Source organism: Physeter macrocephalus, chromosome 1 (assembly GCF_002837175.3).
Source record: "Physeter macrocephalus isolate SW-GA chromosome 1, ASM283717v5, whole genome shotgun sequence".
Taxonomy (NCBI): domain Eukaryota; kingdom Metazoa; phylum Chordata; class Mammalia; order Artiodactyla; family Physeteridae; genus Physeter; species Physeter macrocephalus.
The window spans coordinates 51,775,019-51,838,151 of NC_041214.2; the positions used below are offsets into that span (position 1 = coordinate 51,775,019).

Below are 63,133 nucleotides of genomic sequence, written 5' to 3' on the forward strand. Positions count from 1 at the left end.
GGATTACTGAGATGTTCTCCTTTATACAATCCAGAAGACTCTGGGAATAACAGGAAAGAGCAAATAAGAGATGTCAAGGAGAGAGGTTACAAGCAAGGGCTGCTCTTCAAAGATGCTCTCTAAGCAAGGAGAGGTCAAAGAATGTTTTAACGGACGCTGATAAAGCAAGGGCTTGGGAAGCTGGGTACCGGGCGCCAGTTTCCTAGGCAAGCAGAGGGGTTAGCTTACATCCTCCATTAAGGGTCAAGCTTTAAGCCCAAGAGCTCTGGGTGAGTCAGGGCCAGAGCCCGGTGAAGAAAGGAGACACCTTATCTCTAATCAGCCCGGCCTCAAAATAGCTCTCTCTTCCCTAGGGCAGAGACCCGTCATCCCTGCGCAGCACAGCACAGCACAGCGGTGTGGAGGTGCCCCAGCCCACTGAGTCAGAAAGTCAATGAGTGTGCTTTATTCATCTCTTGCACAAGTTAGAGCTCTCTGGGTGAAGCATTGCAAAATTTAGCAACCTTCAAAATGGCTTGACTAGAATCAGGATGTTCCAGTCAGGAAGGACCTTACAATTTACTTGGATCAACTGGTCATTTTACAGATGGATAAACTGAGACCCAGGGAGATGAAATGATTTGCACAAGAAAACACAGGGAGTCCATGGCTGAGCCAAAGGCGAAAACCTGGAACTAGAGCAGTCATTCTCTTTCCCTGGCAATGCTGCTGTACTCGTCTGAAAAATGAATGAAACACTCATGTCCCCCGCTCAGTTTTCCTTCCGTTGTTAAGGAAATCATTTCCAGTGCTCCGAGAGCTTCCAAGTCAACACTCTCACAGGCAGCTGTTGTTAAACTCTTCCATCGTGAGTTTCTCAAACTTCATCTTCTATCTTCATTATTCAGGCAGCTTTACTTTTGAGGTTCCATATATGGGATGCCATGGTTGTTTTTCCCCCACGCAGGCTGCTGGAAGAGAATGTTACAAATGCGTAATTGAAGGACTCGCGGAGTTGCTTAGAATGGGGTCAGACGAAAATGCCCACCAGCCTCATCTGCGGCTCACCCCTGCCGAGGGTTATGACTCACAGCTCGGAACGTGCCCTCCCAGGGGCCATCTGTGAGATGGCACAGCTGAAACATTCCTGCTGCCACACTTCCTACACGGCCATTTGCATACTGTGCCCTTTTGTGCAGCCACTACACAGTATGGGCTCTGTCGAGAGCTGTAGGAGGCACACAAGTTCTAAGCAGGAAAGGGGCCAAGGCTGGGGCTTGCAGAGGCTGCTGGAAGCTGCGCAAAGTAATGGGGTGTAGAATGTGGACGAAGGGCTGGAGTGTGCAGTTAGGAAATGCCTGGCTCCATCGAGCTTTACGCAGTTTTGTTTCAGGTTATCACCATCTAGGACTTTGTGTCTGAGACCAAAGAGAAATAAAGCGCTAAGAGGCAGAAATTGAATTTCAGCTCCCTTCCATTTCTCCGTGGTTGTAATCTCTTACATGTTCCCAGTTATTTCTTGCATGAGTTGCTTGGCTGGACTTATCACAGCTCTTAGGTGGAAAGTGGCCCCTAGTTGTTCCTCATTTGTGGGATTTATTTTCTTCTAGATAGCCTCTAAGCTACTCCCCATAAGGCCCAAGGCTTTGTTATTCCCCTAGGGCCTCCCACTATAGTGCTGGGCACACAGCAGGTGCTTAATAAATATTTAATAACTATGTCCTACTGGGTCAGCATCACAGTTCTACACTCACTTTGTCCTAAAGCCAGATCATGCCAGGAAGGCCTTCATTTTACTCATGAGAAGGCAAAGGGCAAAGAAAAATGATCATCCAAGGTTTACACACAGTCAATGGCAGAGCCAGGCCTCAATCCCAGGTCTTTTGAAACTAAATCCTGTCCTATCTATCTGTCTATCATTTATCAGAGAATGGAGACAAAAAATATTATGCTAAAGACCTTTAGGCTAAAGTTAGTGAGAAGGGAAATAGTATTAGCTCATTGCTTGAGGGGTCTTAAAATTGTCCTGTCAATTTTTTAAAAAGGATATTTTAACTAATATATCCTTAGCTTATTACATGAGTTACATAAACATTCTCAAACATTCATGTAATTATAAAAGTATTTCTTTCCTAGCAGGAGATCAATCATAATCAATTGTTTTATCAGAATAAAAATGTTTCCTTTTTAGCTAAAGATCTAAAAATTGGATGCAAATTAATGCCTAGTAAGTGAGATTAATCTCTCTCTATGAGGTAAGGTCTTATTGTTCTAATATCAACCCAACGTGGATTTTGAACTTCTCAGTAACATGCATATTCATGTTCAAAGACTATCCTATCAAAGGAATGTCAACAAGTATTCAGTGGGTGCCTACTGGTTGCACTGCATGGTTCTGACGGGCCTTTAAATTTGGCCATTAACTAACTAGCTTTGAGACCTTAGGTATATTCTAAAGGACCCAACATTTTTGAATGTCAACTGTGTGCCAGGAACCTTGAAACACACTTTATATATGTTATTTCATTTAATCTTCATGACAATCTTATGATTTACAAATGAGGAGTCTGAGGAGGAGAAAGGTCATTAACCTAATGAAAATCACACAGCTAATAAATGGCAAAGCTGTGTGATTTGACCCAGATTTGAGTGACTGGGATTTGACCCAGATATGAGTGACTCTAAAGCCCATATTTTTCCTGCTATACCAGAGCTTCTCAATCCTAGGTCATATTAGTATCACCTAAGGAACTGTTAAATAATACAGATGGCTTGGGTCCCACCACAGACCAACGGCATCAGAATATCTGGGGGTAGAACCTGGATTTCTAAAAATCCCTAGATGATTATAATATGCAGCTAGGGTTAAGAACCACTGTGTGAGGTATACTGAGCTTCGGTTTCTTCAAGAAGGAGTTTAGATGGACAGCTCTAAGCTCATATCTACTTCTGTAGTCTACTTCTGTAGTCACCACGTCTACTTCTGTAGTCACCAAAACTGTGGTGACAGTTGTGGGGGACGCATTGCTCCTTGAGAAGTCCCAATGTACCAGGAGTAAGCAGCTGTTACCCACTCTGCCAGGTACTCCCCCAACTTTATACTTCAGTGTAAGCTATGAGTAAAGCTAAACATCCAGGGATAAGACTTTAAAGCATACAATTATTTCATGTATTTTTGAAATTTCATCTATTTATTTATATTATTCAGAACAAGGCCCCAACTCTAAATAGATTCCCCATGCCATCTTTCCCTTTCTGTCTTCTTTTCAGGTATTTTCATAGTTATTCGTTGAAATCCCTATTGCTCCAAACTATCTTAGTGCTACTTCTGTACATCATTATATCAAAAAGTCTTTTGAAACTGTTCATAAACTTTGACCCAGAGTTCCTCTTCTGGAAATCTATTCTAAGGAGGTAAGCAGCAGAAAAAGCTTTATGAAGACGTTCATTTCAGTATTATTTATCATAGTAGAACTTTGGAAACCACTCATACGTCTAATAGCAGGGGAATGAGTTAGTAAAATATGGTATAGCCTACTGAATGGTGGAATAGCCATCACAAATGATCTTTACATATAGACTTTTAAATGATGTGGAAAAACACTAACACTTATGATACTGAATAAAAAATGTAGGGTGTACCAAATTATACAGAGTTAATCTATGAGTTAAATTACATGGAGTTGAGTAATCTCAACTATGTATGTTATTGAACCAAACTTGGGGCTGCTTGCCCACGTGCAGTAAAGCCAATTTACTGACACCAGGTTGTGGTGAAGGAAAGTGCAGCATTTATTGCAGGGGGCTGTACAGAGTCAAGGACAGCTAGTGCTCAAAAAGCCCAAACTCCCTGATGGGTTTCAGCAAAGCATTTTTAAAGGCAAGGTGAGGGAGGGGAGTCCCAGGGTACTTGATCAGCTGGTGCACAATCCTCTGATTGGTTGATGGTGAGGTAACAGGGCTGAGTCACAAGGGTGAATACAATCAACCCTTAGAGGCCAGTAGGTCTGGGGGCTATGTGCTCATGATCATCAACTAGTTAATTTCTTCCATTTGGTGGTGGTTTTAGCATCTGTGGAACAACTTAGGAAACATGCATCAGATAATATTATCTAGGTACTTTAGAGAGGAGCTACAGCAGAGGATATGGGGGAGGGGTCTGTCCTGGGAAGGCCCCATAGGGTCCTGCTCTATTACATGTACTTTTTTTTTTTTTTATTTTTTATTTTTTGCCGTACGCGGGCCTCTCACTGTTGTGGCCTCTCCCGTTGCAGAGCACAGGCTCCGGACGCGCAGGCTCAGTGGCCGTGGGTCACGGGCCCAGCCGCTCCGCGGCATGTGGGATCTTCCCGGACCGGGGCACGAACCCGTGTCCCCTGCATCGGCAGGTGGATTCTCAACCACTGCGCCACCAGGGAAGCCCTACATGTACTTATTTTTATACATAGAAAAATGAAGAAAAATACTCAGGCAAAGGTTAAAATACCTGAAATTGTTTTCACCATCAACCCAATTCTAAATGTTTGGAGAAGAGAATATAAGTGGTTCTGGGGACTTCCCTGGGGGTCCAGTGGTTAAGACTCCGTGCTCCCAATGCAGGGGGCATGGGTTCCATCCCTGGTGGGGGAACTAACATCCTGCAGCCCTGTGGTGCAGCAAAAAAAAAAAAAAAAAAAAAAAAAGAAATTTAAAAAGTAGTTCTAAAACAGGCCCTGTCCAGAAAATCTTACATCTGGCCCTTGGCCTATAGGCTTATGTAGACATAGGACTTAAAACATCAGAGTAGAAACATGAAACCACAGGTCAAATAATTCTTTTAGGTGTGGGAAGCAAAGATCCATTTAAAATTAGAATCAGTATAAGGGAAGAGAAACTGAGAAAACCCATTGGCCAAAATCAACTCTAATCTAGGAAGGCTGTCAAGAAGGAAATGGGATTCACAGGTGAGTTAACTTAGGACAACCAAGGCTCCCATTTTCTAAGTATTTTCACATCCCTCTAATGCGGGTAGGACGCTTAGTGTTGGGCTTGGCCCCATGTCACTGAGGAGGAAGCCAGAGCCTCGGGAAGATTCAGGGTCTCGCTGGGTGTCACGGCGGCGGCGGCAGCGGCGGCAGCGCGCGGTCCAGACCCAAAGCTCCGTCCTCGGCCGCCACCGCGGGCCCAGACGGGCGTCGGGAAGAAGGCAGAGGCCCCGCCAACCGCGGCTTTGTACCGGGGGTCCCCCTGCCGTCTGGGACTTTGGACGTTATCACCCCGTCAGAAGCAAGGTAGGCCCCGCGGGCAGAAATCCGAAACCGGCTGGGGCGTGTGGTTGACGGGCTGGGGCCCGAGGGTCACCCACCGCGGGAGGGAGGAGCGAGCGTTCAGGCCTCCCGTCCCGTCTCCGCCCTGACGGCCGCAGGCGGGCCTTGACCTTGCCTGGGCTCGTCGTGGGCCCCGCGTGCCTGTGTTCCTGTGCTTCGGTGTCTGTTTTTCCCTCTCTGACAAATTGAACCTTGTACTTTTTGCAAACGACCTGTGTTTGTTCAGCAGTCGACCAGCAGCGGGAAAATGGCAGGCGGCGGCCGGGTTTGTGGAGGGCTTTCCAGATGCCAGGGGGTCCTGGGGGCCCTCCAGGCCTTCAAGTCAGCTGGTGACTTGAGCTGAACCCCAGGTCCCTGCCCTAAACTGAGGTAGTCCTAAAGCTTCCTTAGGCCAAGATTTGTAATGAAGGATGTCCTAGGCCACAATTCAGTGACCATCTAGTATATTTTGACCATCTGAAAGCCCTCTTTAGCCTTAAGAAGCAAATATATTTAATGATGATAATGATAGTAATACATTTAGGGAGACTATGGTGATTCTTTTGTCCTGAACTTCTGTCTCCCCCTGCTTCTTTTAAATGCAAAACAGGTCCCCTTTTTGCTGTTGTTAGCTTCAGAAACCAAAGCAAGCTATTCCAGCTTTTGTTCAAAATAGGACTTAATCCACAATGGAGGTTTTGTTTTTCTAGATTTGAAAATCTGTTTGGAATTTACACAAATGGCTTTCACCTCGACACCTTTTGTCCAAATAGAAACACAAAACTGTACTTCTCTTTCCTTCCACACACTGCATTTCCGATATCTTGCGTACACATCAAACTGTTCGTCGTTAAACACTCTTATTAAAGAGCTATTAAATGCTGCTCTCAAATAATGTTTATCTTTGCATTTAAAAAGGGAGTTAGATGTTGCTGAGACAATCAGCAATGGTAATATGTAAGGTACTTGGCAATTCTCTAAACTTTTCCTTCTCTGGAATCACAAAGTTCTCTTCCTGGATTAGATTACTCTGGTACTCAATAGAGATGTGTTCTCAGATCCTTTAACATCATGCCCCTAAGCTTTTATCCAATGTCATTTTAAGAAATGGTCAGGTGAAGAACAACTTTAAATTCTCTGTAAAACTGCCATAGACATTCATTATGTTGCTGAATATAAAAAACCCTTGCAAATAGTTTCCACTTGGACTTTAGTACTAAGATAAAGTTTGGCTGTGCTTTCTTTTATCAATTAATGAAAGCCACGGAAGGCATCATACAGTTCTTTTTGCCTTCAGTGCCAGGAATCTCAGAGCTTCATTATCTGCTCCATCTCAAGAATCCCTCCTAACCTAGCTTTTCTGGATTAATTCCCATTCTATGACCCCTTTTCCCCAACCACCACCAGATTTTTCTTTTTCTGACTTATTTATACAGTCTTTGTTCGTATCTTTTTTTTATGATCCCCTCGAAACTTCCCAGAATTGAGAGGATATAAAAATTAGTTATTCTAGATTGCCTCAAAATGTTCTTTCAATCTGCCTCCAACACTATCTGCTATCTTTTTTAGTTTTGTTGTCTGTTCAGGTGACATTCACTTTCAAGGCTACCAAAGGCCTACCCAGAGCTGTGTACAGTCCCAGCGGTCCTTGGCTCTGCTCCTCTCTCTCCCACCCTCTCTTCACTCAACAAAGATAGCTAGTCGAATGTATTACTGTTTCGAGTGAGTCACTCACAAGCTTCAGTACTTTTTTTTTTTATTAGTAACAACTGACACGCAGCACACCTTGCAGCTCTGGGGGCCTCACCCAGCGCCCGGACCCTGGGTGCAGTGCAGCTGACCTGGGATGTGCGGGGACACCGCGGCTCATGAGTCATTCCTTATTTTCCCTCAAGTGGTAGCACAGATTTCCTTAATTCAAGTGTGCTCAACTCATTGTTCAAGAAAGCCTGACATCTGTGCTTCCTTCCATACCGCAGGAAAACTTTCTCATTTCCCTAGAATTTATTTGTACAAAGGTATCTGCCAGCTGTGAGGAAAGGAGTATTAGCAAAGTTACTCAGGAAGCAACTGGGAAAAACTCTTGGGGTTCTGAGGACGTTTAGAGGAATGGCTGATGGAGAAGGGAAAGAGAATAAACATTTCTTGAGCCTCAGCTGTGTGCCAGACACCATATATGTCGAGTACTAGGCAAATTTTTTTAACCTTCCCTGCAGGACTCTGAGGGAGGCACTTTATACTCATCTTCCAGTTGAGAAAAAAAGCTCAGAAGGGCTAAAGGACTTGCTCAAGTTACATCACTATTAAGTGCTGAGTCCCAGATTCTAACCCAGTTTGATAGATGATGGGGCTCATTCCATGTTCACTGTAAATTCTGCTCTCAGAGAGCAAGACTGTTAATAAACTACCACGAACTGAGGACACAGGGTCCTATAGTGCAGGCCTCAGGCAGGGGCTCTGAGACCAGGGTGCCTGGGTTCAAAGCCCAGCCCTGTCACCAGGTGCATGACCTTGGACAGATTACTTAACCTCATGGGCCACCTGTTTCATACATCTACAAAATGGGTAGAGTTGTTGTGAGAAGCAAAGTAGTTAATCCTGGCACAGTGTCAGCCTTCAATAGGTGTTATTTGTCATTCCCCAGTTATACCCCCAGTGTTATTTTATTGCTGCTTTCTTGCCCAAATGATGGTGTTTTTACGTCTGCCTATGTTAAGAAATCATTTACTTGGAATGGTTCATCTTGATAGTGGGGTCATCTTTGGAACTGCCTAAGTAGGTTTTAAAATATTGATGCCTGTCTCCCACCCCTATAAATCCGGATTCAGTTGATCTGGGGAGTAGCCTAGGCAGAGGGAAGAAGGTTCTTAGTGGTTCTTAAAGTGTGATCCCTGGACCCGCGGCTCAGTATAACTTCGGAGCTTGCTTGTTGAAAACATAAATTCCCAGGCTCCACCCTGGACCTATTGAATCAGATTCTTGGGGAGTAGAACTCAGCAAAACAGGTCCTCTGGGTGATCTGGCATCCATGAAAGTCTGAGAGCCATTGCTCTAAGGGGAGGCAGAGCCCTGAGATAACCTCATCCTAAGTACAAGGCCTGGAGACTGAGGCTGACCTAGAGGACCTATGTATTCGTTTACACTGAACAGTGAACCACTAGTACACTAGTCTCCCTAGAACCCTAATATGCTGTGACTGTATCAGCCCATCCTCTCCCAGCCCCAAGGAAAGCCAGGCCCCCACCAGAAGTCTCTTTATTAAATGTCGAAGGACATCAAGCTAAAATAGCCCAATTTGCACATTTCATGATGGGGATCATGAAACCATGAACCAAAAAATGTGGAATTCCTCTGAATCCACATTACCCAGAGTCCTTTGGCTACAGCCCCTCCCCTCATATCAGAGTAGCCCTGCCATAGGCCTGTGGCCCCTAAAACTCCCTCCCCTCTTCTGGGCACTGAGGGATGGGTACTGCTATCCTTTGCCTTGGTTACTGTCCTTTTCCTTTGCTCCCGCCACCCTGCTCCCTCTCCCGTAATCGGTGCAGTCTGTCTTGTATTAATACACTTCAGAAGGTTTTAGTTGGATATTGCAGTCCATAGAACTACTCTGTCCCTTCTAGTGACTCTGTATAACTCTGTTTTGACACCTGACACGATGCTCTGACACTCTCAGAGGCATGGATGTCTATTTCCCTCTTTTTCTTATAGAGCAACTCCCAGAGCCCTCAGAATTCTTCGGCACCTGTGTCTTGTTTCCTGCTCCTTTAGCCATCATTAGTCTCTTCTGAAAATAAGAAATGTTTACATTAAACTTTTGCCTTCAGTGTTTGTCCAGATTCTGTGGAACTTGTGATCAGAAGATGTCTCTCCAATGTCACACAGTGTAGCTTTCATCATCTGATTCAAAGAGAAAAGCCATTGTAACTTGTAGTGAAACAAATGCCATCTGTGCATCTTTGGTGGTGTAACTTCTCACAGGAAAAACACTCGTGTTTTTCTCATGCCTCATGGAACCATCCACGGAGAAACTTGTAGTAAAACTTTATACTTTTTTTAAAATGATTCATTTACTTCTAGATGACTTGGCCTCAGCTTCGCAAGTGAATGAGCAACAAAATCATCAGAGCAAGGGCAAAAGAACAGCAGCAGAGTGGGGGGGGGGGGCGCAGAAGAGAGAAGGTGTGAATAGGGCAAAAGAACAGGAGGAGGGGGGGGGGGGGGGGGCGCAGAAGAGAGAAGGTGTGAATGAATTAGCCGGGAGGCGGGGGAAGGAGGCAGAGGGGGAGGCGGATCCACGAGTATCCAAACTCTAGGCCAAGGAGAAGTTACTGCAGACGGGTGTTAAACTTAGTCTTAGCAATAGAGGCAAAAAGGAAAACAAGACAAATTCTGTTGCTCTGTAGCAGGATGTTAAGGGGGGCTTTTCCTCCTGCTGCAGAATCTCAGCCGATCCCTTAAAGCTAAGAACAAGGGGTATTATGCGGCCGTTCCACATTCTATGGAGGGCAGAAAACCATCCACACAGAACTTGCTAAGCAGCGGCCCATAAAATGGAGCTCAGTGACCCCGAGCCCAGCACCTCGGCATGTGGGGAGGAGGGGAGGGGTTTGATGCGGAAGACAAGAGTGGTGAGTTGTCAGTACGTTGAGAACGTGACTCTTGACCTCGAGCCAAGTGGAGGGAGTTCCCAGAGAACCACTGGGAGAAAAGGTGGGGTGCCCCCCAGGAGGGGAGATGAACATCTTGTCTCCTGGCTGGTCCAAGCAGAGCAGTGGAAATGGTTGTGCCCCATGCTGTCACAGGACTGGGACAGAATGTGGGAGAGGCTTCTCAGGAGAGCCTGACCTGTGTCCCCAGGTGTTTAGGAGGACCGGATCCTGACTGTCATAATGTCTGTAATATACACTGAAACGCTTCTGACTAGGCAGGGTGACACTGTGTGTGTTAAACTGTGCCCTTCCGCACACTCCAGAGGCAGCTACCACAGGAGGATATACAGTTATCTCTACCTTTGAATGATATCAGAGGCTTTGCTAATTAGCATAATGAGCATAATAAAATGGATTTTATTTTATGAAACTAACAGGACTGGAGTTATGTGGATTGGCCAAGTGTTTGCGACTCTCCTCACACTTGTGTGAACTGAGTGTGGATCTAGGGGCCTGTAGCCTGTACCCTAAAAGGCACCAGAGGTTTGATCCCTAAAGGGTCCTGTGGCTAGCAGTTGGATCAAAGGAATCTGGTTGTCTGATGCTAAACCTGTAGTTTATTTGAATCTTACCTCTACAACACTGTGACGTTTCCCTTGAGTGAGTCTCTTGTGCAAAGACAAAGAGCTTTCATGATGAGCTAATAGCAGAGTTGTGAAGAAACAATCAACCTCACCTACTTCTATGGATCGGCAGCTGCTATTACCTCCCACAAATAACCCAGTGGTTGTGCCAGGCCAGATTGGCCTAGGATGGTTCATAACACTGAAACTGACCTGGAAAATCTAAAGGTGAGACCCTGGCTAGAGCTGCCTGGGACAGGAGAGTGGAGAGGAAGGGCTGAGTGAGGGTGGCCTGCAGGTGCAGTGCTGGGTGAAGGCAAAGAAGTATGTTCACTGTGGTCAAGTGGAGACTTGGCAGGCGTCCCCACCCAAGAAGATGGAGTGCAACACTTCTGATAGAAAGTCGGGTTCTTTCCGGGCACACGGTAGGTGGAGGGACTGAGGGAAGTGTTTGGTAGGAGGGAGCCAAGGGTTGGGACACTTTGCTGGAGACCCATGTGGTTGGAGATCTCCAAAATGCTCCTTGAGCAAGGAGCAGTCATTTGGACGTCAGCCACTTCCGAGTCTGTGAAATGGACCTGCATCTTGCCTCCCCACCTTCTGGGAGCAGCAGCCGGCAAAGTGAGTGGCAGACAGTAGGAAAGTCAGGTGGGGGCTTCCCTGGTGGCGCAGTGGTTGGTAGTCTGCCTGCCGATGCAGGGGACACGGGTTCGTGCCCCGGTCCGGGAAGATCCCACACGCCGCGGAGCGGCTGGGCCCGTGAGCCATGGCCGCTGAGCCTGCGCGTCCGGAGCCTGTGCTCCGCAACGGGAGAGGCCACAACAGTGAGAGGTCTGCGTACCGCAACAAAAAAAAAAAGGAAAGTCAGGGGGGAGACCAGTCAGGAAGCCAACCACCTTTGTGCCCAGTGCCCGGCTCCACACGTCTGCAGGCTTCAGATGGGGGAAAGCTTCCAATTAGATGAGAGATTAAAGCTCTGATGGGAGACTGGACTGGACTTCCATACCTAAAAATGAGATGTTTCTTAATACCGGAAAGTGACCGAAAAAGCTTTAGGATACACCCCACATTTCACCTCCGAAAGTTGAAGAAATAATTCAACAGAGGGGGCTTAAAAGGGTGATGATGAGAGGAAAACTTTATTTTTTATATCCAACTGAGTCCAACTTGATCAAGTATGTACAACTCTCATTATTGAAGAAAAGGGACTTCATATTTTTACTGTAACCTTCTAAATTATGTTTATATCACATTAAGTAGAAATCAAGGGGTGGCAAATTAGTTTTCAAACATAATCTTTAAAACCACCGACTGAATAGCAGTGTGGGAAGGAGGGGCAAGGAGACAAGTGTCAGTTACCCACTGCTGCTATAACAAATTACCGCAAACTTAGTGGCGTATAGCGACACAAATTTATTATTTTACAGTTCTGGAGGTCAGAAGTCCGAAATGGGTTTCTCTGTGCTAAAATCAAGGTGCAGGCAGGGCTGATTCCTTCTGGAGGTGTCAGGGAGGAATCTCCTTACTTTTCCAGCTTCTAGAGCCTGCACGCCTTGGATCGGAGCCCCTTCCCCCATCTTCAAAGCCAGCAGCAGAGCATCTTCCAATCTCTCTGACTCTGCCTCTCCTGCTTCCTTTCACTTATAAGGATCCTTGTGTCTGTGGGATTATCACCCAGATAATCCAGAATGATCTTTCACCTCAAGATCCTTAACTTAATCATACCTGCAGAGTCCTTTTTGCCATGTAAGGTGATATATTCACAGGTTCCCGGGACTAGAGGGTGGACGTCTGTGGAGCGAGGGCAGGTGGCATTATTCCGCCTGCCACCGCACAGGCCCAGGCACAGGAGCTGGCCTGTGGTTCATCTCTCAGAGGACCCCTCACCCTGGCCTACTGGTTAGCCAGGCAAAACGGTGGCCTCGAGGAAATAACCTCTGTGTAATCTTGGGGAAAGCACATAATCAGTCCATACTTCAGTTTCTTCATTGGTGAAATAATACAATGGGCTCTAAAGCGTCTTCCAAATCTAAACCCTGTGCTCCTCTTTTCTTTGGCAAAATAAGCATTGGAAGAAATCTGGTTGCTTAACTCAAGAAGCCAAACTGATGTTGTTCCAGTGCACGCTGTCCAGCCCACAGCCCCGCCCTGGGCCGGGGAGGCTCCGACAGCCCGCTGGACGGGAGACTGGGAGAAAGCAGGCAGCCCTTTGCTCTCCCAAAGGCAGAGGAGGGGCCTGGAAGGCACAGGTGGGAGTTTCCGGCTGAGAGACCTCTCCAGGGGAAGGCAATGCGTTGACTCACCATCAAAGGCCTTGGGTGACGGTGCCAATCTCAGAGATGGCTGCTGACTCAGAGCTGCTCCGGTGGTCCAGGGAAGCCCAGCAGGATGAGTCACGGCCCTCTTAGGCCTGCTCCTCTCAAGTCGGCACACAGGCTCCCTCTGATCTCCCTGGAGCCTCAGGATCCTAGAACAGCAGGTCTCTGAACACTGGAGATGGATGGAACCTCAGACACCATGCCACAGATGTCCTTCCCTGTCACGTGATCTCGAGCTGGTTGTGTTTTGGCTCTCCAGCTACTCGGATAAATTGTACTGTTTTGGTGGCCCACCTCCCTCCCTGGTTTGGCCTTAAAATTAAGGTTCACTTTGCACCCTCAGCCCTACAGGCCTCAGAGAGGCACCCCAGGTCCTCAGGACTCCTGTAGGCCACCTACACCTTCCATTTTCGAGGTCGTGTCATCTATCAGCAAGAGCTCTGGGCCATAGATCAGGGAACCAGGGCTTCCCGTTCCTGTCCTCTGAGCAGCTCTGGGGCCTTCAGCAAGTCACACCATCCCTTTGGGCCACGTAGGGGTTTGATGATATTTCTTCCAAAGCCCCTTCCAGCAGCCATCTGAGGAGATCAGAATAGATCATCCTGAAAGTCCTCTTTGGTTCTGGAAGTCAGTCATCCTCTGTCATAGAATTCCTGAATATGGTGAGTCTGGCTTGGCTTGGGGTAAGCCACAGCTACCCCCAAATGCAAGCCTTCCTTGGATTAGCTTTTCCTGTGACTCTTGACAGCCACATCTGTCCCCCTGCCACGAAGCTCCTAAGCCACAGCCTCTGCACCCAGGCATTCTGCCGAGGGCCCCTTTCCTTTCCTGAGTAGGTTTCTCAGTCCTGCTCCTGCCAGCCTATCTAGGTGATAGGCTAGACTGTCACCTCTACATGCCAGTCCCCTGGGGGAGGCGGTCAGAGGTGCAACTGTGGAGGCCAGAAACTGGACCGGGACTTATTATTCATCCATGTGACAAGCCTATCATTCCTCCTTCATCTTCGGGCCTGCCTAACCAGACCAGCACTGGGGTCACCGTGTGTGAGAGATGGGAGAGACTCCTGCCTGTGTGGTAACCCCGAGGGCAGGCACTGCTCAGTGGGTGGATGTCACCTCTGTCCCTGGAGCCTCTGGAGCACCTAGGGCCCCCATCCACCCACTCCACCCTTCCAGGGCCTCTGTGTAAGGCCTCGTCCCCCTGCCTCAGGCCCTGCCACACTTTGCCAAGGTTCCAGAACCTTCTTGGCCCCTTTGAACCAAACAGGTGCTCTCTGAAAGAGAGCAGGGTTGCCTTTTGCCACATCCATTTCAGAGTCAGCGGGCATCTCATGTTTCCCCTTAAAAGAAAAAAAAAGCGGGCTTCCCTGCTGGCGCAGTGGTTGAGAATCCGCCTGTCGATGCAGGGGACACGGGTTCGTGCCTCGGTCCGGGAAGATCCCACATGCCGCGGAGCGGCTAGGCCCGTGAGCCATGGCCGCTGAGCCTGCGCTCTGCAGCGGGAGAGGCCACAACAGTGAGAGGCCCGCGTACCGCAAAAAACAAACAAACAAAAAAAACAACCTTTTTCTGCTCATCCAGCAAGGAGAAGCATGTATTTATGTCATGGGTTTAGGCACCACCCTCACCTCTGCAGAAGGACACAACGCAAATTATGTGTGTAAACTAGCCTCCCCTGGGGTCCAGGCTCCGTGCAGACGGGGCCTCCAGGAGAGGGTCTGCCCTCCTCCTGGACGTGTGCTCAGCTGCGGGAAGGGAGAAAGGCCTATTGTTCCCGCCGGCCACGTGCTGGGTGTTCCCCGAGAGGCAGAAAAGCCTCCGGGAGATCAGATCATCTCCTGCCTGGTGTTCTGTTTGGTTTTGTTTCTGGTCTTTCCTTTTTTGCTGTACCTCCTGGCCCAGGCCACCCAGTCCCCCGGCCCCGCGCTGAGTCCGTCCTGTACCCTGTGCACAGCGAACGCCTTGTGTGCGCCTTTGATGTCCGCACTCAGTTCTGGGGGGAGCGGACGGAACATCTCCCACCTGCGAGGCTCCCCTGGGGGCCGGGCAGAGCGAGTGAACAAAGGCACGCGGGGTGGGGCTGGGGTGGGAGGCAGGGCCTGGGTCGCAATGCAGGGTCCCCCCCCACCCCCGCCACGCCGGGATGGGAACGGGGGCTGCTGCTCCCCGGCGAGTGTTGGGATGTGGGACGTGGCAGGGCTGGGCCGCCGGCATCACCAAAGTCTCAGGTCTTCGGAGCACCCAGCCCGCCGAGGCTCCGAGGGAGAGTCTCGCAGGAGGAGCCAGGAAATTCTGGTCGCCCGTCTCTGTCACCGTGTGACCTCGCGCGACCCCGCGCCTCCCAGGGTGAGCCTCTCTGCCCGGAGGGGGGCAGTAAGTCCCGCCCCGTCCGCCTGCTTCCTGGGGCTGAGAGGCGCTAACACAGCCCTCTCCGAGGAAGCGCTGGGAGAAGCAAAAGGCCTTTGTGAGTCAGCCGTGGGAGTCCAGTTGCTGGGTCCTCACCCACGATTCACCCGCCACCCCGGGTCCCATAAGCATCTGGTGAGCTCGTGCTGCCCCCTAGTGGCTAAACCGCTCCTCATAATTCGTTTCTTTTTTTTTATTTTTTAATATATTTATTTATTTATTTATTTATTTATTTTTGGCTGCTTTTGGGTCTTCGTTGCTGTGCGCGGCTTTCTCTAGTTGCGGCGAGTGGGGGGCTTCTCATCATGGTGGCTCCTCCTGTTGCGGAGCACGGGCTGTAGGCGCGCGGGCTTCAGTAGTTGTGGCACACGGGCTCCGTAGTTGTGGCGCACGGGCTTAGTTGCTCCTTGGCAGGTGGGATCTTCCCGGACCCGTGTCCTCTGCATTGGCAGGCGGATTCTTAACCACTGCGCCACCAGGGAAGCCCATAATAAGTTTCTTTCCAATTAAATTTCAATCCTCTCAAATTCATTGGAAAAATTAAGGATGAATATGTAATAATGAACCCAGCGTGGATTCAATCTATTTTTATACCAGTGCAGTCATAAAAATATATGTTAAAATATTTTTTAATGGAGGAAGTGCCCCATGAGGGCAAAAGTGCATAACGCAGCCCTGGTCCCAAGGTGGGAAGCATGTTGGAGCTCGCCCTTCCCCAGGCTGCTACCCGGCTGCTGCCTGCTCCTCCAGGCCCGTGGGGAGGCCTGCCCTGGGGACTGATGGTGGCCACTTGCCAAGGCCATCCCCAAAAGGGCCTGTGTTTCCCCCAAGATGATGGAGATAAGATGGAGGAACAGATGGAGAAACCAAAGCAACTTGGCTGCTTTTCTTCAGCCTTTAAAAAGCCTTTTAAAACCCCCAAAGATTGCAAAATGCCTTGATAAATAGCGACCTTTCTCTTTGCTGATATTGAGACAGCACTAGTTGGCCTGGAGAGAAATTAGGGCTCTTGCATATTAACAATAACAAGTGACCAATAACAGTTGGGTTCCCTCTTTATGAGAAGTGTTCTCACAGACTGCTCACAGCAGCCCCAGGTAGCAACTGCCCCTGTTTTCAGATGAGGAATTTGGGGTCTGAAAGGTCACATGCTGGTGAGAGTGGAACCATAGCTTGAACCCAGGGATTCTGGCTTCACACCCCTCGCCCTCGAGTGCTGGGAGTTGAATCACCCCCACTATGCATGGTAGAGAGGAGAACGCTGCACAAAAATCAACAAGGCTTTTTCCTCCATGCCTGTGGAATTAGTAATCTAGTCAACAGTCACCCTTTAGTCATGATGAATTATCAGCTGAAATCTCGTGCCCTTTCACCTGGTTAAGCACTTTCCTTTTCCCTTCTCATCTGACAGAGATTCCTTGAGAGCCTTGGACATTCCAGACAGCTCTTCACACCCCTCCCAGGCCTCTTCCCAGGCTTCAGAGGAGCTTCCTTTTAGACTTAGCCTCCTGGCATTGGGACAGGGATGAAAGGTTGCCGGACTTCTGGAGGCTTCCCTCCATGGCTCCCTCCAGCCCCTCCTCCTAAACAGGCAGGATGATGGGCAGAACTGAAAAGAATGTTGTCAGTTTGGTGCCAAATATCTTCTTGCTTTGAGGAAGCTAAGTACAACACTGAAAAACATGGACTGACAGTGGAGCGGCAGGTGGGCAGCCATGTCACAGAGGACTCGGGGACCCAGGAAGGCAGTTGACAACCCATCATAGGTGCTGGGTTTGCTGAGAAGGGCTTCTGACACCCACAGTGCAGTGAAGTGACACAAAGACTTTCTTCTTTACCCATATGAGGCGTGAAAATTCGAGCAAGTGTGCAGAAAAGCCTTCTTCCAGATCTTTCATCTCTGGTGGAACTAAGTGAGATTATATGTGGGTTCTTACACAGGCTAGGAATACTCATATTTCATAAACCTCTCTTGCATGCCAGCCCCTGGCCTTTTTGCATAGGTCAAATCATTTAACCATTGGAAACCCCTGTGAGGTAGGGATTATCTGCCTGGCTTTACGTATTAGTAAATTGAGGTTCAGAGAGGCTGAGAGATTTGGCCAGGATCACAAAGCTAATTAGGAGAGTATCAATTCAGGGCATGAGATAAGCTCCAGAAAATGTTTTGTTTTGGTTTTTTTAAATAAATTTATTTTATATATTTATTTTTGGCTGCTTTGGGTCTTCGTTGCTGCACACGGGCTTTCTCTAGTTGCAACAAATGGGGGCTACTCTTCGTTGTGGTGCACGGGCTTCTCATTGTGGTGGCTTCTCTTGTTGCAGAGCACGGGCTCTAGGCCCCCGGGCTTCAGTAGTTGTGGCACGTGGGCTCAGTAGTTGTGACTCGCGGGCTCTAGAGCGCCGGCTCAGTAGTTGTGGCACACGGGCTTAGTTGCTCCGTGGCATGTGGGATCTTCCCGGACCAGGGCTCGAACCTGTGCATTGGCAGGCGGATTCCTTAACCACTGTGCCACCAGGGAAGCCCTAGCTCCAGAAAATGTTGCACCCTTGAGACCATAGTTTGACTGACCCAAGACACCTCTGGATACTTTTCTGCTTTGGGGCCGAAGTGAGCCCCTCGTAGCATGTTAAGCATGTTAGGTTAGTGTGTACGGTCTCCCCACTGATTGGATTTATAAGTTGAGTGACTGGATAACTTACGTGTTTGTGCCCGTCCCGCTCCACTCCCTGCAGTCTCGGCCTTTGGCCCAGTTTCCTGTTCCCTGCCTCCACTACACATGAAGGCCGAGTCCTGACTGTGTCAATCCCAGTGGCCTCATTTGTCTGTCTGCCACAGATGTCTGGGCAGCTATGGGCAGCTGACCAAGATAAGAATGGAGAGTCCATGGGCTTTGGAGCCAGGAGGGCTTGAGTTTAAATTCCACCTCTGCCATATTTTCAGGAAAAACAACTCAGATTTTAGGAAAGGGATGGAGACGATGATGTTAGAGTCAGAATCCTGTGGTCTCAGCTGGCTGCCAAGTAGAGGAGGGGAGGAACCAGGGCCAGCCCTCTCCAGAGCAGCCTGGACCTTTCTGCCCGGAGATGGGGAATGAGCCCACTGCTGGCAGCTGGCAGCCTTCAGCTCAAGGGATACAATTTCAGGGCCCAAATAAGACTCCGGCGCCTCTGGTTCTCCAAATTCTCTCCCACACAGTGGTCTAAAACTCACTTTGAAGGCTCAGTGTAACCATCCCTGGGATGGGACCACACTTTACAATGTTAAAGAGAAACAGCATGGGATTGGGGGGAGCATTTGCGTGGAGCCCACCAGAATCTGTGCTTTACACCTGATCCGTGGCCTCTGTTTTCTCATCTTTAACGTATAAAGCTAATACTGTATGATGATAAAACTAATACTATATGATGATAACTAACACGGCTGCTCTCGACGCTTTTTTTTTTTTTTTTTTTAATTTTAATTTTTGGCTGTGTTGGGTCTTCGTTGCTACACGCGGGCTTTCTCTAATTGCGGCGAGCGGGGGTTACTCTTCGTTGCAGTGCACGGGCTTCTCATTGCAGGGGCTTCTCTTGTTGCGGAGCACAGGTTCTAGGTGCGCAGGCTTCAGTAGTTGTGGCTCTCGGGCTCTAGAGCGCAGGCTCAGTAGTCACAGCACACGGGCTTAGCTGCTCCGCGGCATGTGGGATCTTCCCGGACCAGGGCTCAAACCCGTGGTCCCCTGCATTGGCAGGCGGATTCTTAACCACTGCGCCACCAGGGCAGCCCCCGGCACTTTTTACATAAGTTAACTCCTTCTGTGCTTTCAACAGCCTGATTCCCATTTTCCTGGCCAGGTGGGCATGTAGGTCAGATCAGCCGCCCAGGCTCACACAGGGTGAGGAGCGAAGCTGAGCTGTGAGCTCAGGCGGCAGCGGCCCTGCTCTTGGCCTCAGGTTCTCATGGGAATAATGAGACCTTCTGCTCAGGTGAGAGGGCAGGATTAAGAGAGACCCTGCATCTGACGCTTTTGGCACAAAGCACGGCCTCAGTTAATGCTCTTTTCCTTCCTGGCCTTTTGGATTTGTGAGGAGGGAGCCATAGCCTACCTCTCTCAGCAAAGGTCTGCCTTGCACATGTAGGTCCTGGATCAGTCTCTGAAGGATGAATGAAAGGGCAAGTTTTGACAAGGTGGGTGGCAGGAGGGAGGGGAGGGGGCACTAGAGGTAGAGGTGCACATGCGAGGCTGCGGTCAGAGGGCTGAAGCTGTGGCCGGTGCCATGGTGCTCCCAGGGCCTGGCCTGCACACCCACATGCCACCATGCTGGCTGCGGGTTCGAGTCCATGAGAGGGGCTTCAGCTCCTAATGGCATTAGCCTCAGAGAACCCCCCCACCCCCAGCGCCTGGGAGCCCCAAACAGCTGGGAAGCCACTTGTCCCCTTCTAGTGCCGAGAGAGGACAGAGCTACTCCTTGGGCTGGCGGTGTGGGTGGAGCCTGGGGGGCTGGTGTGAGGAAATAGGGCTGTTCTGTTCCAGGCCTAAGATAGCCCAGGCCCACACCCAAGCAGTGGCTGCCCTACCCCTGTTCTGGCCTGAGTCAGCGACTGGCAAACAGAGAACCAGAAAGGGGTCTCTGTAGGGGCCAATGGAGCCCAGCTCTCTGATGGAAGGACTCCAAGGCCTGCTGGCACAACTCCGCCAGAACCCGGCTTCACCAACCGAGGCAGTCTGGGCAATGGTTACTGAGGTACATTCATCTCTGTTTATCGAGATCACGCGGGCCAAGGCCGGGTGTTCCCCGGGCCAAAACAAGCAGACCTTGACCCGACAACATACCAATGTATTGGTTTCACCATGTTCTCTCTGAATGTCCCTCAGCTCAATGGATACAGCGTGATCAGGATGGTTTGAGATGACAGATGCACTGCCACACCCTGCTCTGACATTAGCTGTGTGCTCACAGGCACAGCCTGCTTCTCCGACGCACAGGGAAGTGGGGAAGGTTTTTTCCACAAAGTGGACTCACTGAATCCCAATGGCTTGGATGTTTTGGGAGTGGTTGTTTAAAAAATCCTACGCATGGCTTCAGTTTGCTCTGCTCTTTGTAAGGACAGTCACAACCCCAGACTCTGGGAGGGATTAATCCACTGTCCTTGTTTGGTTTCTTCCCACATAACCAGCTGAATTGAACTGGGCTTTTCTTGTTCAAGATTTGCCAAGGATAGTGGAGATCCTGCTTCAGTTGCTGGCATTTCAGAAGGGTTCTTGAGATGACAGAAACTTTGCACTCTCGACGTTTTCATCATCGATGAATATTTATGAAGTGCCCACACCGAGGTTGCTGGCCCATTCTGAACCTAGATAAGAGGGAAGGTTCTTTATTCAATTGCAAAGGGTGGGGAGGGGTTTACTCAGTCAACTGTGTTTCTTTTAACTTCTGAAAGCCTTCCTTTTCCTGGAAAAAAAAAAAAAAGTCATTTTGTTTTTGCAAAGGAAAGAGTAAAGCTTTTGCTAATGCATAGTATTTCTTCAATTATCATTTGGGTTTCTGGACAGGGCTTGTTTTCTGAAACCCTCAAATTACCTTATTCCTTTGCACTAAAAATACTTAGAGTCACTTGAACATTGGTTGAACTCATGACTGTGGCAGCTTGCGAATTCAACAGATGGTTTCATTTTTTCCGACCCATTCTCTCTCCTTTTTCCACTCCACCCAAGAACAAATCATGCAGACACCACATTGCTGGAGTGAGTCACCAGGGAACCCATCACTGACTGAGTTCTCCGCCGCCTGCGGTCTAACACTGCCCCCTCGTGGTGAGGAGGGCGTGGCCATCTCCTCTCTCACCATCTCTTACCCCCGTGAGAGCAGGGGCTGCTGGCGGGTCTTAAGGAGCAGGTGGTTGGAGCAGCTTGTGAGGTCCAGAGTGGCCCCCCGGGTCCTCGGGCACTAAAGGCCATGTTATGTGCTCTCCAGGGTGAAAGGCTCTGGGCTGTGGACTTCGCTTTTGCCTCCTGTTTGAAACACAGTGAACTAGACTGCCTCGACCAAGAAAGCCCTCCCCTGGGAATTGGATACTTGGAAAAGTGCACGAACTATTCCAGGCCTTTGCAGAAAAAGTTAGCCTTAGCAGGAGCTCCTTCAGTGGGGGGGCTTGGTTTTAATCTCCTCCCTGTTCCCAGAGGCTCACCCATGGCCTGACACTTGGTAAATACTCCATAAATACTTGTGAACTGACTTCAGTTAGTTTCTGTCATCAACAGTCATGTGCTGGGCACTGTTTTGGGTCCCTGGTTAAGACGAGGTGTCTAGAGTTTGTATAAAGGACCGTCCCAGCTCTGACTGGAGTCGAGTTGGAGAATTAGTCCAGGCACAAGAGATGACACTTGCCAGTGTTTTCATTGCTCAAGAAATAACACAGGCAGTAGGAAGCACCCGTGTTTGGTAAAAAGGAGAGCTCCACCGAGGCTGTGACATCAGGTTCAGCTTTTCTGATTGGTGGGGATTGGGCTGTGCCTTTAAGGAAGTGATAACAGTCAAATCTATCAAGTACCTCCTACCCTGTACCGGTGTCCTTTATGTATATCATTAATTCTCACAGCAATCAGGGAAATGTTATCACTGTCTACGCAAAGATGAGGAAACTCAGGCTCAGAGGAGTTAAGCCATTCTATCCAAGGCCACACAGCACTGATCAGGACCAACGGGTTTCTAATGCAGGCTGGTCTAACTCCAGAACCCATGACCCTTCCACCACCCACTGCCAAGGAGGAAAGACCTCAAACCTTATCAGGTATCTCTCTTTGGGCTTAATTTGAAGCAGCTTCCAAAGCAGGCTGCTACTGCTTCTAGGAAGAAAGGGCCAAGTGGGGAAAAGCTGGTGGCCTCGGATACTCTGGGCATGACACTGAACAGGGCCACAGGGTTACTGGGAGCAACCCCAAGACTGGTCAGCTTGCCGCCACGAAGGCAGGCTGGGCTGAGGTGTGGGCCAGGGCACGACTGCTGGACGAGCTCCCAGGGCACAGCAGGTGAGCGGCATCCACTGCCAAGCTATGAAAGACTCGACAATTTCAAATCTCATTATGTGAGCGGTTTATAAAGAGGCCAGTGATTCCAGGCTTGATATGGAAAGATGAGATCAGAATGGGACTCTAGCAAAGCCGTGCAGGTGGATACACAGTACAGTGGGTAAGTATATGAACAAACCATTTCGGGTTGAATCCTGGCTCAACCACTTACTAGCTGGGTGAAGTCACCTCCTCATGGGTTCCCCACCACCACAGGGTTTTTGAAAGATGCTTAATGAGTTACTATATGTGAAATAGAACGGCACCTGGAAGTCGGTGCACATATATATTGAGGTTGCTGTCTATTCTTCTGCCAGCAGAACTTAGCAAAGTCATATACTCTTAGAGTTGTTATCAAGGGTTCAAGTCTGATTAAGGGGCCAAATGAGGCTTAAGTGGACATGTCTAAAGATACTGTTGCTCCTTTGAAAACAGACAAGTCCTTATTGTGTTCAGAATAAGGCTTACGAGTCAGCTGATGAGAGATCTTCCGGCGCCTCCAGCCAAACAGTGACCTCTAGTGGCGGTAGTGCTTATTACTACCTCGTACTGCAAACTAAAAGGCTCCTGTCGGGAAAGAACAGATTGTCAGAGTATGGAAACTATTATAATCCGTGAGGGAGGGAGGTTGTCCTGGACTGAAGGACAGTTGTTCCGGAAATTTCAGCCATGAGAAGCTCTAAGAACTGGCAGTGTAGGCATCTTGACCTTCAAAAGTCACTTCATCCCCTCTAAAGCCAGTGCTGATGAGAAAGCCCGAGAACTTCTTGTTTTACACTTCCAGAGAACGTACAAATGGTGGAATCTTTCGGTAAATCACACATATGAAGAAAAGTTTTTAAAATGTTCATCTCAAAGCTTAAAGGGGTTCCCATTGGCCACATTTGGGATAATTTGAACAACAAAATACATAATGATAGTAATGAATTACAACCCACAAAATTAGTCCATTTACAAATGAAGAAATGCTCTTCCTTCCAGTGAGACTCTAACTAATACATGTAGAAGGGATGATATTATAGAATTAGAAAATTATTTTATTTTATTTATTTTGGCTGCGCCTGGTCTTAGTTGCGGCATGCAGGATCTTTTAGTTGCGGCAGGCGGGCTCCTTAGTTGTGGCATGCAAACTCTTAGTTGCGGTATCCATGTGGGATCTAACTCCATGACCAGGGATCGAACCCCGGCCCCCTGCATTGGGAGCGCGGAGTCTTACCCACTGGACCACCAGGGAAGTCCCAGAAAATTATTTTCAGTAAATGTTTCTGGCAAAAATCATCAATGGATGCTAAAGTTAGCAGGCAGAATTATGATGAAAATATATGATCTTAAAGTATCTGATTGATTACAAAGGTAAAAATAGTAACATTTAAGTAGAGAACACTGGCAGACACTACCTTAACACAATGATCAAAGCTGACACCATCAGTAATGGGACAAATCGACATGATATGCCTCCTAAGAGGGTGCACTGAGAGGACACTCACTTCTGTTGTATCAAAACCCAGATCTAACCACAAGGAAATACTGGAAAATCCCCAATTAAGGGACAGTCTACAAAACCACTGTTTTACACCGGGTGGGGGGGCGGAGAGGGACAGAATCTTATAGTGATGGATTGGAATCAGAAGTTTCATACAAAAAGGTGTAGAAACGATGACACCCTAATAGCCAGAATTTGGTCCCTCACTTAAAGGAACCTATACTTCTTAGAGGAGTGGCTCATTCCCAGGTTGAAAGCAGAGAAAGTACCAGGTGAGCCTGGATAATCTTGTTGTACAAGAAAGTAATGTAACGCCCCAAAACAAATGGGGGCATATCGAAAGGTCAAAGGAGCTTCCACTGGCCTAATTTGGCATGATTTCAACATCATAATGAATAATGATAGGAAAGAATTATAACACATTGAATTTTAAAAATCTATGAATCCATAGATACTTTAAAAAATTAAGGAGGTGGAGGGACTTCCCTGGTGGCACAGTGGTTAAGAATCTGCCTGCCAGTGCAGGGTTACACAGGATCGAGCCCTGGCCTGGGAAGATCCCACATGCCGCAGAGCAACTAAGCCCGTGCACCACAACTACTGAGCCTGCACGCCTAGAGCCCGTGCTCCGCAACAAGAGAAGCCACCGCAATGAGAAGCCCGCGCAGCAACCACAACAAAGAGTAGCCCCCGCTCGCCGCAACTAGAGAAAGTCCATGTATAGCAGCAAAGACCCAACACAGAGGAGAAAAAAAAAAATCGAAGAGGTGAAGGGAAAGCTCTTCTTTTCAGAAGAATAAATGTTTAAACAAGCTAGAATTGGAAAAATCATTTTCCAGCCAAGGCCATGAATGGATGGTAAAGCCACTGGTAAAAACTTCCAAGGAACAGGAAATTCACTCAGTCTTCATGTATAACCCCACAGAGTACAGATTAAAGATACCTTTACAGTGAAGAAATCTGGTAGACACCACCTCGGTCAAGTGATCAAATTTAACATCACTGATAGTGGGACGAATTGACATGTGCCCTCTTAGTGATACACTGAGAATATGCAATCATCTATGTAGTATGTATGCTTCCCAAAACTGTTTAACATGAATCTAATCACGGGGAATTTTCTAGATTAATGTGGCCCAAGAGATACTCAACTAAATACAATACATAATCTTTTGATTGGATCCTGGATCAAACAACCAACCCACAGTTATACAGGACATTACTACAACTGTCTGAAGAATTCAAACATAAACTGTGTATTACATAACTATATCAGTGTTTAAATTTCCTGACCATGAGCACAGTTGTATTGTGGCTATGTAGGCAAATGTCCTTGATCTTGGGTGTTACATGCGAAGGTATTTAGGGGTGAAGTAACTCAAATCGTTCAGAAAAGAAAAAGAAAAATATGTGTCTACACATAGATACGTAGAGATACAAAGCAAGTGTAGCAAAACATCAACTATTAATGAATCTTAGGTAATGAATATAAGGGTAGTGCTTGTACTACTCTTACAATTTTCCTTAAAGATTTGAAATTTATCAAACTATCATATTGGGGAAAATAAAACAAATCTCCCCCAAATAAAAATGTCAAAGTGATGAAAGACAGACTGAGGAACTGTTGCAGATGAAAGGACTAAAGGCATCGTGTGATTCTACATTGGATCCTGGACCAGGAAAAGGACATTGGTAGGAAAATTGGCAATATTTGAAAAATGTCAGTGATTATAGTTTGGGATCAATTAAGTTAATTTCCTGACTTTGATAATTATATTTTGACTATGTAAGAGAAATGTCCTTGTTTTTAAGGGAGTATGCACTGAGATACTTACAGGTAAAGGGACATCGTGACTGTAACAACTTCCTCTCAAAAATATCAGATCCATTACATACACATACACATGTGTGTATGAGGGAGAGAGTGATAAAGCAAGTGTGGTAACGTTAATATTTGGGAAACCTGGGTGAAGGATATACAGGAATTCTTTGTAGTATTTTTGCCAACTTTATGTCTAAAATTATTTCAAAATGAAAATGTTTTTTAAAGTGTTTCCAATTTCTTTCAACATTTTTTTTATGTCCCTGTAGTGAGTTGAATAGTGTCCCCCCAAAATTCACATCCACGCAGAACCTTAGAATGTGACCTTATTTGGACATAGTGTCTTGGCAGATGTAATTAGTTACAATGAGGTCATGCTAGATTAGGGTGGGCCCGAAATCTAATGACTGGTGTCCTTATGAGAAGAGGACACATACAGAGAAAAAAGCCATGTGAAGACGGAGGCAGAGAATGCAGTGACACAGCTACAAGCCAAGGATTGCCAGAAGAATCTAGGAAGGATTCTTCCCTAGAATCTTCAGAGGGAGCATGGTCCTGCCGATATCTTGATTCCAGTCTTCTAGCCTCCAGAACTGTGAGGGGGAAGACATTTGTTTTAAGTCATCAAGTTTGTAGTAATTTGTTGGGGCAATCTTAGGAAAATAATAGCCACCCATCTGCTTAAAACGGCTCTCCGGTCTATAAGGCACCTTATTCTGGCATCCCCAAGCCTCCGATGATGTTAATAATGATAATACCATTATTTATTTAACACTTACTACAAGCCTAACACTGCACTAAGTGTATTATATGCACAGTTCCTTTAATGCTTATCTGAATACAGCCGGTTCAACGACTAATTCACGGCTGGGAAATGGAAGCTTAGAGGGGTTAAGTAGTATGTGCAAAATTAGACAGCAGACCCCGGGCAGTGTGACTCCATAAGCCTCACCATTTCTGCTCCAATATTAGTTCATTATGCCCCGAATGAGCCCCTCGTGTCAGAGAAAAGAAGCCTAGTGTGCCCTCTTGGGGGACACGCCAAGCTGCCCTGAGTCTATAACCCGAATCTTGCCTCAAGGTTGCACAGCCTCTTCCTTCTTATCCTTTTAAATCCTTCCCATCCTAGGCCCAGCCCATGCTCCCTTATCCTCTATGAACTTTCCAAGGCGCCTAGGCCACAGCGGTTCCTCTTCCTTCTTGAACTCAGCCCTCAGTGTACTGCTTGCTTGGACCTAAAATATACTCAGCATTACTTTGGATGTTACTTGGCTTTTAAAAAAAACTGTCTCCACCCAGATAGCAAGGATCCTGCAAGCAGGTATTAATTATATGCAGGTTATCTGCCACATACCTGAACATCAAGACTTTCGCTACCCTTATTTCTCTAGGTAGAAACCTATCATGAAAGCTATCATCAGGTGTATATGCAATTACAGTAGAAACTTGACATTTGCAATTTGACTGAAGTTTGCTGACTCTTTCAATCGTGTACAAAATGTAGTCTGAAGGGCTTCCCTGGTGGTGCGGTGGTTGAGAGTCCGCCTGCCGATGCAGGGGACACGGGTTCGTGCCCCGGTCCGGGAAGATCCCACGTGCCGCGGAGCGGCCGGGCCCGTGAGCCATGGCCGCTGAGCCTGCGTGTCCGGAGCCTGTGCTCCACAACGGGAGAGGCCACAACGGTGAGAGGCCCACGTACCACAAAAAAAAAAAAAAAAAAAAAAAAAGTAGTCTGCTACAACAAAAAGACCGCAAATAAATGCTGAGGAGGATGTGGAGAAAAGGGAACCCTTGTACAGTATTGGTAGGAATGTAAATTAGTGCAGCCACTGTAGAAAAGATTATAGAGGTTCCTCAAAACCTCAAAATAGAACTACCACATGATCCAGCAATTCCACTCCTGGGCATGTATCTGAAGAAAATGAAAACATTAATTTGAAAAGATATATGCACCCCAGTGTTCACAGCAGCATTATTTACAATAGCCAAGACACGGAAGCAACATGTGTCCATCAACAGATGAATGGATAAAGAAGATGTGACATATATATATATATATATACACACACACACACACACACATAATGGAATACTACTCAGCCATAAAAGGAATGAAATCTTGCCATTTACAACAACATGGATGGACTTGGAGGGTATTATGCTAAGTGAAATAAGTCAGAGGAAGACAAATACTGTATATCACTTACATGTGGAATATAAAAAAAACTAGTGAGTATAACAAAAAAGCTTCACAGATGTAGAGAATGAACTAGTGGTTACCAGTGGGGAGAGGGAAGGGGGAAGAGGCAAGACGGGTAGCAGATTAAGAAGTACCAACTATTATGTATAAAATAAGTAAGCTACAAGGATATATTGTACAACACACAGGGAATATAGCCAATATTTTATAATAACTACAAATGGAAGGTAACCTTTAAAAATTGTGAATCACTATGTTGTACACCTGAAACTACATCAACTATACCACCCCCATATATATGTGTATATACATACGTGTGTGTGATATTGTCCAATGAATGAAACTTGGTTTATTTGAAAAAGCCCAAAAAAAGAATATACTTTGAGCAGAAAATTTTTGTAATTTAGGGTGGAATACTGAGCCTCAGGGCGGCTTAGCGTGATGATGTGCCTCGTGCTCTGTTCAAAGATCCGATGTGTCATATGCTCTATGTAAAACCAGGAAGAATCCACTTGTGGAATTTTTCTATAAGTGCTCCAGCAATGAAACAGCCGCTCGAGTGAGGAATTCCAGTTTGAAAAGGTAAACCACATTATACTGCGGGTAACTAGTGGAGAAATGTTGGGCACAGTAAACAATCTGATTTCCAACTGACCCAGGAGCCTATACAAACAATGCCACATTCACAGATGTGGGGATTCATATAGGTCTTGGATATCTTTCGAGATGTCAGGGGTCTACTGCAAGGTTCAGGCAGATAACATCAGTGAGCAAAAGGCGTAGGATCCAGGAAAGATACCACCGTCCACACAGTGATAAAATGCAAACTGACACCTGCTTCGCTGTTGCAATTGAGAGGGAGTAGACAGAACTATAACACACTGTAGTGTGCACACCCCAACCAGAGGGCTGCTTGGTGCTTAGTCAATTGTTGCCTTGAGGGATTGTAGATCTCATGTATTCTAATTTTTATAAACAAGTTGGAGGTCTAGGTTTTTATGTATTTCCAATTAAAAAATGTTAGCAGCTAGTTCACTAAAACAAACATTGCACAAACCAAATACCCGTAGCAAGCTGAGATTCGGCCCATGGCCCACCAATTGGCTACCCCTGGGCTGTAGTTTATCTATCTGCCCCCTTTTGTCTGTGAGCTCCAGGACCCTAGAACCTGGTAAAAGGAATATACACATTCACTGAAAGGAAGTTGGAATAAGAACATGCACTCAAACTTGAAAGATGAGGGCTTAAAAGTCCCATTCAGCAAATCAGTGTATGTGAAATTCATTCATTTCTCATTATTTATTGCATATCCTAGTACAGGCCAAGCACTGTTGTAGGATTAGGTAAGGGCCATACAGTAATGAATAAATCACATTTCTGCTACTCTCTTGAAGCTTATATTCTAATAAGAGAGTCAATGATAAAATAAGGTAATTTCAGATAGTGGCAAGCATTATGAAAAAGTTAATGTTAGCAAGGAAAAGAATGTTGATGGGGGTTGTCAAGAGGGGTTTATTTCTGGAGAGATGACTCTGGAGAGGGGACCTGAATGAAGCCTATTACACAAGATATGGAAGAAAAGCATCCCAAGCACGGAGGACAGCAAGTGGGAAGGACCAGGAATAGATGTGCACATTTGAGGAAGAGGAGAGGTTGGTTGATGGAAGAGGCTGGCAGGGGTCAGATCACATACAGCTGGAGTCAGGGGTTTGTAGAGTGAAATGAGAAACCACTGCAAGTTTTATGTATTAGAACAACATGGGATTGTTTCCAATACATCATTAGCTACTGTTTGAAGGACCGTGGCAAAGACGTACAGATAGAAATGCTACTACACCTACTATTGAGATGATAGTTGATAGAGGAAAGGAATTTGATGACAGAGAACCAGGCAGGGTAGGAATTTCCTGTCCTTAGAACTGGGTTAGAATTATCCTGAGCAGAGGTGGCAAAAGCAGAAGGGTCAAGAGGACAGCTGGAATCAAGGAGGCTGGTGTTAATTTCACACTTTAATTATTAGAATCTTGTACTGTTCAGATTCAGAGCTAATCTCAGTAAGGCAGCATTCTGAAACAGCTGTATTTTGAACTGTGTTCATAGGAAACATAGAATTCAAACTTCTCTAAGTAGTTAGGTGCTTTCTAACATGAATTGTTTGGGTTGCAGGGGTAAAAATAGAACCCCCTTATGTCTTAACACACATACTGTGCACAATGCTGGGAGTTAAGGGCCAGTTTGCAGACAAGAGGTTAAATAACTTGCCACATCATCTTAGAAGAGGAATAACTTGAATGCAGAGTTGACATGGAAGCCCATGTTCCTTTTATTCCAGAAATGGACAAAGTTCAAATGGTTACAAAGTCAAACTGTGTCTTCCAGCCACAGGAGTGGACACTCTAAGGGACACGAGGGGATCAAGGCTGGACCTAGAATTGATTACTTTTGGAGCCAAGAGGTGGGTACTCGACTTTCCCCATGAAAGGGCTTGTATTAAGAATCATTAGCACGAATGCCAAACATCTTATTTGTAGATTTACAGCTGCAGCAGAAAACAAAGGGGAGCAGACAGACACAAATGGGGCGCACACATACAAGGCTGTTGAGGTACAAGCAGTAATGTATTAACATCAGGAACTTGGTGCGATACCTGGTGAATGAGGCTGCGATTTAGTACGTTTCAGAATAACACATAGCCTGGGTTCCCAGACTTCTGAACTTCAGTAAAAAAATTAAAGTTACCAAACCTTGAGATCTACAAGGAACAGAAAAATGTGTTCAGGGACACCATAGGGTTACAATCAGCCAACCCAGAATATGGAAAATTCCAAGACAAATGACCCAATTTCTTTAAATTTCAAGGAAAAAAAAGATGGACAATCTGTGATTTAAACCAAATATAGACCTTGTTTGAACAAACCAATTATAAAAACAAATGAGAGATAGTAAGGGAAATCTGAATACTAAGACATTACTGTTACTCTAAGTATAATAAAAATATTATGGACGTTTAAAAAGCCCTTACCTTTTGGACTGAAATAACGTGATGAAATCATTTGTCTGGGATTTTCTTCCAAGTAAGGGTGGGAGGTGGAATGGTGAGTTGGTGAGGTATAAACAACGTTGCCTGACCTAGAATTGATCATTACTTTCGGAGCCAAGAGGTGGGTACCCGACTTTCCCGTAAGTCTGAAAATTAAGTTTTTCAATTTGGGTACAGCAGCATAAGGTTGTCAAGCTCTTGACAACCTAGAAAACTGATTCAGTAAAGCACAAGACAAAAATTAGGACACAAGGAAAAGTTATCATCCCAAAGCAACGTCTGACATGCAACCCTCACCTCACACGCAGATGTATCCTCCATACCTTCCATCTTCACAAAACCCCTTCACCTGTGTACTATTTCCAAACAAGGATAGGCTAGGTAAAAATTTCTACACTATTAAGAATTCAGGATTAATTTGTTCAACAGGGCCTTGACATTTGCCTGTGCCTTTCTTCATGCCAGTCTTGTAAAGGAAAGAAACTGCTATTTAGAGGCAGTTTAAGCTCTGCACAAATACCAGCAACTGTATCATAAAAGCACATGTAGAAAGAACACTCTAAATGAACTGTTTATCCTTCCAGAAGTTGCTCATTCATACTAGGCCATGTTAGTTTTTAGTCAGAAATGTAACTGATTAAGTATCATACCCGACATTTTTATATCCAAGTGAATCTTGTCTCCCTGTGAGGCTTTCTACCTTTTCCAGCCCCACTGCCCGCCACTGCTGAAATGTGTTCGGAAATCTTTGGAATCCTCTTCAGAAGCTGTAACTATTCTTTTTAAACATCCTTAGTGGCAGTAAATCTTCATCTCTTTGTGGGTGTATTTGATTTTTTGAAACAGCAACAAGTCATTTGGAGCCAAGTCTAGTGGACAAGGTAAGTAATGAAGATGGGTGAAAATTTTAATGGAAAATTTTAACTATAAAGCAATATTTTATTTATTATGGCCTTTACAATCTCTAAATTGACTTCTAAAATATTGGGGAAATAACTCCATGTGAATAATTCTAAAAATATTATTTTGGCTATGACTTCTGGTTTTTCTTTGTGGTCAGACTTGACTTTAACAGCCAGCCCGGCGGGGTGGGCAGCTCACCTTATTACTTAGTTCTCCTAGCTTAGATAAAAAGCGTCATTAAATACCTCAAGAAAAATGTTAACGCTCAGTAGTTGTCTCTAATTTGCTGTCATGTTGCAAGTTTTGGTTTGCTCACCTTTGCAACAGTACTTAAAACCGACTTAAAATAACCTTATGGTGCCATTTATGTGCAAATCAAGTTTTGACTTAGTTTCATGCTACAATAAAACATTTACTGTTACACTGTTGGGCCACACCCATTTGCTTTTTCCATATACACAGAGAAGATTTCTAAGATAGCTCCCAATGCAAGTAAGAATTACATTTTAATAATCTCCAACTTTATGTAACGGAGGAAAGAACAGGTCTGTCAGAAAATCAGTACAGCCATTTTACTATTAAAATTTTTCTCAATAATTTATTTAAATAAGATGTATGAAGCAGTTTAGAAAAACAAGATTTGTGTTTTATTTCCTTGTAAAAATCTTTACACATGCAGACGAACCAGTGTTAAGAAAGTATTCACCATCATTTAAACAAATAACCACTTAAATAGAACAGTGTCTGCAGTTTCATCTGTATAAAAATAAGATACATTTTTACAGAATTCACGCTCCAGTTCTTATAGCAATAAACAATACACAACTATAATAATTACAATTGAACCTGACAATGGTTTTCAATTAGATACTGCTAGGGCATTTTATGTGCAAAAAAAAAAACCAAAAAAAAAAAAAAAAAAAAAAAAAACCATAGTTCTTTTCAAAAGAAAATGTCCTCAGTGTTTCTAGAGACCTAGAGAATTTTAAGAAATCAAATCCTAATCAGTTTGCTTTTAATGTTTGTTTCAATTATGAGTCCATACATCACACTGTAAATAGCCAAAATCAGAAGTTGATGCAGGCTCAAAGGAAGAAAGTCAGCGCCTGTGCCTGCCATGTCCTGAGCGACTGCCACCATGGTGCTTGCCTTTATGAGACCTCTCAAAGGAGCGAGATCTCTCACGCCTGTCCCTATGGTGTCCCCTTTCATGCCTGTGTTTCTTGACAGCGTCTGAGTGATCCCGAGACTTGCTCTGAGATCGAGAACGAGACTTTTTCCTTTTATGGCCATGTCTATTTGAACTTTTTAAATCATCTCTGGTATGCTTGGCTTTAAGGTGAGGAGAACCATGATTATGATGTCTTCTTGGGCTTTCACTGTGACTGCGGGACCTGCTTCTTGATCTCGAGCTGTATGTTCCAGATCGACTCCGCCTATTATTATAACTTAGGATGATAAAAATTTGAGGTTTAGATTCAGCTTCTACTGGGGACAGATTAGTTTTGATGGTGCTCATCATAGCAGGTTCAAAACAAAACTATCAAATGGTGTAACAGGCCAGACTGAAGACTTTTATTGTACTTCCCCACCCCTTGCTACCTCTCCTCCAGCCTGTTCACATATTAGACAAATCTTGAACAAATTTACTATATGTCTATATTCCAAGGAGGGGAGTAATTAATTTTTAGTGCCCTAGATATTTATTGAATTATCTCCCACATGCTCAAAAGAACCACTGAAGAGCCACAAGTAGCTAGCCATCTAATTATAAAGCTAATTAGCGAAGCTTCTTTGGCTATGGCTGTCCTGATTATTGGTTATTAATTATTAAGTGGTCAGCCAGGCCCTACACTTCACAAAACGTGGACAAAAACAGAATAGAATGCCCTACATACACCACCACAACACAAAAAAGCCACATGCCTACAGAGCGTTATTTCCAAACTCATTTCTCACAATTTACCTCATATTAAAAGACTAAATCTAGCCTAACTTTGAAAACAGTCTATGTGCAATTTTTTTAAAAAGCCAGAACCTTTACTCCAAATAAGACGGCTTTCCCTAAGAGAGTATTTACTTACTGTCTTCTTGGAGTATGTGATCTAGAATGTGATCGTGTTCTTGACCTCGATCGACTTGCACTTCTGCTATTTCTACTTCTCTTGCTGTCTTTTCTTACACTTAAAAAAAAAAAAAAAAAACCCACACAATATTTTAGTTGCATACTAAGTATGTTAGAAATTAAACACATAAAAAGATTCCTCAGGCCATTTTTCTAACTCAAGTATACTCACCCATTATAAGGGCTTTTGGAAGCCTGTTGTCTATCCTCAGGTTCTTTTTTGACTGTCTTCACATTAATGGAGATCGGCGACTTCTCTTCAGCTTTTACTTCTCTTGGTGATGCTGTTAAAAAAAAAAAAACATAGTAAGGCATGTTAACTATTAGATTTTACAGAGCGCCAATTTTGTTTCTAAATGTGACTCCAAATACCATCCAAGTGTCAGTCCTCAGTTGGCTGTCATGAGAGAAAACAGTAATAGTTTCTTAACATCTTTGTTTCTATGCAACTGTTAAGTGCTAAAGCGTTCTAATAACCATACATCTTCAGTACTCATTTCAATCCTGAATTAATCTTACATGGTTTAGAGGCTGGAGAAAATCCACCAAGGGTTGAAAGGGCTGGAGTTCCATCGGGATTCAATCCCTTTGCTTTTAATTTGGCTTCCTGTAAGGCCACTTTTCTTTTCTCTACTTCTTTTTCCAGCAATTCATAGTTTGGCTGTTGAAGGAAGTGGAGTTAGTATTTCTCAGAAGTTTAGATTCTTAGCAATGACAAAATATTAACACAAACACTAGTAAACAGAATTACCTTTTTTCTGGTATAAAGCCTGAGAGTTTCTATGCAGATTTCCTGGATCTCCTCTTCGGTAGAACCAAAAAGAAGAAACCAATGGGGACGAGTTGGCAATGGAATCTAAACCATAAAAACAAAATAGTTTAGATGAAATTTTCAGTTTTTATTAGGAGAACTGATACTTCTTGTGATTTATCCTACAGGACTATAGAATATATATTATCAGGCTATATATATAACCTACCTGAAGAGCTCTAGCTGCAAGGTAGATGCAAGCACATGCTATAGTCTCTGGTTGAAATCGAACAAATACATTGGTTCGAAGACTGTCATTCATATAATTCCTGAAAAATATTTCAACCATAAGCTTTGTATGTAAACCAGTTCTTCTGAAGCTTACATAAAATTGGAGACTCAATCTACTTTATTCTTTTTTCTTCTCATATTTTCATCTTCAATATTCTAGCATATGACAATTCTTAACTCAAAAATCCGTAAGAGATAAGAATTTAACACTAGAATCATTCTTCATGTCTCCTATATATAAGCAAAGTCCTTTAAAATAATTCATTATTCCAAATAGAATGTAAAGTTTTTTAAAAACATTTCTATGAAAAGCAATGAAAGTCAGTTCTGACATGACTAGTTTCAGAAATAAACCACTCCAACAATACTTCAAGCCATTAATTACTGACCATCTCTCTCCTTTATCCACAATGAAAAGCAGTGTCAAGTTCTTTCAAAAACTCAATACTGTGAGAGGGGTAAAAAAGGCATTTTCAGTAAGCACTCACCAAATTATATTAAGAAAGCTAAGTAAGCTACTTCAGAAAACCTAGGTTGGGAAGTGAAGAGCAAAAAACACATACAACAGCCTTGTTTACATACCTTTTTGTGACTAAGTATAAATAAAAGCAGTAACTACTTCAGTTAATAAATTACTGGACTTTTATATTAGTGAACCCTCCCCACAAAATTCCTAAAGTATTGAAGAAATTTTACAAATAGTTCAAAAGGTTAAACTAAAAGACTATTTCTTAAAATTCCTTACCCATGAAAACAGCTAAAAATCTTTTTTATAGAACATATATTTAAAAATGTCATGCATTTTATAAAAGTAATGAGACTTTTCTAGTATTACTAATATTTATTGAGCCCAAAAAGAACCATGGCAGTCATAAGTCCAGAACATAAGAATTACATCACTTAAGTACTGCACATCATCAACAGTCTTAAGACAGTAGTTGTGGCTGAACCACGAACTCCTTGTTTTAACTTTAAATAAGCACTGCAAATCACACAAAGTAAGTTCTAAAGTGCTATGTTAATATTAACATCTCTTTACTTCTTCTAATACTATTGCCTCCAATAGCCCAGCAGCTATGAATTCATCAAGTATGGTAATGGTGCCCATTTTAAGCTGCCGTCTCCATTGGTAGAATTCATGCTATACATACCAAAAAAAATAGAAATCTAGTCAAACTCCTAACAAAAATCATTTAATTCATAATGGCTGGACAACAAATCTATCAAAAATGAGCTATTCATTTTGATAGTTACAGGTATACATTAAATACATAGGCATGTTGAAGAGTTACTTCTAGAAGCAAATATACAAATCCTTTTGACACCCCGACAGAACTAGAAGATGCTGCCAGATGGATATGGACCACTTCAGTGAATCTCGGATGAGAGCTTGCACTGGATTGGCTGGAGAGCAGGGCAGCCAATCAGGCCATCCTGAGGTCATGGGCTGAAGTGCAGAGGGCAGAGTTCTATGACTTACCATCATGGACTACCCTTTAATTAAAGAGTAGAAAAAAGAACAAAGTTAAATTGAGTTCTCCATTAAAAGTAATTAGTCAAGCCAAGAAAACAGGAAGCAGAAATAAGCATTATTTACCTTTTCATTAAAAAACAAAAAAACAAAAAGCACCAAAACAAACTCATCTCATTATTTTGGAAAGGGAAAATGAAACTTACTTTATTTCTGCTTCTGTTTTCCTGGCTAGGAAAGAAATGTAAAAAAGCAACTTACCAGGCAGTTTGAACCAGGGTTTGATTACGTTCACATTCTAAGACTTGTAAATACATAACAATGATCTGAAGGACAAGGGAAAAAAACTCAGTTTAGCATACTGGTGGTTCTTTCAGAGTACAGAGTTCAATGAACATAAATAACTGAAAATGTTAGGTGCAAGTTTTAATTCTTCTACAAACTGTATAAATAATACAGACCAACTAAAATGTACCCGAGAGTCAATGTAGGTTATTATGCTACTAGAGTTCACATGGAGACGTAATGTTCCAAAATTGTGCAGGAAAAAAAATGGAAGTTAAATCAGTTAAGAACAGTAACTAAGTTTCATGTGACAGGAAATGATTATCTCATTAATTTCCCAAGGTACAAAAACCCTAGAGACTTCTATGTTTTTAAAGTTACACAATGGGTATGATACATATTATGTACAACTCAGAGTGGGTAAGTAATTAAACTAGTATTTCTACAGTGAAGCTTATCACACTAAAGTATGATAAATTTAAAACTCACATAAATGAGTTTACCTCAGTTCTGATCTTTCTAGACCTGTATTATCATCACTCTCATTTTACAATTTTAGAGATGTGGAATCTGAGAAAGAGATATCTGCCTAGGTCACACAGCTAATGGCAGAAACAAGTTTCTATGTGCAGATGGTCCTGCCCACAGAGCACCTGTTCTCTTAACCATCGTGCTACGGCTTGTGTTGAGCGTATGGAAGCCAAGAGACACTGGAGAAACCTAAGAACATTCAATAATGCTAAAAACAGCCACACTCAGCATTTCACCATGCAACAGGGTAGCATACTGTCAGGTACTTCTGCAGATACACGTATTATTTATTCCTTGGCTAATATCTAAACATCTCCGTTTTCTAGGTATGGAAACTGGGTTACCTCAGAAGCAAAAAGAACAAAATAAAGAGTAAATATTTGAACCCAAATCTTTTCAACTCCCATTTTACTGATAAATATCAATCTCCAAAAAGTTGTTTACAACCAACTCCCAAATATAAATTCATGTAAAATAAAATTTTAAGAAAAACCCTAATACTTACGAACGTAATTTCTGTATTCTACAACTCACCTTATGGGGATGCTTGACATGAACACAAAATCCCAACTCCTTTAGCACCCTCCTCTCTGCCTTGATAACTTGATTTTTGGTGTTAATGTAGTTCTGATCAAGGATCAGGGGGCTTGGAGTCCTATAGTTTGTAAGAAATAAAATCAAAACTGTTTTGCACATCCAAAAAATTTTATTTGTGGCATCTCCATTTTCCCTTCCAACCAACTATTGGCAACAGAAACCAGCTTTTTAAACTCCTGCAAACAAGTTAAAAGCATTAATCTTGTGCTGTCCAAGTTATGCTAATTAAATATATACTTTCTAGACTCAGTTCCTAGTTTACTAACAAAACCCTGCAATGAAAAAAATTCACTCTAATGCTCTTAGATACATCCTTGTTGATATTTTTCATCCAGATATTTTAGGTTTATACGTTACGTGACAGGCGGCCTGATTTATTTCCACAAACCTCGTTAGTCTCCACAGACTCCAGGAACAAAACTAATGTGCTCTTGAAAATACGTATTATAAAGACCTCATAAGATTATAGTGATTTTACTCATTTTATAAAATATCAACTCTTGGCTAATTTAAGGCCAAAATTAAAATTACGGGAAAAAACGGTGGGTAGCTAATTCAGATTCCCCTAAATGGGCAATTTGTTTAAATAAACTGATCTAAGAATCTCTGTTAAAGAAAATAATCTGGAAACTATAGATTCAGCTCAATTACCAAAGAAATGTTTTAAAAATCAGATTTAAAATTCGAAGTGATCAATAAAAACCAGGCCAAAATTTGGTCAGAGTTGTCATTATTAGATAGTAACTTTAGTATGCAATGGCAAAAGAGATGGGAAGACCAACCATAATGAACAAACTAGAAGAGTACTCAAGGTCTCTATGCCAGACTAAATTATGATAGCTTCAAACGTTATAATGCAGAAGGTGATATATCAGTGGTTCAATGCTCTGGGGAAAAATGCTTTCAATTATAACATCTTTAAGTCTTAAAATTGAAAACTAGTTTCTTAATGAGAAGTCAGTCAGGACTTAGACTTTCACTTTAAAGCCTATAAAATATCCCAATGTCCTTCATTTGAGACATTCTTAGATCCAACCAACAAAAAATACGTTTTTATTAAGACCCTGATAAGTTATGTATCTGGGTAGAACAATTAAATACTTTTCCCCATACTCAATTCATTTTCAGCCAAAAGATTCAAGAGTTTTTGCTCTGGGCAGAACACAACATTTTAAAAGACAGTCATTCTGAACATTGTCCCCACTTATAACTCATTTTACCATGCACACCAAATCCAGAAAAATTTAAGCCCATGTTAGCCAAAAACCTAGATACCCATTTGAAGATCAGAAAAGAATCTGAAATAAGCTACATTACCCTGTAGTGATATGCTACCAGAGTAAAAACAATCAGCTACCATTCTTTCTATTTCAAATTATAAAACTGGAATGCTTAACTATTTTTAGTTATTCTATACTATACGATTTCTATCAAGTTGGATATAAGACAAAAGTTGGCAAAGCTGACAAGATGGGAAATAGCATGTTAACAATATTTAAAATGGCCTTCACGCAATTCAATTCTTCTTACAGCTTTGAAAGGTGTGAGAAATGCGGCCACCAACTGGGGAGGGAGCTGATTTCTAACATAAAAACATATTAATGAACCCATTTTTATCAGGACAAATAGGCTACAAGTTCACTGTTCTTTGGAAAAAAACCAAATTTAACTCAAATGAAAACAATGTATATATGAAAACATATTTCAAAGATCTTAAGGTTTATGATTTTTCAGATGTTAAAACAGAAAATTTGGAAAAAAAGTCAAATCTACTTAAAACTAACCGATGGACTAGTTATCTGATGGCCCTTTCATCAGGTATTCATTAGGAGACAGAACACCTGTGGTGTTATACTTGCGCATCACCTTAACCCTTAACGTGCAACTCAAACAGTAAACTGCACCATTAGGATCCTTATAAAATTATTATAAAAGCAGTTTTGTCTCATTTTTTCCCACTTATGTCGAACAAATTCATTATACCTCTTACTAAACTTGCTTTAAGAGCTGATTTCAAATTCTGTTAAAATTCATTTTCTTGCAATCAACCAACTAAACATTTGAATTATGGCTGTTAGTCCCAAATCAGGTTTAATCATTAATTCTGCTTACACAAATTATTTCCCATCCATTCTGCCGCAATCTTTACTTTCCCATTTTTTTGTGTCAAAATCCCAACATTAAACCAATTAAGAAAACCAAACTACTATCTACTATAATTCCACTAAGTATGCAGCTTATTGCTTAGGCCTACTATTACTTGTAGTCTTCAAAGTTAACTTTGTAGGTGTATAATCTGATACCTTCTTTTTGTTCAGAACTGGTTTTACCTCACAAATCAAAGACTCGATGAATATGTAATTTACACTACTAACAAAGACTATTTTCTATCAGAAGTAGAAAAATGTGTCCCCATATAACAGCAGTAAAAAAGATTAAACCGCCTAAGCAAATGGTTTCTTTAAAGTATCAATTAGTACCTTACATGATAACAAGTACATCAAATTGAATTAAGGCTTACTAAAATTTCTTCCTCCCCAATTAGGTAAACTTTCCTTTCCAATAAAAGTCTGAAGAGGTAACATTTTAAAATGTTTTTAAAAGAAACCATCTGTTCAGAAAAAAATTTTCATGATCAAAAAATACCCAAACCTAACTGTACCTACCTCCTCCGCTTTTAACTTGGTCAGATTTTTCAGATTAATTTATATGAAAAGAACTATTTTCTAATTTTAATCTTAGTATGAAATTCTGGGTTCTGGTCATTTGACGTTTATTATCTGGTCTCTCAAAATAGCTATTTTTCCTTCAACATGATCTTGAAATACAACCACAACAACAAATTCAGGAGCAGATCCAAACATGGTTTGTCTCACTCACGTGGTACAAAGGACCAAGAAAATGAAGAACAAGTTCTTTAAGAGACTATACTTAAACGAGATCAGTTTACAAGAAGGCAGACTGCTACTCAACCTACATAAATTTGTAATTCCTACCTCAAAAGAACGTTCTTTCTTTGGCAGTGTTTAAACAAACACTTTTAGAGCCACCAAAATAAACTGCAGAAGAAGGCTAGACTAAACAACAAGATCTCTTCCCTTCCAACTCTAATCTATGATCTATATGCACGTTGAAAATACCTCACCATATTCACCAATGAGTGGGTTGCACAAGGCTTCAAATATTTGTCTTCTTTTAGAGAAGCCTTACAGTATGAAGGTAGGTGCCTTAAAACTATATAAAACTCTTAATTTGCTAAGAGTATGCTACATCTCAAAAGCAAATTATAATTGAAAACTACTGAAACAAAAAAGCAATCTTACTTTTTAAAATTCAGCCATTTATTCTGAGCTTAAAAAACCATTCTCAAACTACAAAAAATTGGAGAGAAAAAAAAAAAAAAAATCCAGGATGGGGCTTGAGCGTTAGTTCTTTCTAAAAGCTCCTCTGGTGATTCTAATATGTAGTCAGGACTTAATTACAGTGACCTAAAGTCTATAAAAACGATGCCTCTGTTATTACCAAGGTCACACTTCAATTTAAAGCTATTCATAAATTAAAATAAACAGCACCATAAGACAAACTGATATATACTTTACCGAACTAAAGTGTAATATTGATAGTACTTTCTAATAACATTAACCTATGCAAAAAATTACTAAACTATCGTTCTAATAACTTGGACAGCAAAGACAAACGCTTATAACAAGAAACAGGAGTTTTTCTAAATGGTTCACCAGTGGCCAACCTGTTAGTCCCCGATTCCAGTGACCTATTCTCAGAGCACTGGCTTCTCCTTGGGGATTTTCGATACTTCACTCACTGTTGCCATGACGACAGCTTCATCGCTATGTACCACTCCACATCACCCAGGCTTTGGTAAATGTAGCTGGTCGCTGTATAGTCGGTTGCAAGGGAAAAAAGAGTTGAAGTTAATAACATATACAAGCTACCTGTCTGAGTAAACTTGTAATATGCATAGAACACTTTTTACATCCTGCCTTAAAAAAAAAGACTTCCATGCAATTAACAACTCCTTTTAAATTTCATGCTATAATCAGACTTCTAAGATTGAGACACAATTTCTCTGCGATAATGACCAAAAGGAAAAAAAAAAAACCACAGTTACATCAGACACAACAGTCAAATTAGGTGAGATGTTTTAAGTTCCAAGGTTTTTATAGTTAAGAGGACCTACTCTGAAATCAAGACTACTCAAAGAAAAATTTCAAAGTAGATAATACTAAATGATAATAGTTAGCTCAACAGTCCAAAGAATACTAACAAAACTATTTCCTTTAAGCAAACACAGAATCCTTTGACAAAAGATACAAAACCTTTTTATTAGTGTCATTTTGTTTTAACACCCTGAAGAATCACTTAGATCTAAATATAAGTCTTAGCTCAGACCATGCTAAATACCAATCTGAAAACTTCCCAATTTTCAGGGATTCCTCAACTAAGAAGCTAAAAGACATTTTAAAATGAAAACTAAAAAAATTAGTCTATCCCTGGAAATGGTTACAGTTAATGAGAAAAGATGGCAGAATAAAGAATGTAGAAAACTGAAAAATGCTGTGAAAACATCTGGGTATTAATGTTTCACATTTTAAGGTTACTATTGGCTTGTCTCTGAACAATTCCATTACTGCCAACTTACAGACTCAGCAAATAAAGACCACTCACGTAAGATACTAATTGGGTACTAACCGTTAACCAACCCCAAATGACTTAAAATCCTTTTATAACTAACTTCCTTTCAAACTCAGTACAAATTTATCTAACATCACAACAATTCCTTAAAAAGTGAACACAAGAACTAATCTACACCGAGTATATTCTTTTGTAGCATGTACTAGAGATCATCTATAGACAAAAACACTGCAACTAAAACTTTTTGGTACTGCCTCACACGAACACATAAAGTGTTAGCAGGTATCCACGACACCTAAAAGACAACACTATTTTGGTCTCTATTTTCTTACAAGATCAGATAAATGGGCCTTATCTAAATGCAACCCACTCACTGAGACTGTCATCTGACCAAAACAAAATACCTGTTTAATCCCTTTGACTCCAAACTTTATCATCCTGCAGTCCTTTCAGATCCGGTACTATAGGATATATCGTAGTTCAATGTTGAGAAGTATTCTAACAAAAGCCAACCTCAATTGGTAAGGAATTAACTGGGACTTCCCGTGGAAAAACAATCTATACAAAATTTTGCCACAGAATTAACTTGAACTGCAGTGTTTACACTTCCAGCCTTCAGTCTTCCAGAGAAGGGAGGGGAAAAATAACTTACAGAATACACTCACACTTGAGTCAAACGTATCCCCTTTCTTGTTTAATCTTAAACCACAGGACTGGCTTCACAGCACTGTTAGGAATGTCCATAAACGCAACTGCCTCTACAAACTAGATAACTGGTTAATTGTGATTTTTCAAATTAAGTATCAGCGTATTCCTATGTGAATTTTAACACCTAAATTAAAGTTAGTTTTCCCTTGCATCGGTTTTAACTTGAGAGGAAAGAATGTTTTGATCTGATGATTGGTGCACAGCACAGCAGTATCAAGAGATCTGTGTTCAATAATGCCAATCTTACCTTTTTCCTCTTAACTGGCGTAGATGGTGAAATACATTAATCACATCTCTTATTCTTCTAGGTGCTTCTTCGATTTTTGATGCAAGATTAATACATGCCATGGCAACAATCTGAAAGAACCATGATCCAATAAAAAGTTGTTATAGATTATGGCACTTCAGAGTACTGCTAGAAAAAAGTGCCCCTCTCAAAGTCTAAGGAACTTATCCTGTTGAAGAAACTTTAAGACACAGCTAGGAACTTTAGGACCTTTGGTGAAATGAAATAGTAGTTGACATTTCTAGGCCATAGAGTTACCGGCTATGCTAGTGTAATGCTTTCTTATTACTGCTTAATCCCCCTTGTGAATACAGAGGCAAACTCAATCTCACAGGAATTTTGCATTTGGTTGAAAATTCTAATTCTTGATAACAGTGCACCTGGGCTCAGGATTCATCTTCTGGTTCTAAAACACTATCCTAAAGGCCCTACTTCCCAGTGGGTGAGAACTAGGTACAAAGGCCTGAAACTAACCACTCCCTTTCTGGAAAGACTGGCTGCTGACACCACCTCCGCCCTCCTTCCCATTTCCGGGTGAAAAAAAATCCCCTTTCACCCGCCCCCGCTCTACTTACCTCGAAACTGTGCTTGACGAAAGATTTGGAATAGAAAAAACGATGAAACAACACCTGCCCCGTTGCCATCGCCACCTGCAGACAAGAGAGAAGAACGGAAGCGCAGGGGTCAGGCGGGCCCGCACCAGGCGCCGCCGCCATTTTGTGCCGCCGCCGCTCGCTCCCCTCCCCCTCCCCGCCGCCAACAGCTCCCGTCCCCGTCCTCCCGTCGCCCGGCGCCCTCCCACTCTCAGCATGCCCGGGCTCCAGCTGCGACCCGCGGCTGGAGAGCCCCAGGGGGACACCCCCAACCAGGCCGGGACCTGGCGGTACCGGGACGCAGCGGAGAGGGAGGCGCAGCAGGTCGGCCCGGGGCCGGAGCACTGACCTGCGGCAGCCGAAGGAGAATGCCGGCGGCCTGGATGAGCTCGCAGCCCAGGATGCGCAAGTCCGTCTCGCTGGGCAGGTCGAGCCCGTCCTGCATGGACGGGGTGGGCGAGAGCCGCTCCTCCGGAATCAGCGAGTGGTCGATGGTGAGCGAAACTTCCGAGTACAGGCGGTCACCGATTAGGATCCCTCCCGTCGTGGTCGTCGTCGTGGTCGTCGTGCCGGAGCTGGAGCCGCCCGCGCTCGGGGCGGCCGAGGAGGCGGCGGCGGCAGCGGTCGCGGCGGGGTGAGGCCCGGACGCCATGGTCTCAGCGAGCTGCACGCACGCCCAACGCAGCCGGAACCCGGAGAGAGACTAACCAGCGTCCTCGGCGCGACGGATATTCCCGTGACCGCCGGGTTCTTGGCCGCTTCACGCAGCGTGCGCTTCCGCCCTGACGTCACCACGCCCCTCCGGCGTGCGCCAACTAGTCCCTTCAGGCCTCGACTCTGCCCGCGGCGCCTCAACCTTGCACTGGCCCGGGAGTGGCGGGAAGCTCGGGTGACCTGGGTTCCCTCTCCGCTGGGCCTCCAGAGCGGTCGAGGAGGTGCTCTATTTCCTAAAACAAGCCCAAGCCGCCTCGTTTGTAATATTTTTAACCACAAGTATAATAAGGGAGGCTAACAAGATAGCTTTACAAGATACCTTATCCCCAAGTTCGAGTCTGCAAAATTTACTGTAACTCCTGCGCGTTGACAACTTGTCTAGAATGTGCGTCCCTGTGCTCCCGTCTCTCTTCCTCTAACTTTTCGCTTTTAGGTGGCGCAGTTTCGGCGAGCACAAAGGGAGGCGTTGGGTCGACCTTCGCCCACATTGGCGGGTGGAAGTGGCTACTCCGATGTCGTGTATGGACGAACTTGTAATTTAAAGTGACCCGCAAGGAATCTGGAGAAGGGTGCTTTACAGTATTTTTAGAAAACAGGAATGTGAACTACTTCGGCTCAAAAAAAAAAAAAAAAAAAAACCTCCCCGATGAGCGTGTGGTTCACAGGGGTTTCGAAGTAAGGCGAAGGCTTCGTATTGACTTGGAGGGCGGCTGCTTTAGCAGCTTCGCTTGCGAAACTCAGGCCTGAGCCAGTGACAACGCCACAGCTTTCGCTAATCTGGAAAATCCCTAGTTTCCAAAAATAGTCTTAGGGCGAGACTTTACAGAGGTAATTTGATTATACCTGGGGTCTATGTATTCCTGCGTGGTTACTCCAATTAGGTAGTATGGGAGAAATAAAATCTCCTGTGTATACATATTTTTCCCTCTGTGATATTAGCAGTTCTCCAAATTTCCTCAGAATTGAAGTGAAAGTAATGATACTGATCCAGACTACTAGAAGCTAGAGTGGGAGGAAAAGGAGTAGATCTTGATTTACTCCAGCCATTTTTTGTCCCTTGCCTGAACCTCGGAGACGTCCAGGGATGAGAAGTCCCATTGCCTTTCTATTACATAGGTCAGTTTTAAGGCTTAGTTTAATTATAGAAAATTGAAGCCTGGCTCTATAGGACAAAGGGGGTTTGAATACATTGAAATATTTGTCAGTGATGTCACTAAAGCAAAACATATTCAAGGGACTTCCCTGGTGGTCCACTGGTTAAGAATCTGCCTTCCAATGCAGGGGACGCGGGTGAGGAACTAAGATCCCACGTGCTGCAGGGCAACTAAGCCCGTGCGCACTAGAGCCCGAGCTGTAACTACAGAGCCTGTGAGCCTTCACGCTCTGGAGGATGTGCGCCACAGCTAGAGAGAAGCCTGTGCGCCACAACGAAAGATCCCGCATGCCACAACGAAGATCCCATGTGCCACAGCTAAGACCCGATGCAGCCAAAAAAAAAAAAAAATTCAAAAACCTAATTTTTAAAAAAGCATTAAATCAACCTTACATCAGTAATTCTGAACTCTGGCTGCACATAAGGATCTTCAGAGGAGCTTTTATTTATTTTTGGTCGAGCCATGGTGGCTTGTGGGATCTTAGTTCCCTGACCAGGGATTGAACCCAGGCCCTTGGTAGTGAAAGCACAGAGTCCTAACCACTGGACTGCCAGGGAATTCCCCAGAGGAGCTTTTTAAAACATACTGATGCCTGAGTCTTACTTGTAGGGGTTGATTTTATTGATTTGGGGTGGGCCCAGCCAGTGCTTGAATTTTGCCCATCCTCCAGATATTGGAATGTTCAGCCAGGATTGAGTAACATTGCTCCAATAGAGATACCTGACCTCTCTGCATGTCATGTTCACCTTTCTGACTAAGCTGCTTCCAGGGAAACTTCCCTCTCCAATATTCAGCAGGGATTTAAAATGCTTTAACAAACTTTGAAATCTTTAAAAACTAATTGATGATATGCTATTTACCTAGTTCTGATCATCTAGTATGGTTGTGTAAGATAGTATCAGTGGGGTAAGCTTCAATTATTTCAAAATAAAAAGGGGAAAAGAAACCTAATTGGTGATATGCTTCGTTGAAACATTGAGCTTCAGTGAAATCACCACCTATATTTGTAATGACTTGAGAGTAATATAATTTATTTTTAATTTCTTAATGGAACATTTTTCTAATATTTAGAGGGTCTCCCACCATGCCTCTCCAATAGGCTGATTTGGTGATGTCTTGATATATTTTATAATTTTTTTAAATCTCTAGGTCTATGATTAATCTAAAAAAGTTCACAAGCATAGGGGTGAGAAGTTCTGGGAGAAGGAGGGGTTACTTGCTCTACTCCTGATATCTTTTCCCAGTGGACCTCCCTGTTCCCCACACCTCCTGTGTCTGGCAATCATTTCCAGAAATGCAGAACCACCCAAACTATTCCACGACTTTGTGCCCATTTCCCACTCCCTTCTGACTCTACCCCAAATTATATCCAATAGACATGTTTATTTTCACTGTTCCTCCCTTCAGGCTCAACAACGGTGGTAGAGGAAGTGGGCCCACATTTTATATGATTAGCATTAACTCATTAAACTGTGATGTTATTGATACTTATAATTTTAACTTAAAAAAAAATTCATGACTAATGCAGAAGATGGAAAGTAATGGGTCCAGTGGCTCTGCTCCACAAGGTTGTCTAAGGACTGGAGTTGAAAAAAACTTTTGACTGTCCTTTTAAGAGTCAAATTCCAGAAAAATCATGGTTTGAAAAGGTTGTTACATTATTCCTGAGTTATTTTGAAGAAAGTTGCTTTTCCATGTACCTACTTCCAAAACATCAACATTAAAATGTGGAAAGACTAAGACCTATTCAGAGTTATAAAGGATCCAGAATTGGGAGGGGTAAAGCATATGTTTTAATTGCATAAAATCTTTAGTAGCAATGAGTTCAGACAAGTGAGACTGTTCCATTAAGAAGGTAAATGAATATGAAAAATATATATATGTATAACTGAATCACTTTGCTCTACAGCAGAAATTAACATTGTAAATCAACTACACTTCAATAAAATAAATTTTTTTAAAAAGAAGGTAAATGAGTTGTCATTCGAAATAAAAATAGAATGGTAAGTCTATAATATATTTTGTATATTCCTTCTCAACAAACAGAGGTCCTAGTACTAGTATACCCTGAGTTCTCCCATGTCTAAAAGGAAATCAATGATAATTAAAGTTGCAGTTTTACTTACCAAGACCTGCAGGCTTCAGATGATGACTGAAGAGAAAAATGGAATTATCTGTGACCTCCTGGGGGCTACTGAAGAATCATATTCCTGATACTTAAATCAGTTCTCATTCCATTAGTCTCTGCAGCCTCTCAGGGGAGCATGTTTTTCATTAATATTTAAACGTTCAGGTTCTTTAATCCTAAAATTACAATTGGCATAATTTCATTCATTTCTTCAGCAGTTGGTTAGACCAGCAGAATTTAATAACACAACACTGTAATTTAGGCTAAGGACAAATGAAATGTAAGTCCCCCGCCTAGATGGAGGTACACTCTTAATAAAGGGAATGGTACACATACAAATGTCAAGGTGACTAGTAAGTGCAAAAAGCAGTCAGAGAAGGTATAAGTCATTACGGTTAATGTCAACAGGGAGCACTTAGAACCTTAAGAAATTGCTCATCAAGTTTCTATTTATGGCAGAAATCAGACACTATCTGACTTTACACATGAACTATTCATGTAGTTACATGACTTTTTCATTTAGTCCTGTGGCAGTTATATGACAATGCATTCTGGTCTGGTTTCTCTCATCATTAGAAATAGTCACTCTGGGGAATTCCCTGGTGGTCCAGTGGTTGGGACTGAACATAACATAGGTAATTAACACTTAGGCATATACTGCTTGGTAAATCTCATGATAGCACTGGCCTGGGCATTCTGCTGCTGGCTCTGCAGAGAACTAGTTCTGACACTTAACCATCGTTTTCTCATTTCTTAAAGTGAGGGAGTCCAACTGGACCCCTTGCAGGTCTAAAATTCTCTGACTCTGGTCATCCAGACATTTTGAACCTCAGACTCATCTTTGGTTATTTCTTCTTTATTGTATTTTAGTCACTAAGTCCTGTTGTTCCTTCCTTCAAGGAAGGAAATTGTTCTTGAATCTGCCTGTTCTATTCTACTATATCTGCTGTTATCTCATGCCTGGACCATCACAGTAGCTTTCTAAATGGTCTTCTTGCCTACAGTCTCTCCCATCCCTCGTTCATCCTGGGACATCTCTAAATTGCTCTTGAAATATGTTTACTTCTTCCACTTCCTCAAAAAAAAATGTTGAAGATAAAAGAGATCAAACACCTTTCGGCAATTGAGGCTTTCCACAATCTTAACTTACCTTGTCACTCATTTCCTTATCCCATTACCACCTCACCTTATTCCCCTCTATGTCTCAACTTGAACCAAGACCTAGCATTTATGACCTTTAGTATATATTTTGACACATGATTCCATACTATCGTGCATTGTTGTTACTTGATTATTCATGGGTGAATTCATTGACTCCTTAAAAATAGGACCATTTTTGCATTTATTTGCATTCTCTACAGAACCTGATAGACACTGTGTATATGGTAGATACGTAATCAGAACTTGTGGACTGAATTGCATGTTTTTCTCCGAGGGCCTTCCATAGGCAGCCTGGTCTTGCCTTCTCCTTTCCATCCAGAAGTCAGTTCCATCTTCAAGTACCTGTCCTATCTCCACAGCCCTCTCTCCCTAATGGAGAGCTACAGGTCCCAATTTATCCTGTTATTTTTGCAGCACTTTGTAGCAGATCAGCCATGTTTCCACTTCTGCTCTATTCTGTGTCCTCACAGTGGGCTACTTAAATAGCCCACAACCTCTGTTCTGTATAGGCCTGGACTGCAGAACAGGAGGCCTGTTGGAATTGCTATACCCAGAGAGTTGCAGTGGGGGGACAGGACCTCACAGAAACAATATAGTGAAGTCATTTGGTGACTGAGTATGGACCAAAGCTCTGAGAGTTTTTGAAGGTGTTTCCAGAAACTGGGCATGTGTGACCAAGAGTTAAGGCCAGTGCCAATTTGATAAACTGAACTGTAAAGCTAACAAAACCACAGGTTTGCTTTTGGAGCTAGATTAAAGTTAGTATCTACTCTCATCTCTTTTATTCAAGCAAGGAAATTAAGGTCCAAAGATGAGGCTGCAAATAGCTACTCAGTAAATATCTGCTGATTGCAAATAATCCAGTCAAGCTGGTCCTTGGATGGATTTATTCATTATGGTACTTCATGTCAAAAATTGGCCAACCAGTCTTAGTTTTAGTCAGCAGTTCAAGAGTAAGAAGAGCTTATTGGCATGACTTCCAAACAGACCACATCAAAGGAGTGTGACCCTGCCAACACCTGGGTTTTGGCCCATTGAAACTAATTTAGGGCTTCTAACTTGCAGAACTGTAAGATAATATAATTTAGTTGCTTTAAGCCACTAAATTTGTTGTAATTTTAAACAGCAGTTATAGAAAACCAGTGCAGTGAGAGTTGCCATTTCCTGATATTCTTTAAGAAGGGCTTCTCAAACTTTAAGATGTATACAAATTACCTGGGTGGAGACTGAGAGCCCCATTTCCAAAAAAACTCCCAAGTGAGGCTGATACTGCTAGTCTAAGAGCTATACTGAGTGGCAAGGCTTTAAAGCACATTAGATGATTTTATCTCTTTTAATAATCTCAGTATGGAGGAAGTGGAACCCAATGGCTGAAAGTATTGGAAGCTCTGTAGTTGACTTACTGGGAAGAAAAAATCCTGTCACTCAATAGCCACTCAAATATAGGCAAATTATTATTATTATTATTATTATTATTTATTTATTTATTTTTTGGCTGCATTGGGTCTTCGTTGCTACACGTGGGCTTTCTCTAGTTGCAGAGAGCGGGGGCTACTCTTCATTGTGGTGCGCGGGCTTCTCATTGCTGTGGCTTCTCTTGCTGTGGAGCCGGGCTCTAGGTGCACGGGCTTCAGTAGTTGTGGTGTGTGGGCTTCAGTAGTTGTGGCACCCAGGCTCAGTAGTTGTGGCTTGCGGGCTCCAGAGCGCAGGCTCAGTAGTTGTACGGCACGGGCTTAGTTGCTCCGCGGCATGTGGATTCTTCCTGGACCAGGGCTCGAACCCATGTCCTCTGCATTAGCAGGCGGATTCTTAACCACTGCACCACCAGGGAAGTCCCGTGAATTGTTTATTGTTAGATTCAACAGATATAAAGTTCTGTAAAATTGCCAAAACAAGTTTTAGACTCACTCTCAATTTCTCTACTTATTGAGGACCGTAACAAACAGTTCAGAGTTTGGTGACAGTCCATGGGCCACTCTCTGAGTGATATTACTCTTTGAATTTTTTAATAATGAATATATATTACTTGTATAATTGCAATTAATTGTTCTAAAAATATCCAGTTCAGTCTGATAATAATAGAAATAGGTATGAGGTACTGAAACGGTTCCAAGGATGGAGTAATTTTACAGACAAAGAAGGTGGCAAAAAGGAGGTGACGTGTGGTCTGGCTTTTAAAGGCTGCACAGGTGTTTGTCAGAAGGATAACTGTGGAGGAGCATTTTAGGCAGAGGAAAAACGGGCCAGGGCAGGGAGGTATGAGATTGCTGGGTGTGTTGAGAAACACAGTGGACACCTGTTGTTTCAGCCTGCCCAGCGTTCAGTCTCCCTTCTTTCATTTTCCCTGGGGGACCCACAACTTCTCCGTTCTCACTGTAGGTGGCTGAGGTGGGGCTGACCTCTTCCCCACTTCCTCCCAGGGACTGGTTCAGGACAACAACCAAGTCCAGGGCTTTGGCTGTACTCCTGGCCAGGGGAGGGAGAGAGGTGCTTGTTCCTGCTGGGACTGCTGAAAGGAGGACGTAAGCCTGGAGCTGCAGAAGAGAACCAGTTTGAGAATGAAGTCAGCAGAGAAAAAGAGCAGAGACCAGAGATGGAAACCCAATCCAAGACTTCATATGGGCCCCTCCTTGTAGTCATATCCTATATGCTACCCCTGGGATTTTCAGTTATGTGAACAGATAACTTCCTTTTTATCCATTTCATTTTAATCCTATCTTAACTGAAAGAAGACTTACACAAGGAATATTCTGGTGTGTGAGAACACAGTGTGTGTACACCAGGGATTGATGAGTCTGCAGAGGTAGGCAGGGGCTGGAAGGTGAAGGACTCAGGAACAGGCCCTCATTTCTAGAGGCTCTCAGGACCTCTGGAGGGTGTAAAGCAATGATTACCTCAAGCTATAATATTAAGAATAATAAAATAAAAGAATAATATTAAGAACATTTACTTCCTCAAGCTTTTCTAGTAGTTTCATTTTTATTATTCTTTGTTTGTTTCCCTCTAACTGGGCCTAGGCAATTAAAAATAGAAAGGGCCAGCAAGTCCCTAAAAATGACATTTTTAAAGTGATTCCATTTTCCTTTTAAGGACTGAGTTATAATTTTGAGCAGTGAAGTAGCTGACCTCATTTAGTAGTGTATTCTGTTTCCAATAAGTGTTTAACACAAGTGGTCTTTCACGGAAGAAACTTTTAGGAATAATGAGAATCAGCTTTTCTGAAGCTCCCTACACATTTAATTAGTTTTCTCAGAGGGAACAGGAGGTAACTTCTGGGAATCTGAGGACCACATTAGCCATTTTGAACATTATGAAATAAAAATAAATAAGCCTCATTAAAAAATAATAAAATAAAAATAAATGAGCCTCATATCAAGTTCCCTGCATCCAGTTGTCACATTTCTTTAATTTAGAACAATTCCCTAGGGTTTTGTCTTTTGATATTTTTCATGATTCCAGGTCAACTATTTTGCAGCATGTTCCTTAATTTGGAGCTGCCAGTGATTAGATTATGATTAGATTCAGGTTAAATATTTTTCCAGGAATACTCCATAGATGATGTTGAATCTTTCTCTAAGCTTCACAGCAAGGGGCACATGACGTCCAATTATTGTCCAATTTTTGGTTAATTTTGATTATTTGGTTAAGGTGGTGTCCACAAGATTTATCCTCTGTAAAGGTACCTGTACACCTCTGTAATAAGTCATCTATGGAGTGATTCTTTGACAACAAATAGCATTCTTAATAACAGATCTTACATGTATTGTTTCAAAGAATAAAAATGGCTCAACATCAAACTTTGTAAAGTTGGAAAGAATTATTTCAACAAACCTCTAGTGAGTACTCACTAAACTATGTTATGCTAAGGTGCTAAGACCAAAGAGGGAAAGACTGACCAGCAAACAGGAGAATTCAGGAGAGTGACAAACACCACATTAAATGTGAGGAAAGGGAAATCCAGAGAAACGAAAGATTTTAGACAATTTTAGATTGAGTGGCAGGGTTAGATTAGAACTCTGGTTTTTCTGATGCCCAATCCAGTGTTCTTTCCATGACAGCATCAAAAGGCTCTATTGTAACACTGTTTCTCCCTGGACCGGTGTAACACTGGTTGTTACAGTGAAAATAAAATAATCCATCTTACTATATAACTAAAAGAACAAGCTTTCTCCAGGTCCACCATAAGATGCTTTAGAGGAATTGTTATTTGGATTTAAATTATGTACACTGTGACATTAAACTCACTGGAGCCCTAGTCTAGTTTTGCCTCAGGGAAATGTTTCCTCATAGTGACAGTGACACACGCACACTACCGAACCAGATATTGATACTCTGCCACACCTTAAAACTACCACAGAGTTCTCAATTCACAAATCAGGAATTCAGAGGTATCTGAATCCTACAGCCTGAGAGCAACTACTTAGAGCTGACATATAATTGCTTTAGTGTACAGTATTTTCATACATATCACTGGAATCTCAAAAGCAATCCAGTTACTCCTTAAGGTGGGAAGCATGAATCAGTGGGAGATGTCTGCTGGGTTACTAATTGCTTTGCCTTTAGGTTTAAAAATATCTAGTGCATACCTAATTTTCAGAACAGAAACATAACGGACATAGTCTTATACATACGTTTAATCACTAGTGTATACTTATTCATTCAGTCCCAGCAGGACTATCTCAGCTTCCAATTTAAAAAAGGATCTGGAGGTGGGCTGTTTTAGGCATTGTTCATGTGATTCCTTCTAGGCTGCTTTGTATCTGTAGACCCGGAAATCCCAACCTGGTCTCTCTTCCTTGGGCTGAGGGAGTTCAGGGAGAAATAGGTGGCTGCAGGGAACAGACAAGCTGGAAATGCTCCACTGTATCCCCTCAATAGTTTCAGGAACTGTTTTTAAACGCGAAGACCAAACATCACTTGCCCTTTGCTCGCCCTTCTCAATAAAGAACCTCACAACATTCTGCCTGCTTTGCGAAAGTGAATTTAATTAGTTATTACAGCATTTACAATTTTTACGGAAGGACTCCGGCGGTAACTCCCTTCTCCAGCTGCTAAAGGGCCATCCCAGATCTAGAGGTGGGTTTCCCGGAGGGCTCTACGGTGGGGGAAGTGAACGAAGGGAGTGGTCAGTTGGAAACCCAACCAACTCGGCGTCAGCCTGGGGCCCACACCCCGCGAGACAAGTGCCGGGAGTGCAGACCCCACCCCCGCCCCGCCCCAAGCCCCGCTACCCCCGCAAAGTTTGACCGCACTCGGCCCGGGAACTATGAACACGTGCAAGACCTGGCTGGGCTGCCGTGGACTCCGGGGGCGTAATGATTTCACAACGGCCATGAGAGAGGAGAGCGCCAACCCCATCATTTCTAGGAAGGCCTGAGCCCGCCAGGCCGCGAGGGCGGCCGGGAAGAGACGCTCACATGCCGGAAAAACTGCACAACTATAGCCACGCCCAGCGCACGCGCGGCGCGCACGCGCGGCGCGCCCTGCCCTCGCGTGGCCGCGGTCGTGCGGCTCCCTCCGCCAGCTGCCGGATCTAGCTCGCCTGCCTTCTCCGTCCGTCCGCCTTCCGCCCCTGCGCAGTCGCGTCGTCGCCCGCCCTTCCCTCCGCCCCGCCTAGCAGCCGGCCTCTTCTGACATCAGCGGCAGAATCCTGCGGTTTAGTCCTAATCTGATGCCGAGTGCAGGGCGGGGGTGGGTAGGAAGGTCGCCTGCTCCTCCCCTGGCCTGAACCTCTCTTGGAAAGAAAACCTCTTTTGTAATTTCCTGACTTCGAATTAAGCCTTTAAACTGTGCCCGTTTCCTAATAAGGGTGAACACGCCCTCTCACCCTAGTTGATCTTACAAACTGGGAGTTCTGTTAAAAGGGAACTGTAAAATGTGTTGTTATTTGGGTTTATTTGAAGGCTTTTGCTTGTCGTTTTTATGTGTGCCCTTAGTGTGCAAAGTGGAAGAGTGACATCCATAAAATGACGACTTTGTGTATGGAGGCTGGGATAAGCAGTACCTAGTCCGGCTTGATGAGATTAATGTGATTTTAACTTAGTTTCCATTTGAATAATCCAGGGGTGGCATTTTGAAAGGCTGGGTATAAAAAGCTGTTAAAGAACTTGAAGCCGTGATTAATCATTTTGTAAGCTGCTTAAAAACAACGTGAAAAGGTATCAGAAATAAAATGAGAATTTAAACTTATAAGGGGCAAAGGTTTTGTCTACATTTTACAGGCAATGAAATTGACCCAAAGATTTCTGTGATTTGCCTGAGAGGGGTGGAATTCAGGCCACTGCTTTCACCATACCAGTACTCTGGCCAGCGTGACTAAGTCTGTCTTTAGAACCCGCTGAGTTTGAGCTTTTATTGCCTCTTTTCTTGTCTTCCTACCTCACTTTTTTCCACTTTCCATGATTTTCGTCTTCTTCCTGAGTTTTCTTTCTCCCCGCCCTCCCCTTTGCTTTCTCTATTTCTTTAACTTCCTCTGTTTTTTTTGTTTTGTTTTGTTTTTTTGTGATAGTTGAGCCAGCCTTTCCTTCCTCCTTTAAATGCCTCTCCCTAAATGACCATAAAAGGAAATAGAAGTTTTAAAGTTTATTTTCTTGTTTTAAGGGTGTTTTGTTTGGGGCGGGGGGGGATTAGTTAGATATATAGTATGTATATAGTTAGATATAAAATTTCCTCTTCTAAAAGCTGCCTCCTACTTCTTTCCATAGATGTTCAGTGAAAGTAGGAGTGTGTAAGAGAGAGAGTAGTGAAGGAAAGAAAAGAGAGGGAGAGACAGGGGAGAGGACAGTGTGTGGTGAGCTGTTTAGAATCAGAAAGAGGAGAAAAATATATATAAACAGAGACATGCTCTAAATTATACAAAACTCAACGTAAAATAACATAGCTGTAGGTAGGTTCTATAAAACTCAAGAAACATCACTTTCAATCAATCCCTGCACATGCCTCTGTGATGCATTGCCTCAGATGAGTTGTGTCTTTCACAGAATAAACCTGTAGCTTTAGCTGCCCCAGAAGAAACAATCACAGGGGTTCTACCTGTGAAATAATAAAATAATATACCAGTGATTGCAGACTACATGCCACCCCGTAGGCTTCTCAACGTGTTGGCCCCTATGCCCAGTCCTGCTGGTGGTTTTTGTTATCGTTGTTCTACACTTGGGGAACTTAAAGCCCAGAGAATCCCTTGCCCAGTGTTAGAGGAGGCAGAACCTTTGCTGCTATTTCCTATTCCATAGCCTCTGAGTGAATATGTATAATAATAAGGAATTAACATCTAATTTAAAATGAATAATAGAGTTCATTAAAGTACACTATTGCCAACTGACTGAAGTATGCTCTCTTATTATCAATTTCTCTCTTTGGTGTCTGTCTTATTCTGCTTGGTTAACAATAACTTGCAGAAGTTGGCTGGAAACATATTTTGTATTTTGCTAAAACATTGAAAGTTACTCCTGAAGTTTGGTTTATGTCTTAGTTCCCTTCATGAAAGAAAATACACTGCTCTGTATTCCATCATTTAAAAATAATTGGAAGCTTGAGGGCATTATGCTAAGTCAAATAAATAAAGAAATAAAGTCAAATAAAGAGGGACAAATACTGTATGATCTCACATGTAGAATTTTCAAGAAGTCAAACTCAGAAACAGACAGTAGAATGGTGTTTACCAGGGGCTGGTAGAAGAAATGTGGAGATATTAGTCATAGGGTACAAACTACAGTTGTAAAAGGAATGCGTTCTGGTCATGTAATGTACAGGATGGTGACTATAGTTAACAATACTGTATTATATACTTGAAAGTTGCTTAGAGAGTAGATTTTTTTATTCCCCCAGCTTTATCGAGATATAATTGACAACATTGTATGAGGTGTGCAATGTGCTGATTTGATACATTCATATATTGCAAAATTATTACCACCATAGTTAGCTAACACCTCCCTCCTGTTACATAATTACCATTTCTTTTTTTGTGGTGAGAATATTTAGGATCTACTCTCTTAGCAACATTCAAATATAATACAGTATTATTAGTTATAGTCTCCATGCTGTGCATTAAATCCCCAGAACTTGTTAATCTTCTAACTGGAAGTTTGTACCCTTTCACCTGTACTTTCCCATTTCCTCCACCCCCTAGCTCCTGGTGACTCTGCTTTCTGAGTTTGGCTTTTTTAGATTCCACATATAAGTGAGATCATACAGTATTTGTTTTACTCTGTCTGACTTATTTCACTTAGCACACTGCCCTCAAGTTTCATCTAAGTTGTCTCAAACAGCAGAATTTCATTCTTTCTCATGTCTGAATAATATTCCATTATATATACACCACATTTTCTTCATCCATTCATCAACTGATGGATGCTTAGGTTGTTTCCAGATCTTGGCTATTGTGAAATAATACAGCAATAAACACGGGAGTGTGGATATCTTGATGAGATCCTGATTTCAGTTCCTTTGAATATATATCCAGAAGTGGGATTCCTGGATCATATGGTAGTTGTATTTTTTAATTGTTTGAAGAAACTCCATACTGTTTTCCATAGTGGCTGCACCAGTTTGCATTCCCACCAACAGTGCAAAAGGATTCCCTTTTCTTCACACCTTTTGCTAACACTTGTTATCACTTGTCTTTTTAACTATGGCCATTCTAACAGGAATGAGGTGATATCTTGTGGTTCTGATTTGCATTTCCCTGATGATTAGTAGTGTGGAGCATCTTTTCATGTGCCTGTTGACCATTTGTATGTTGTTTTTGAAAACTCTATTCCTCTGCCTGCTTTTTAATAAGGTTTTTTGTTGTTTTTGCTGAGTTGTATGAATTCTTTAAGTACTCTGGAAAGACTTATCAGATATATGGTTTGCAAATATTTTCTTCCATTCTGTAGGTTGCTTTTTCATTTCGTTGGTTGTTCCTTTTGCTGTGCAAAAGCTTTTTAATTTGATGTAGTCCCACCTATTCATTTTTGCTTTTGTTGCTTGTGCCTTTGGTGTCATATCCAGGAAATTGCTGCCAAGACCAATGACAAGGAGCTTTTCAGCTATGTTTTATTCTAGGAGTTTTAGGGTTTCAGGTCTTATGTTTAAGTCTTTAATCCATTTTGAGTTAATTTTTTTGAGTGATGTAAGATAAGGGTCAAATTCTTCTGCACGTGCTTATCCAGTTTTCCCAGTAAGAGTAGATCTTAAATGTTCTCAACATAATAACAACAACAAAAAATGGTAATTACTGTATGTGAGGTGAAGGATGTGTTAACTACTCTTATTATGGTAAACATTTAGCCATATATATTTGTATCAAATCATCACATTGTGCACCTTAAACTTATGTAATATTATACGCCAATTATATCTTGATAGAGTTGGAGGAAAAATAAAAAAGAATTATTCATTTCAATGACATTTGGTAGCTGAATAGTAAAAATAGAAAAAATGATAAATTCTATTATTCCCATAATATCTGTGTAATACTATTTGTCTACCTTGAATTCAACAATTCACAGAAGCACTGTTCTACATTTTTTTCACATCTTTCTTTTTCTGAATTTTATCTTATTTATTTGTTTTTTATACAGTTCACATCTTTATTGGAGTATAGATGCTTTACAGTGTTGTGTTAGTTTCTGCTGTACAACAAAGTACAACAAAGTGAATCAGCTATATGTATACATATATCCCATATTCCTTCCCTGTTGAGTCTCCCTCCCACCCTCCCTATCCCACCCCTCTAGGTCGTCACAAAGCATCGAGTTGATCTCCCTGTGCTATGCAGCTGCTTCCCACTAGCTATCTATTTTACATTTGGTAGTGTATATATGTCATGCCACTCTCTCAATTTATCCCAGCTTCCCCTTCCCTCCCTGTGCCCTCAAGTCCATTCTCTATGTCTGCATCTTTATTCCTGCTCTGCCACTAGGTTCATCAGTACCGCTTTTTTAGATTCCATATATATGTGTTAGCACACAGTATTTGCTTTTCTCTTTCTGACTTACTTCACTCTGTATGACAGATTCTATGTCCGTCCACCTCACTACATTTTTAAAAAAATTCTACATTCCAGGTTGGTGATTCTTCAACTTGTATATCTTGTACCTTACCATAAGTTGAGAACCTGGATTCCAGGATGGTAGAAACACAAAGTTTGCTTATTCCAATGAGCATTTTATATATTTATAGGACTTTATCATTATCCTTATCATATACTGTGTTTTAAGGACAAAAAAAAAGCAGGAGCATTGTTGGGGGTTAATTTTATTTTTTGTGGCTTTAAAATACAAACAAAAATAAGGATCATATTAGTTTTTAAAATGTCAGCAATAGTATTAGCATTTTTACTGCTAGAACTGTGAAACATATAGACATGAAATAGCATTATCACCTGAGAAGTTATGCTAATCCATTCTCTTATTAGGAAGCTTGAGGATGCAGTTTACTCACATCTGCATTCATGGGATAAAATTTGAAATGGGGGTTCGAACAGCAAGGTTGACTAACTTTATCCTTCTGTATTATGACTAAGATAGAGGTTTTCACAATTAAGAAGCAATTTGAACAGAAAGCATGAGCAAGGGATGGGCTTTATATGTTTCATTGCTCTGAAGCTATAATAGAAAACAAGTGCAAAGGTTACTCCAGATTATTTTGGAAAAACTTTTATTCCAAAGTATTATAAACTTCCATTCTGCAGATGACTGGAATATTTTTGGATAATGAATCTACCCATTCATATTGATATGTTTGATTATGTTCACAGGTTTTGTGGGTCAGGAATCAGACTGGGCACAGCAGGGATGGTGGACCTCTCCTCCTTCAGATTTCAGGTCTCATCCCTTGGGCTGGGCTGCCTCAGGGCCTGGGACTGCCAACAGAAGTAACTGCACTTGTCTTCTTTATGTGGCTTGACTTCCCTACAGCTAATGTTCTCAGGGTAGTTAGACTTTTACATGGCAGCTCAAGGCTCCAAGCTTGAGTGTTCTAGTGTGTAAGGCTGATGCTGCGTTACCTTTTATGACCCAGCCTGATTATTGTGTCCACTGTAGTCTCTTGGTTGAAGGAGTCATAACCCTGCCCAGATTCAAGAAGTGTGCCCAGTGCTCGCTTTGGGAGCACATACACTAAAATTGGAACAATACAGAAAAGATTAGCATGGCTGCTGCCCAAGGATGACACGCAAATTTGTGCAGCATTCCATATTTTTTGCAACTAGAGATTATCATACTAAGTGAAATAAGAGAAAAACAAATACCATATGATATCACTTATATGTGGAATCTAAAATTCAGCACAAATGAACCTATGTACGAAACAGAAACAGACTCACAGATATAGAGAACAGACTTGTGGTTGCCAAGGGGGAGGGGGGTGGGGGGGATGAACTGGGAGTCTGGGGTTAGTAGATGCAAACTATTGCATTTAGAATGCATGGACAACAAGGTCCTACTGTATAGCACGGGGAACTATAACCAATCTCCTGGGATAAACCATAATGGAAAAGAATATAGAATGAATATATGTGTATAACTCATTTTGCTATACAGCAGAAATTAACACAACATTTTAAATCAACTATACTTCAATTAAAAAAAATGTGTGCCCATAGGACCCCCACCCACCATCACCTCTCCATGAAAAGAGTGTCAAAAGACTTGGGGCCATGTTCTAAAACTGCCACTTACTCTAATACCCAACTCTCTCCCATTCAACTCTAAAAGAATTTTCCTTCAGATGTTTTCTCAAAGTGAATACAATGTATTAATAAAATTCCCTACATGGAATCCAAGGCCACTGAAACTGCCATGTAATTGTTTTTCTTTCTCAGGGGAAGCAGATGGAATTATCAGACTGTGCTTACTGTTTTTAAACAAGGCTGCCAATATCTGTATGTCCCTCCTGAGAGATGGGCTGCATTTCTGCAATGAGGGAGGAAAACATATAATCATCCCTTGTTGAAGAAATCAACTTTTTATTTAAAAACCATGCTTGCTTGAGCAGACGCAAGAACTACAACTCTGCAGCCTGTGGAAGGAAAACCATATTCACAGAAAGATAGACAAAATGAAAAGGCAGAGGACTTTGTACCAGATGAAGGAACAACATAAACCCCCAGAAAAACAACTAAATGAAGTGGTGATAGGCAACTTTCCAGAAGAATTCACAATAATGATAGTGAAGATGATCCAGGACCTCGGAAAAAGAATGGAGGCAAAGATCGAGAAGATGCAAGAAATGTTTAACAAAGACCTAGAAGAATTAAAGAACAAACAAACAGAGATGAACAATACAATAACTGAAATGAAAACTACACTAGAAGGAATCAATAGCAGAATAACTGAGGCAGAAGAACAGATAAGTGACCTGGAAGACAGAATGGTGGAATTCACTGCTGCGGAACAGAATAAAGAAAAAAGAATGAAAAGAAATGAAGACAGCCTAAGAGACCTCTGGGACAACATTAAAAGCAACAACATTGGCATTATAGGGGTCCCAAAAAGAGAAGAGAGAGAGAAAGGACCTGAGAAAATATTTGAAGAGATTATAGTCGAAAACTTCCCTAACAAGGAAAAGGAAATAGCCACCCAAGTCCAGGAAGCGCAGAGAGTCCCAGGAAGGATAAACCCAAGGAGAAACATGCCAAGACACATAGTAATCAAATTGACAAAAATTAAAGACAAAGAAAAATTTTTGAAAGCAACAAGGGAAAAACGACAAATAATATACAAAAGAAATCCCATAAGGTTAACAGCTGATTTCTCAGCAGAAACTCTACAAGCCAGAAAGGAGTGGCATAATATATTTAAAGTGATAAAAGGGAAGAACCTACAACAAGATTACTCTACCCGGCAAGGATCTCATTCAGATTCGACAGAGAAATCAAAACCTTTACAGAGAAGCAAAAGCTAAGAGAATTCAGCACCACCAAACCACCTCTACAACATGTAAATGGATTAAATGCTCCAACCAAAAGACACACACTGGCTGAATGGATACAAAAACAAGACCCGTATATATGCTGTCTACAAGAGACCCACTTCAGACCTAGGGACACATACAGACTGAAAGTGAGGGGATGGAAAAAGATATTCCATGAAAATGGAAATCAAGAGAAAGCTGGAGTGGCAATAGTCATATCAGATAAAATAAACTTTAAAATAAAGAATGTTACAAGAGACAAGGAAGGACACTACATAATGATCAAGGGATCAATCCAAGAAGATATAACTATTATAAATATACATACACCCAACATAGGAGCACCTCAATACATAAGGCAACTGCTAACAGCTATAAAAGAGGAAATCGACAGTAACACAATAATAGTGGGGGACTTTAACACCTCACTTACACCCATGGACAGATCATCCAAACAGAAAATTAATCAGGAAAGACAAGCTTTAAATGACACAATAGACCAGATAGATTTAATTGATAATTATAGGACACTCCATCCAAAAACAAGAGATTACACTTTCTTCTCAAGTGCACATGGAACATTCTCCAGGATAGATCACATCTTGGGTCACAAATCAAGCCTCAGTAAATTTAAGAAAATTGAAATCATATCAAGCATCTTTTCTGACCACAATGCTATGAGATTAGAAATCAACTGCAGGGAAAAAACATAAAAAACACGAACACATGGAGGCTAAACAATACATTACTAAATAACCAAGAGATCACTGAAGAAATCAAAGAGGAAATTAAAAAAATACCTAGAGACAAATGATGACAAAAACATGATGATCCAAAACCTATGGGATGCAGCAAAAGCAGTTCTAAGAGAAATGTTTATAGCAGTACAATTCTATCTCAGGAAACAAGAAAAATCTCAAATAAACAATCTAACCTTACACCTAAAGGAACTAGAGAAAGAAGAACAAAAAACCCCCAAAGTTAGTAGAAGGGAAGAAATCATAAAGATCAGAGCAGAAATAAATG

The 63,133-nt window shown here is 42.7% G+C and overlaps 1 protein-coding gene and 1 non-coding gene across 2 annotated transcripts; one reads left to right on the forward strand and one right to left on the reverse strand.

Annotated features, from left to right (window-relative positions):
* Positions 1–32,386: 32,386 nt before the first annotated feature.
* CCNL1 (cyclin L1) lies at positions 32,387–45,667 on the reverse strand. The gene is made up of 11 exons (XM_007116417.2): positions 44,403–45,667; positions 44,036–44,110; positions 43,422–43,531; positions 37,751–37,871; positions 36,662–36,726; positions 34,868–34,967; positions 34,639–34,743; positions 34,407–34,548; positions 34,060–34,171; positions 33,847–33,945; positions 32,387–33,210 (listed from the first exon to the last, which is right to left on the reverse strand). The coding sequence occupies exons 1-11, from the start codon at positions 44,703–44,705 to the stop codon at positions 32,862–32,864; spliced, it is 1,581 nt and encodes a 526-aa protein (XP_007116479.1). The 5' UTR covers positions 44,706–45,667; the 3' UTR covers positions 32,387–32,861.
* A 14,621-nt stretch (positions 45,668–60,288) lies between these two features.
* Positions 60,289–60,395, forward strand: LOC112065058 (U6 spliceosomal RNA). Its single transcript, XR_002891815.1, has one exon. It is a non-coding gene; the product is annotated as a U6 spliceosomal RNA (small nuclear RNA).
* Positions 60,396–63,133: the final 2,738 nt, after the last annotated feature.

What these genes read in the sequence shown, in the direction of transcription:
- CCNL1 (XM_007116417.2), bottom strand. Translation starts at nt 44,705, where the DNA reads ATGGCGTCCGGGCCTCACCCCGCCGCGACCGCTGCCGCCGCCGCCTCC. An exon ending in CGCCAGTTAAGAGGAAAAAG is followed by an intron (nt 37,872 to 43,421) that starts GTAAGATTGGCA and finishes TACAAACTATAG; the next exon opens with GACTCCAAGCCCCCTGATCC. An exon ending in TTGCAGCTAGAGCTCTTCAG is followed by an intron (nt 34,744 to 34,867) that starts GTAGGTTATATA and finishes TTTATGGTTTAG; the next exon opens with ATTCCATTGCCAACTCGTCC.